We start from the raw sequence: 71,411 nt of genomic DNA, 5'->3' as shown, positions 1-71,411 counted from the left end.
ACCTACAAGCAGAAATGGATTCGCTTCACGGCTTGGTGTTCTACCAAACAGCTGGCCCCCCTTTCGGTGCCTATACCTACAATACTAGAGTATTTACTGGACCTCAAGAGAGGAGGACTCTCGCTATCCTCGTTGAAGGTCCACCTTGCCACCATTTCGGCGTTCCGACACGAGGAGGAAGGGCACACGGTGTTCGCCCATCCTATGGTTACCAGGTTCCTCAAAGGGTTGGTAAACCTATACCCCCCTCGGAAACCGATCCCACCTTCGTGGAACTTGGACCTGGTGCTTATCGCGCTAATGGGACCACCGTTCGAGCCCTTGGCCACGGTCCCCCTCCGCCTCCTTACGATAAAGACGACCTTTCTTCTTGCAATTACGTCAGCTCGCAGGGTGAGCGAGCTTGCGGCAGTCATGGCAACGCCACCCTGCACTGTTTTTTCCAAGGAGGCGGTAACCATACGGCTGCATCCAGCCTTTGTTCCCAAAGTTTCTTCTGAGTTTCACATTAACGAACCTATTGTTCTACCCTCGTTTTATCCAAAGCCTCATAACTCCAACGAAGAGGCGCGCCTACACCTCCTGGATGTGAGGAGGACGCTAGCCTTCTACGTAGACAGGACCAAGTCCTTCCGGAAAATGGATAGACTCCTAGTCTCCCTCGCTCCCAAATCGAAAGGAGAAGGTCTCTCTTCGCAGAGAATCTCAAAGCACATCGTATCCTGCATAAAAATGTGCTACGAGCTCAAAAAGACTCCTTTATTGAGCACTCCCAGGGCTCATTCCACTAGGGCGGTGGCGGCATCAACAGCCTTTTTCAAGGGCGTTGCGTTAAAAGACATTTGCAGAGCGGCGACCTGGTCATCCTACGACACCTTCGCCAAACATTACGCCCTTCACAGGGTATTCCAAGAGGATACCCGTCTCTCGACAGCGGTCCTCTCGGGGACAAGCTGCACATAATCCGATTACCCACCTTCTATCTTGGGTTACTGCTGGGTAGTCACCTATTGTGGAGCACCCACGGGGACACTCGAAGAAGAAAGACAGGTTACTCACCGTAGTAACAGTGGTTCTTCGAGATGTGTCCCCGTGGGTGCTCCACTACCCGCCCATCCTCCCCGCTTCGGATCTCTGTTAGTGTTTTGCAGGGGCATCCGAGGCGGTTGGTCAAGGAACTGGCGGGGACCGGATCGCGCACATGGCCAGGAGCGCGCAAGGGAGCGGCGCGCGCTGGCGCATGCGCGGTCCGGCAGAAACTGCTTGGAAGATCCGATCTGCGGCGCTGGGCAAGCCCGACACCTATTGTGGAGCACCCACGGGGACACATCTCGAAGAACCACCGTTACTACGGTGAGTAACCTGTCTTCTTTTCGGCTATGTCTACACTAGCCCAAAACTTCAAAATGGCCATGCAAATGGCCATTTCGAAGTTTACTAATGAAGTGCTGAAATACATATTCAGTGCCTCATTAACATGCAGGTGGCTGCGGCACTTCGAAATTGACACGATTTGCTGCTGCGCAGCTCGTCCAGACGGGGCTCCTTTTCGAAAGGACCCCGCCTACTTCAAAGTCCCCTTATTCCTATGAGCAGATGGGAATAATGGGACTTCGAAATTGACACGATTCGCCGCTGCGCAGCTCATCCAGACGGGGCTCCTTTTCAAAAGGACCCCGGCTACTTTGAAGTCCCATTATTCCCATCTGCTCATAGGAATAAGGGGACTTCGAAGTAGGCGGGGTCCTTTCGAAAAGGAGCCCCGTCTGGACGAGTCGTGCGGCTGCGAGCCGCATCAATTTCAAAGTGCCGCGGCCGCCTGCATGCTAATGAGGCACTGAATATGTATTTCAGCGCTTCATTAGTAAACTTCGAAATGGCCATTTGCATGGCCATTTTGAAGTTTTTGGCTAGGGTAGACATGGCCTTCATGTAGCTGTCTCGTCAATGCTTGAGAGGCTGATTAAAAAAATAAATTGGCCAGAAAAGCAAAAATGACATTGCCCGTCTGAGAACTGAAAATTGTCAGATGGTTCAACTAACTACCCTGCAAGCAGTTAAGGATTCTAAACAATGATCTGCAAATATGTTTGCAACACACCGACATTTCAGCTGTTTCTTCAGGATTACCATATTGTGTGTTAAGAAAACACTAAATTCAGCAAATTGGGAACGTGAATCATAGAATCATAGACTGCTAGGACTGGAAGGGACCTTGAGAGGTCATAGAGTCCAGCCCCCTGCCCTCATGGCAGGACCAAGTACTGTCTAGACCATCCCTGATAGACATTTATCTAACTTGTTCTTAAATATCTCCAGGGATGGAGATTACACAACCTCCCAAGGCAATTTATTCCAGTGTTTGACCACCCTGGCAGTTAGAAACTTTTTCCTAAGGTCCAACCTAAACCTCCTCTGGTGCCATATAAGCCCATTGCTTCTTGTTCTATCCTCAGAGGCCAAGAAGAGCAAGTTTTCTCCCTCCTCCTTGTGACACCCTTTAAGATACCTGAAAACGGCTATCATGTCCCCCCCTTAATCTTCTTTTTTCCAAACTAAACAAACCCAGTTCTTTCAGCCTTTCTTCATAGGTCATGTTCGCTAGTCCTTTGATCATTCTTGTTGTTCTTTTCTGCACTCTTTCCAATTTTTCCACATCTTCTTGAAATGCAGTGCCCAGAACTGGACGCAATACTCCAGCTGAGGCCTAACCAGCGCAGAGTAGAGCGGAAGAATGACTTCTTGTGTTTTGCTCACAACACATCCATTAATGCATCTCAGAATCACATTTGCTCTTTTTGCCACAACATCACACTGTTGACTCATAGTTAGCTTGTGGTCTACTATAACCCCTAAATCCCTTTCTGCCCTACTCCTTCCTAGGCAGTAGCTTCCCATTCTGTATGTGTGAAACTGGTTATTCCTTCCTAAGTGGAGCACTTTGCATTTGTCTTTATTAAACTTGATCCTGTTTACCTCAGACTGTTTCTCCAATTTGTCCAGATCATTTTGAATTTTGACCCTATCCTCCAAAGCAGTTGCAACCCCTCCTAGCTTGGTATCATCTGCAAACTTAGTAAGCATACTTTCTATGCTAATATCTAAATTGTTGATGGAGCTATTGAACAGAACCTGTCCCAAAACAGACCCCTGCGGAAGTCCACTTATTATACCTTTCCGGCAGGGGAAATTGAGAACCCTTAATAGCTACTCTCTGAGTACGATTATCCAGACAGTTTTGCACCCACCTTATAGTAGTCCCATCTAGGTTGTATTTGCCTCATTTATTGATAAGAATATCATGCGAGACCGTATCAAATGCCTTATTAAAATCTAGGTAAACCACATCCACTGCTTCTTCCCTATCTACAAGGCTCGTTAGTCTATCAAAGAAAGCTATCAGATGGGTTTGACATGATTTGTTCTTTACAAATCCATGTTGGCTCTTCCCAATCACCTTACCACCTTCCAAGTGTTTGCAGATGATTTCTTTAATTACTTGTTCCATTATCTTTCCTGGTACAGAAGTTAAACTGACCAGTCTGTAGTTTCATGCATTGTTTTTATTCCCCTTTTTGTAGAGGGGCACTATATTTTTGCCTTTTTCCAGTCTTTTGAAATCTCTCCTGTCTCCCATGATTTTCCAAAGATGATAGCTAAAGGCTCAGACACCTCCTCTATCAGCTCCTTGAGTATTCTAGGATGCATTTAATCAGGCCCTGGTGACTTGCAGACATCTAACTTTTCTAAGTGATTTTTAACTTGTTCTTTTTTCATTTTATCTTCTAAACCTACTCCTTTCCCACTAGCATTCACTGTGTTAGGCATTCCTTCTTCAGACTTCTCGGTGAAGACTGAAACAAAGAAGTCATTAAGCATTTCTGCCATTTCCAAGTTTCCCGTTACTGTTTCTCCTTCTTCACTGAGCAATGGGCCTACCATGGCCTCGGTCTTCCTCTTGCTTCTAATGTATTTATAAAAAGTCTTCCTGTTTCCCTTTATGCCCATAGCTAGTTTGAGCTCATTTTGTGCCTTCGCCTTTCTAATGTTGCCCTGCATTCCTGTGTTGTTTGCCTATATTCATTCTTTGTAATTTGTCCTAGTCTCCATTTTTTGTATGATTCCTTCTTTATTTTGAGATCATGCGAGATCTCCTGGTTAAACCAAGGTGATCTTTTGCCATATTTTCTATCTTTCCTATGCTGTGGAATAACTTGCTTTTGGGCCCTTAATAATGTCCCTTTGAAAAACTGCCAACTCTCCTCTGTTGTTTTTCCCCTCAGTCTTGCTTCCCATGGGACCTTACCTACCAGCTCTCTGAGTTTACCAAAATCCACCTTCCTGAAATCCATTGGCTCTATTTTGCTTTTCTCCCTTCTACCCTTCCTTAAAATTGTGAACTGTATGATTTCATGATCACTTTCACCAAAGCTGCTTTCCACTTTCAAATTCTCAGTAAGTTCCTCCCTATTTGTTAAAATCAAATCTAGGACAGCTTCCCCCCGGTAGCTTTTTCAACCTTCTGAAATAAAAAGTTGTCTCCGATGCAGACCAAGAATTTATAAAAGTATGGTATTGCTTTGTTTCTTATTAAACTAATTCAGTTGCCGGCCTCAATAAGTGATAGACTGGTCATTCACATAGGGCAAATATTGAGTTTCCTATATTATAGCTTTTGGTGTGAGCTCCTTCAATGCACCAGTTACAGTGCAGCTGACCTGGAGAAGGCAGCTCAGGAGGCTGGAATGAGATGCTCTGAGAGGTCCAGAGAGGCCCAGGTTGCTTCCAATTTTTGAGGCCCCTAGCCATAATAGAGTAAGACATGATTTGAATGAATTTTTAATGTAATAAATGCTTTTTGAGCATTTTTTCTGTGCAAATGCATTAATTATTAAGGGATGTGGATAAAAAGATGTTGTGAAACTTAAATAAGAGTCTAAAGTTGATGCCACCTTTGAGCATGAGGTCAAGGCCAAATGGCCCTTCTGGCATTGCCTCTGATTAGCCCTGGCTGGAATTACATCAGCTGATGCACAGTCCCTTCACACTTGTATCTTCCTTCTGGTGGGGTGCAGGTTGGAGGAGCAGGAGGTGGCTCTATTAAAGCACTGTCCTTCCTGAAGCTAGGATAGAAGATGCAGCAATCTTTATGTGGCTGTAACAGCTTCAGAACAGCCCTCCTATAGCTCTGAAGGCTATAGGGAAGGATTCCTCCATCCCTATATAATTCCCCTGTCCAAGTATCTGTATTTTAAATAGCACGTCCCCCGCTATTGCAGCAAAATAACAGGTCAATGCGTTGTCTGGCTGAAAATAAGATTTCTATTTTTCATGAGTCATAGGAACACAAATTAAGCCAAATCCTGTTATCTTTTGACAGTTCTACCTAACTAAACTTAAGAATAAAACTAGGTCAGATCTCTAGGCTCATGTTTGCTTTTCTCAGACGGATTGTAAGGGAAGGGACAGCTTGGAGATATTCTGCACAGTTGGTCCCCTGTGCTTGCAGTGGCACCTCAATCTGTCTTTTAGATTCTTTAACAGTCCTTGTTTTGTGCAGGGTCTTGTTCCCTGGATAAAGACAGTCAATAGAGGCAAGAGATGGCCACGTTCTTTTTACTAAAAACAAAACAAAACACCCCCTGCTCCCTACTCCATTTGTCTTTTAAGTCCTTCTCCAGGCATTATTCACCAGTAGCCTTTTCTATAATCCTCTGCTTCCCAGCTAGCCACACAGGCATTAATACCTTCTGCTTGAAGGCTGTCTTACATGGCAAGTGTAAGGAATGTGCCAGCAGAAGCTCAATACTGCTGAAGGATTTGGGGAATGTGTCCTTCAGAGATCATTTGCATGAAAATGCAAAGGTGTGCATATGTAATACCTTGTAAACAAAGCCTGATAGGAGCAGGTGAAGCAATGACCTTTTGTCTATTGTAAGCAACATATTGTAAAGTCACAATTTATGCTATCAACCAGTGTATCAATTGTGGTGTCTCACCTGTGCTTGAAGTTTTGTGTGGGTATGGGGCAGTCATCACTACTGTGCAAGATACGGATTGCGGAGGGGTTCCTCCCTCTAAGCCTTTGAGAAGAGAAAGGTGGAGAGGTATAGTGGTTGAACTAGCTGAGTGAAAGCCTTTTGGCTGTACAGCTTTAAGTCTGGTTTCACTAGTTTTTTCTGTCCCACAGTTCAAAGGCAGGTCTATAGCTATTCTGTGAGACTCCCCCTTGATGGATACTGAGATGCTGTGGCAAGGCCCAGAGCTGCCTACCACTATGAGCTGAAATTACTGGTAGATGAAGCTATGGAGAGGTGGAATCACAGACATCAGGGGACAGCTGGTAGGAGCAACCGGTGGATGGCTGGCAGGAGAAGCAGTGAGCAGCCAGCAGGCATGACTGGCAGATGGCCAATAGGAGGAGCAGCAGGCAGCTGGCAGGAGCAACCAGCATCCAGCTGGTGGTGCAGCTGGCAGGGGGCAAGCAGAACACTGGACGAGCACAAAGGTGGCATTGCCTCAGGTTCAATGAGGGACTGCATCAGGGTGATGTGTCAGGACCTGCACGGACTGGACAGAGTTGTAAGTGGAGCATTTGAAGAGGGGTATGGAGAAAGTCTGGGTGCGTGGATTGGCCATTTACAGTATTGGACTGGTTAGCCTGAGAGGCAAAGGACACTGCTCAAGCCATTTCAGCTGGGATAGTTACTCGAGGTTTGGTTATGAACGCTGGGTGTGGTATGTTCCCAAGTGCATACCAAATGACTTTTCTGCCTCTTTTTTTAAAAGTTTAGTTTCTACACTCAAACGCTGTGCTTGCAAGTGGAAAACATTGCCTCCCCAAGGCGCCCAGGGTGTGTGAATTTCCCAGGCTACTGGGTTGGGGCTTGAGCTGGTTCTAGGTGAGATGGATGAAAAGGAGTCCCTAGATGTTGAACCTGGCCCTGCTTGTTGCAGACTTCTTCTGGCAGAACAGTTACACAAGTATAGCCCCAGTTTACAGAAAAAAGGCTACCACCTATCCACATGGATTATCCATACTGGGATGTATGTGGGCAAATGTTGCTCATAGCTCTGTTTGGCCATGAATTCTTATTGAAACATTGCACAGTTAATGATCCCCTCCTACTGAACTAGGCACTGCAGAGGAGACAAAAAGAAGAACTGATAGGTTAAAAAAAAAGCTGTAAAGCACTACACTGCATTTCACAAACTAAGTCTATAGTCTTCTCAGTAATATTTCAGTCAGGTGCCTTTTGAGCCTAGGAGGTTGTGGCAGCTCCATCATTAGAGATTTTTAAGAGCAGGTTAGGCAAACAAACATCTGCCAAGGATGAACCAGATGGTGCTTAGACTTGCCAGGAGTGCAGGGGGACAGAGGGTGTGCTAGACTTAATGACCTTTTGAGGTTGCTTCCAGTTGTAATAGTCTAGTATTCTATGAAGCCAAGGCCTCTTATTTTGGTGTTAAAGATAGATTTAGGTGCCTAAATCAAGGTACACAACTTTAAATATTTTGTGCATATAAATGACGCCTAGATTTGTAAGGCTGGAAGGGACCATGGTGATGCACATAAGTGCTCTTCAGAAGCTCTCAGGAGCCTTAAGAATGGGATACAATAGTGGAAACATTTGCATACCTATCTTGCCTTTGACTTTTTCTCCCCTGCAAAAACAAACAGGCAAACACAGATTCTAGGAATAGAGAGAACTTCCACGACCATGTAGTCCACTCAGTGGGAGGAGTATCCTCATCTCTATTTTCTTAGTTGCCTGCTAATATTTCCCTCCCCACCCCTCACCCCCCAGCTTTCAGGTTTAAAAAATGGGTACCTATCAAATGTGGGGCTTCATCGTGCCTTTTGTTGCCCTCTCAAACCTTCCACTGATTTTCTTGGGGTGCAAAAAAAAAAAAAAGCAGGAAAAGGAGAAGATGCATAAAATGCCCTCAAAATGTATTTCTTTTTCTCAGTGTGTTTTACTTCCAGTAGTGCACTAGACTGAGGAGCTCATTCACAGTTGACACCAAAGAAAATGGTATGAAACTTTGTTACAGAACTTTCTAAAAGGTTTCCTATCAGTTAGAACTGCCTTATTCATGATATAATTATGGTCTTGGTCTCTAATCCAATATATGAAAACACAATCAGGATTAGGTTTCGTTTATTACAGATGTTCACTTCATTTGCATTTTGTGCAGCACAGCACTCAGAAACAGAAGTAAAAACTGATTTTAGACACATAACTCCAACTATGGGAAATGTGTAGCTGGAGTTGACTTGTCTAAAATTGATTTTTGCCACCGTCCACAGTGGCAGGTTGCTGAGATAAACTCTCCCATTGATATCCTTTAATGCGTGTGACTGCCAAGCGTACAGGGGTTAGGAGTGGCACCATGACAGTTTGATTTAGGATGTCTCCGCTAGGCATACTAAATTAAACCCCAGAAAATCAACCACCAGCGTGTTAATCTTCCCATAGGTGTATATGTACCATAAGCCATTCCTTTTTACCTGCTTGTGGCCAGATGACTTATGATCAAAGGGATTAGCCAATATGTGCCACTTGCCTGGAGGAGGTCCCAAAATGTCTGGCAATGAGCAACTCAGCTAATCCAGGCCTCCAATGAGCACTAGGCTTCAAAATACCACCATAGCTTTTCACACATAAAACCCAAGTGGGTGGCATCATGTTGTCTCGGCAAAAGTTCTTAGGCTACGTTGATCCAGGCACGTTTATGGCAGAAGTACTTGGTGAAGTATCAACTCATGTTTCATAGGACTTGTAAAAAAATGTCTCAGGAGAATATCAGAAATGCAGATTTAAAAAGAGACACAAAACATTTAATGGTCTGAAAACAGCACTGTATTGTCGGGGCACGGGTAAAATATTTCACTTTAGCTTTTGCTCTGTTTTAATAGACAGACAAAATGAGACCAACAAAGGTCATTAAAAAACAGCATGCTGCAGGGTCAAAGCATAATGATTTAAAAGTTAAAACAATCTTGCTATTATAAATTAGTGAAATAGAGGCTTTGATAACATTTTATACCTCAAATGTCTGTAAGTCATGGTCCTAAAATATTTCTTAAATTACAATACTAAGACAATAGAGCAGGATCCAGAGTGACCTGGATAAATTGGAAGATTGAGCCAAAAGAAATCTGATGCAGTTCAACAAGGAGACATGTGAGCTGCGTCTACACGTGCACGCTACTTCGAAGTAGCGGCACCAACTTTGAAATAGCGCCCGTCGTGTCTACACGCGTCGGGCGCTATTTCGAAGTTAACTTCGACGTTAGGCGGCGAGACGTCGAAGTCACTAACCTCATGAGGAGATAGGAATAGCGCCCTACTTCGACATTCAACGTCGAAGTAGGGACCGTGTAGACGATCCGCGTCCCGCAACGTCGAAATTGCTGGGTCCTCCATGGCGGCCATCAGCTGGGGGGTTGAGAGATGCTCTCTCTCCAGCCCCTGCGGGGCTCTATGGTCACCGTGGGCAGCAGCCCTTAGCCCAGGGCTTCTGGCTGCTTCTGCGGCAGCTGGGGATCTATGCTGCAGGCACAGGGTCTGCAACCAGTTGTCAGCTCTGTGTATCTTGTGTTGTTTAGTGCAACTGTGTCTGGGAGGGGGCCCTTTAAGGGAGCGGCTGGCTGTTGAGTCCGCCCTGTGACCCTGTCTGCAGCTGTGCCTGGCATCCCTATTTCGATGTGTGCTACTTTGACGTGTAGACGTTCCCTCGCTGCGCCTATTTCGATGTTGGGCTGAGCAACGTCGAAGTTGAACATCGACGTTGCTGGCCCTGGAGGACGTGTAGACGTTATTCATCGAAATAGACTATTTCGATGTCGCAACATCGAAATAAGCTATTTCGATGTTGGCTGCACGTGTAGACGTAGCCGTGGAGTCCTGCACCTGGGATGGAAGAATCCCAAGCATTCTTGTAGGCTGGGGACCACCTGGCTAAGCAGCAATACAGTGGAAAGGGACCTAGGGATTATAGTGCATGAAAGGCTGGATATGAGTAAACAGTGTGCCCGTGTAGCCAAGAAGGCCAATAGCTTTACTGGGGTGCATTGGGGAGAGCATTTTGAGCAGCTCTAGAGAGATTGTTGTTTCCCTCTATTCAGCACTGGTGAGGCCACATCTGGAGTATTGCATCCAGTTTTGTGTGCCACCCCCGCCCCAGTATAGAAAGGATGTGGACGTGCTGGAACAGGTTTAGTGGAGGGCAATGAAAATGATTAAGGGGCTGGAGCACAAGACCTATGAGGAGAGGCTGAGGGATTTTGGCTAATTTACTTTGCAGAAGAGAAAACTGAGGGGTGATTTAATCGCAGCCTTCAGCTTCCTGAAGGTGTGCGCTAAAAGTGATGGAGACAAACCGTTCTCAATGGTGACAAACAGCAGAACAAGGGTTAATGGTCTGAAGTTACAGAAGGAGAGGAGTAGCTTAGATATTAGGAAAAACTACTTCACCAGGAGGGTGATGAAGCACTGGAATGTGTTGCCTACGAAGGTGGTGGAGTCTCCATCGCTGGAGGTTTTTAAGTCCCAGCTTGACATAGTCATGGCTGGGATGACTTAGTTGGGGTTTGATCCTGTTTGGGGTAGGGGGGCTGGACTCAATGACCTCTTGAGGTCCCTTCCAGCTGTGTGATTCTATGATCATACTACTCAGAAGATATTTAAGCAAATAGATGGCATATCCAAAAGAGTGGCAATATTCTGTGTTGCATTTGTTATATAACAAGGCAGAGGGGCATGGGAGCCCCCTGTATTTAGTGAAGGACTTAGATGTAAACTGTTATCACTTTTTGAGCAGAAATGGCTGTTATGTGAATAGAATTATAGATCTTTGACATAATTAGTTTGTGTGTATGTACATCAGGGTGGGACAGATCTGACCTGCCAAGCCTGTGGGATCTGGCCTTTGGCCAACCCCATCAGGACCCTCAGGCAGGATCCTTGCTGACCCAGCCCTAGACCGCTCAAAATGTCAGGCTGCTCATGTGCCTTTCTGTGCCACAGATCGGGGGGTGTGGGGGAGGACTTTGCATGCTGCCTCTGCCCCCAGCATGATCTTTGTAGCTCTAAAAATGCTACACACCTTCGTTTACCTCTCCCCAAGGTCATTATCCTCTCCCGCACCCATATCCCCTCCTAGACCTTGCCCCCCCCAATCCCTTGCCCCAGGTCACAACCTAAACTCCCTCTCAGATCCCACACCTTTTCCTGAATCCCATGTCTCAGGCCCTGAGCTCCCTTCTGCAGCTAACCTCCATCCCAGACCCCACACCTGCGCTATAGAAAAGTTTAGCCCTTGAACACTTACTAAAATTTTTGAGTGACAACCCCCTCCACATCAAAATTATTGCCCACACGGTGTATACTCTGCTGATAGCTATCACAATGATGCCATATTAAATCCTATTTAAAACTTAATACTAACATTAATAAGATTACTACCTGAGTGGCCTGACTTTATCATAATTTCTTAATAGTTTTACAGCCAAAAAATATAGACGCACCTCAGAATTTCTTTCCTTGTAAAGAACGTGCAGTCCTGTGAAATAGGGAAAAATACAAAATGTGATAGTGAATTTTTTGTTGTAATTTTTAAACACTGCCCAAATTCCTTTCTGCATAAATGCACTAACTTTGCTGGATTCACATTGTGGATGACCCAACCTTTGTAAACTTTCTGATCAATTATAGAATAACATTTGACTATTTCTTCTCTCTTAACAAAAGATAAAGAGATATTAAACAACCAGAGACTTTTAAAGACTTCAGATATTACTGTTTAATGCCATAAAACTAAATACAAGAGACTGCTTTAAAATAACTGCCCTTATCCTGCACTGTCTAAAATTTGTCTTTTGTTTGTTCTTACCTGATAGGCATCCAGCTGATCTGGAGAGAAAATTGTTTGCTTACTGCCCATTTCTGTCTCTAAATTCTGATTCTTATCCCATAACGCTTTCCTGTTAAGTTACCTTTGCAGGAAGACTGAATATTGAGATATGAAAAGCTGCAACAATGAGATTCAGACGAGAGGAGGATCAGGTAACCCCTTTCCCTGCTTCATGGATTTCAGAATCATAATAGATGTATTTCATCAAATCTTTAGTCAGAATACATAAGACTCTCATACAGTATCATCCATCTGCTTCTGTTGTGCTCTGCAGCGACTCAAATTACAGCATTTAACAAACAACCAAGACAATTTCCATCCCTTGTCTCTGACATAATAGGGACTGTGTGGATTTGTTTTATGTTTCCTTCAGTTAAATAAACATATGCAAAGACTGGAGGAACTCTTCCTTCAACATTTAGAAATTCACCTTAAAAAGACTCACCGTGAGTGTGGCCCTTAATCTGTTTCTTAATATTCAGTGGAATCATTCTGCATCATGTACTAATACAATACTGTATTTTTGACTGTGTGCAGCAATACTATATGTAAGCTCTCCCTTGTTTTTGTAAACTTCCTTCCCATGCCAATGTTGGCACACAATGCAGAAATCATTCCTGACAACTGCTGCTGCTTCCAGAGGTGTCCTGTCCATTGGATGGTTCAAGGCAGTCTCACCATGGCCTATGGTTTAGGGTACCCCATGCTTCACGGGGATGTGAGGCCCAAGCGATGTGGCAGCTGACGGCAACAGCACTGACCCTGCTCCACTCCACTTCACTTCACTGGCTCCTAGCATAGCTCAGGAAATGAGGGATCTGTAGCTTTGGAAGATGGGGTCATGGCAGGGGTTGGAAGAGGTGGAGAAGAGGTGAGGTTTTGGGAGTAGGGGGTGGGAACAGAGCAGTGGCAGGAAGAGGTGAATGGAGCAGGGCCTGGGGCAGATGCAGGGAGTGGGATTGTCCTGGGGCTGCTTCCATTTGCTCTATGGTATTGAGATTGACTATTCTGCCCTCCCTGCTTAGTGCCTCTTATGCATCCTCATTTCTCACACCCATTGGCTTCCATTTGACACTGTCAAGTATGAGTCTGGGTCAGTATCTGCAGTACATGAGCCAAAAAACACAGAATCATAGGACTGGCAGTGCCCAAGAGAGGTCATCTAGTTCTGTCCACAGCACTCACACAGTGGGACTAAGTATCAGCTAGATCAGCTCTGACAGTCAGCATTCCCTGTAAGGTGAGCACTTGGTTGACCTCCCAGGAGAGAGATTTAGGTGCTGCCCAGCTGATTAGCAGAGTGCCCAGAACTACCCACAGCTGGCAACATGTGTTTATATTAGAGAGACACATGCACACAGGCCTTGGTGAACATAACAAAATTTATTCCACCCATGGGTGGAAAAAAAAATCAGAGGGAACACTGCTGACAGGTGTTTATTTAACCTGCTCTTAAAAAATCCCCAGTGATGAAGACTTCACAACCTCCCTAGGCAATTTATTACAGTGCTTAAGTAACCTGACAGTTAGGAAGATTTTCCTAATGTCTATCCTAATCGCCTTTGCTGCCACTACACTGTGTTTCTTCCTGGGAGAGATGGCTGTAAAACTCCCAACCATGGGGATATACAGTTACTACCTCCTACACCTTAGGAGGAAATTTCTTATGGATTCCAGGGCAGCATAACAGTTCTCTATCACCGTGGTGGGCAGTTTGGAAGGAGGGGTAGAGCACTGCTTGCTGACAGAAGTAACCAGTTACCAGTGACCTCTGTGTGACACAGGCATATCCTCCTCCCTGATGATGCTACAGCTATCCTCTGTAGTCACATGGTTTCCTCAGCCTTGGAGGAATCCAGTACTCCCAAGAAATTCCTCAGGGGTAGATGCTCTTCAACCTAGCCACTTCCTCTTGTAGCTCTTCCACCTGCTTGCTAAGAGATTCCACTAGCAAGCATCTATTACGCTGATTGGGGCCCCCAGCCTGGTTTTCTGAGAGCTAGAAGTTCAGCTTACTGTCTCAGCAAATCCATAACAGGATGTGGGTAGAAGCACCCAGAGTTAGGTTGTCTGTCCAAATGTAGGCACAGGTGGAGGAGACAGAAGCAGTGATCCCAGGCACTGTGGCCCCACCTAACTGTAGATATTATATGAATCACTCTCTAACCCCCTTGTTTCCAGTCCCCTGATTGTTTAGCATCTGGTTTTTAAGTCGTGAGCCAGTCCACAAAAATCATGAGATTTTGAAAAAAAAATACTGTTCAGATTTTATTTTGACTTTCGTTTCTAATCCATTTTCAAACTCTTTCCCTACAACCATTCAGATTGGAAACTTATATTAAAATTAAAGCAGAGATTTTCATGTTATCTCTTGAGTCCGGCAGCTGGGATTCTAAGAAAAACACCAAATACTGTGTGTGTGAGACTTGCAATAAAACTGTGAGGGGTGACAACTGTCAGGACCAAATGGAAGGACGGCACTTTAGATGTTTGCTGCCTGGCTCTAACCGATAAGCAAAGCGAGGACAATGAAAGCCAGGGCCGCCAGCAAGATACAATGTCGGAACTGAATGATTTCAATGCTAGGACAGCCCAGCATTGGTAAAGAGACAAGTGATTTAAAACCGGGATAAACAGATCCCTTCCAGCGCCCCAGCCTGGAGCGGTCGTAGGACTCATTGCTCAGCTGGACTCAGCAACCTCAGACCCCGTGGGCTCCGGGGCTGAGACGGAGAGTCACTCGACCTGTTAGACACAGAAGAAAGCGCTGCCTGTTCCCCGCCCAACACGCAGACGAGCATCCCAGGGAGAGGTCCCGTCCCTACCACCAAGCGGTGGCGCTCGCGGACAGCCAAACAGTAGCCCCTACACCCGGTTCATTGCACGGTGGCCAGTCCCGGCGCTGCGCAGCCTACCAGTAGTCCTAAACCCGGCTCGACCACCAGCTCCCCCTTGCTGGGGACGCCGGAACCCCAGACCGCCCCCGCACACACACACATTGTAGCTGCTCAACGGAGGACCGCTCCAGGCCACTGTAGCGGGTCAAGGGTATGGTTCATTGCAGTAGGGAGGGAAGCGGGAGAGCGACCCCTGGGCTCGGTTCTTACGCACGGCACCTCCCTTCGCTGTAGCCGCGCTCTGCACTAGGGGCCCCGCCCATGCGTCCACTTTCCCCGGGCTGACCCGGAAGCACTTGTGGTGCTTGGCTCAGTCTTGGCAGGCGCGCGATGGCGGAGTACGACAGCGTCCAGCGCGGGCCGCTGCGGTTGAAGGGGAGTGGGGTGGCCTCAGCGCAGGGGAAGCGGTGAGTTGGTCGAGAGGCTGGTGGTGGTGGTGGTGGTGGTGGTGAGGAGTTCCCGCAGCTGTTCGAGGACGCTCCTCACTCCGTCTCTCGCTCTGTTTTGCTGCAGGAAGAAGAAGAAGGCGGAAGACAAAAGCAAGATCCTGGAGCAGATCGTGAGCGGCAAGAAGCAGGAGGAGGAGAAGAAGCGGGCGCTGGATAAGCGGACCCCTGCGCAGCTGGCCTATGAGAAGATGCAGGAGAAAAGAGTATGGGGTGTCTGCGAGGCGGGGTCCACGCTGGGCGAGCCAAAACTCGGGGGGCACCGCTAGGCCTACTTGCAATTTCCTTTTACTTTAAACTTGTCGCAGTGCTATTTTTGCAGCATGCCCAAAGCAGAGGCCCTTCTTATGTTGTGAAGTGCGGGCTGGATGTGTTTACAGGTGCAAAAAATAATGTGTCACAGTAGTGTTTGTGTGTTCCATTTTCAGCAAATGGAAAGAATACTGAAGAAAGCCTCGAAAACTCATAAGCAGAGAGTTGAGGTAAGGATCTGTTTTATATAGGCTTATTCCGTTCCAAGAACAAGCATCTGCTCTGGATTACCTTCCCGTTGTGGCGTGTAACTTCCATGAGCTACTGTTCTAGAATTCATTTGCAGACAAATGCTTTTCCTGATTTTATCTAGATGATAAAACATTAGGAAGTATCAGAGGGGTAGCCGTGTTAGTCTGGATCTGTAGAGCAACGAAGGGTCCTGTGGCACCTTATAGACTAACAGAAAAGTTTAGAGCATGAGCTTTCGTGAGTTAAGAAGTAGCAGATCCTCTTTTTAGCAGTCTTTTAGTGCACGTACAAAATTTTTGTAGGTGTAATATAAACCAATACTGTAGAATTATCTGAATATTGATTGTAATGACTGTAGAATCATGTTTCATTGTCAATAACATGCTACTACCATTTACAAGGAGTAGTGGGCAGGTGAGGGTGCTGAAAGGCTTGAAATTTAGTGTACAGCAAGTCAAAAAAGCAAACAGGATGTTAGTCATTTTAAAAAAAAGATGGAGAATATCTTAGTGCCCTTATATAAAACCATGGTACACCCACATTTTGAATACTGCATACAGATATGGTCATCTCATGTCAAAAACGATATATTAGCATTAGAAGAGGCTCATAAAAGAGCAACTAAAATGATTAGGGGTTTGCAATGGATCTGATATAAAGAGAGATCAGAGACTAGGACTCTTCAATTTAGAAAAGAGGAGACAAGGGGGGATATGATAGAAGTCTATAAAGTTATGAGTGATGTGGAGAAAGTGAACAAGGAAAAATTATTTACTTGTTCCCATGATATACTAGGGGACACCAAATGAAATTAATGGGCAGCAAGTTTAAAATAAATAAAAGGAAGTTGTTCACACAGCACACAGTCAACTCATGGAACTTCTTGCCAGAGGAGGCTGTGAAGGCTAGGACTATTAATAGGGTTTAGAAAATAACTAGATAAATTCATGGAGGTTAGGTCCATTGATGACTGTTAGCTAGGATGGGTAAGGAATGGTGTCCCTAGCCTCTGTTTGTCAGAGGCTGGTGATGGATGACAGGAGAGAGATTGTAACCTGTTCGGTACACTCCCTCTGGGGCACCTGGCATTGACCACTCTCGGCACACTGGTTACTGAACTGGATGGACTTAGGTCTGATCCAGTATGACCGTTCTGTTCTTGAAATTGAAGGAAGGGTTATGGATCTAGAATGTACTTCGCTGTGAATCAAGCTATGGACTGCAATGACTTCTGATAATTGTAAAGGTATATTAGGCATGATCAGACTAGTTGGGCAGTAGCACTTAATAGATATAGGGGCATGAGTTAGTGCTTTAAGTAGGTCGTTGATCCCTAAGTCTTTCTGATCTGGCCTTTCCTATTGATTTGTACTCAGTGGTTAGCCATGGATGTAGGCTAGATGGCTGAAACTCAACTAGATAAGATCAAGATGATCAACATATTGGAATGAACAACTGATATTTACCTCTGCCCACTTAATGATATTAGTTGGCATTTATTACAAGAGGTGGACATTGTAAAATTAATATCAGACTCCAAATTGCAGTTAAATGACCATCCAGCAGCAATAGTGAGAAGGGGTTTTCATCTTTTATCCAAAGACTACCAGCTGCTTCTTTCCGATGCAGACTTCACTTAGTTATGAGAAGGTTTGATAACTCCAGAATGATGAAAATGGGGCTGCAGTTCTGTTGTCTCAGAAACTTAAATAGTACAAAATACAGCAATCTGGTTTGGGAGCTCAGTAAGATGGTAAAACTTGAAGATGAGAAAGGGATTTAGGTTCTTCAAATCTAGAGAAGACTGAAGAATTTCATAAGGACTTAATAAACTTGGTGAATGGGAATCACAAGGAGGTATTGTATTGAATGCTGACAAAAGCAAGGTGTCATTCATGTTGTACCCATTGTTGGCTATAACGTTAAATTAACTGTTAAGTAAATGAAACAAAAAAGCAGTCAAGTAGCACTTTAAAGACTAACAAAATAACTTATTAGGTGAGCTTTCGTGGGACAAACCTACTTCTTCAGACCATAGCCATACCAGAACAGACTCAATATTTAAGGCATAGAGAACAAAAAACAGTAATCAAAGTTGACAAATCAGAAAAAAATGATCAAGGTGAGCAAATCAGAGAGCAGAAGGGAGCGGGGGTGGGAAGTCAAGAATTAGATTAATCTCTTCTAGCTTCCATCCTGCACACATAACTAGATCCGTTGTTTACAGTCAAGCCCTTAGGTACAATCACATTTGCTCTGATCCAACTGACAGAGACCAAAAACTACAAGATCTCTACCAAATATTCATAAACTTGAATTACCCACCAGGAGAAATGAAAAAACAAATTGACAGGGCCAGATGAATACCCAGAGACCAGCTCCTCCAAGATAGGTCCAAAAAAGCCAAGAACAGAACACCACTGGTAATCACCTACAGCCCCCAACTCAAACCACTGCAACGAACTATTGAAGACCTACAACCTATCCTTAATCAGGATGCCACACTCGAGAAGGTCCTAGGTGACATGTCTTTTCTCTCCCACAGACAACCTCCCAACCTTATGAGGATTCTTACCAATAGCCATAGTCTGTACCGCAGGAATACCAGTCCTGGGACTTTTCCTTGCAATAAAGCCTGCTGCCAGCTTTGTCCACATATTTATTCTGGCAATACCATCACTGGACCTAACCAGGTTATTCACAGAATCATGGGCACATTCTCATGTTCCTCAGCTAACATTATATATGGCATCATGTGCCAACAATGCCCAGATGCTTTGTATATTGGACAGACTTCAAACTCTCTCAGACAAAGAGTTAATGGGCACAAAACAGACATCAAAACATTCCTGATCCACAAACCAGTTAGTCTACATTTTAATGGAGTGGGCCATTCTGTTAATGACTTAAGAGTTTGCCTCTTATTGAAGAAGAATTTTCAGTCTGCTTTGGAAGGAGAAACTGCTGAACTCCATTTAATATTCAAATTCAACACATTAACACACGGTTTGAACCGGGATGCTAATTTTCTGGGACATTGTAGGGGCTCTTTGGCATACTTGGCTTAATCTAATTCTTGACCTCCCCCGCCCCTCTGCTCTCTGATTTGCTCACCTTGATCATTTTTTTTCTGACTTGTCAACTTTGATTACTGTTTTTGGTTCTCTATGCCTTAAATATTGAGTCTGTTCTGGTATGGCTATGGTCTGAAGAAGGGGGTCTGTGCCACGAAAGCTCACCTAATAAGTTATTTTGTTAGTCTTTAAAGTGCTACTTGACTGCTTTTTTATTTTGATAGTATATAGACTGGCACAGCTCCCTCTATGTCACTGTTAAGTAAGTCGGGGAAGGAATCAGTGTCAGGTATCTAACGTGAAAGATTGGGAATACAGAAGCGGGTGGTATTCACCCAAAATACTATGTTCAGTTTTTGTCACCCTGTTACCCGATCTCAAAATACTAGCAGATGTAAATGAGGCTCGAGACACAAGTAATGAAGAGCAATATGGAAGATGAGGATTGTCCTTGTTTTGGAGAGAAGACAAAAATATTATTGAGGTATATAAAACGGTATAAACAGGTAAATATGGTATTTCTGTGTAATCTCTTTAAATACAGAAACAAGGGAATAGTGAATGAAATTGAAAAGCAACAAAGATAAAAGAAAATTGATTGAAGTTTAGTTTTTATCAGGATCCCAAAAACAGAATTTATGTGGATTATGCTACCAGTACTTCTGAAATACAGTCAAAGGCTAAGCACTTGGTGGAGACTTAGGTAGAAACTTCCTTTCTGGGAATTCTATTCTGTGCACTGTGGGGTTTCTTGCCCCTTTCTCTGAAGCATCCGTTAGTTCCCTCTGAAGCACCTGGCATTGCCTACTGCTGGCAGACAGAATATTGGGCTAATGGTCTGACTAGTATGACCATTCTTATGTACTTATCTGGTACTGGCAGACAAAATACTGTACTAGTTGTGCTACTGTTTTGATCTGGAATTGCTGCGTATGAACATGGTGGAGGAAATAGCAAGGTGTCATGTATGGCAGTATTATAAAACTTTTAAAATATTTTTTTCTCCTAGGATTTCAACAGACACCTGGATGCTCTGACTGAACATTATGACATTCCTAAAGTTAGCTGGACTAAATGAATGTTGGAATTTTCCACAGTTTTGGATTCTGAGGAGGCTGTTTATTCAAAGGAAATGATTGTGCAAATCTCTGCTCCCCAAGTTGGATATTTTATTAATGCTACGTATATATTTTCATCCTGGCACTTTTACTCATTCATAGTTTGTTTAAAAATATGTACATGGCACACCCAATTTAATCTACTAGTAAGTGCCCTGCACTTCCACTCAGGTGCAAGAATCAATCTTTGCAGGACCAGGGCCAAAAGTAGTTTACGTTTATTGAAGAAATTTATCTAATGTATTGTTCTAATGTTACTGATAGCTATCCCTTCTCTTTTTCTTTGGAAAGGGGAGCTGTTTGACAATGTTCTACATAATAAATTTAATTTTTGAATTCAAGGAATGATGTAATTTATTTCTGTAATTACTTGTTTCCTTGTTTTATCTTGAAACCCTTTTAAACTGCTTATAAGTCTTCAAAAGAATTATGGACCTAGAACTACAAATGAGGGGGGAAAAATGCGATTAGACTACATAAACAAGGGAATGATGGCACTTTGTGCATTGGTAGTTATCAGCCTCACTGCAGGGAACACGTTTATACCAGCATTCTATCATCTGGAACTCCAATAACTGGCATTTTAACCATGAGTAAATTTTAGTTAGTTTTTTTATAAGTAAAGGATAGTGAAAGTAAATACAGCAAGTACAGAGAGGTAGCCTTACTAGTCTTCAAGCTCTCCTAGACAAAGAATTAATGGGCATAAAAACACTCCTGATTCACAAATCTGTCAGCCAGCACTTTAATGGAGTGGGCCATTCTGTTAATGACCTGAAAGTCTGTGTTTTACTGAAGAGGAATTTTCACAACAGTTTGGAAAGAGAGGCTGCTGAACTCTTATATTCCAATTAGACACATTAACACGTGGTTTGAACCAGGATGGGAATTTTCTAGCTCATTATAGGGGCTCTTTTGCATACTTGGCTATATCTAATTCTTGACTCCCATTCCCCTCTGCTCTCTGATTTGCTCACCTTGATAATTTTTCTGATTTGTCAACCTTGATTACTATTTTTGGTTCTCTGTGCCTTAAATATTGAGTCTGTTCTGGTATGGCTATGATCTGAAGAAGTGGGTCTGTCCCAGGAAAGCTCATCACCTAATAAATTATTTTGTTAGTCTTTAAAGTGCTACTGGACTGCTTTTTTGTTTTGACAGCAAATACAGTATAAGTTTAGTGTACAATACTACTGTTAAAAAATAAAGTACATACATGTTTGGTTGCTAATAACTCATCTTGTTTTTCTTTGGTGCTGTGCATTGCTAGGTATACCTCTCTATTATCCAGAATATTTGAATATTCAGTAACCTCCAGGTCCTGGAGCTGCTGTATATGAAAGAGTTTACTGTAGTTAAAATTTTTTATCCCCCTCATTCTGTTTTGGAAGAACATTAAATGCCATTCTTGGGTAAAATCTTAACATAGTTAATCATGAAAACAAAATATTGCCTACAATATTAATATTAAACTTGGGAGTTAATATATAGAATAATGGAAATGTTGGACTAGAAGTCCTCAAGTCCAGCCCCCTGTGCTGTGGCAGGAGCAAGTTACCCTAAGCTATCCATGACAGGTATTTGGCCAAGCTGCATTTAAAAACCTCCAGTTATGCATATTCCACAACTTCCCTTAGAACCCTGCTCCAGAGCTTAACTATCCTGACGGTAAGAAAGATTTTTCTAATAGCTAATCGAAATCTCCCGTTATTTCAGATGAAGCCCATTGGTTTTTAATCCTACATTTAGAAGGAGCAGCACAACTGATCCTCATCTGTCTAACAGCCCTTAACATATCTGAAGCATGTTATCAGGTCCCTTCACAGTTTTCTTTTCTCTAGGTAAAATATGATCGGTATTTTCCTACCACCCCTCTGCTCTCTGATTTGCCTGCCTTGATAACAATTTTTCTGATTTGTCAACCTTGATAACTATTTTTGGTTCTCTGTGCCTTAAATATTGAGTCTATTCTGGTATGACTATGCTCTGAAGAAGTCAGTGTGTCCCATGAAAGCTCATCACCTAATAAATTACATTGTTAGTTTTCAAAGTGCTACTGAACTACTTTTTTGTTTTGATAGAATACAGACTAACACAGCTCTCTCTCTCTTACTAGTCTTGGATCAGTATTCCTATACCTTTTACCACGTTTGTTGTTATCTGCTGGAATTCCCCCTCATTCATCCTCGTATTTTCTAAAGTAGTGTACCATAGTTGGACACACTGCAGCTGAGGCCTCACTATTGCTGCATAGAGCACAAGGCCACTGACAGTAAGGTAAAGGGGTCAGCTGCCCCAGGGCCCAGCAATTTGAAAGGGCCTAGGCCCCCTGCCAGCACCATGGGTACCTGGGCCGTGGCCAGAGACCTGGGCGTTTTAAAATACCACTGGAGACCCTGAGAATGTGCAGCCGGCCGCTCCAGTGGTACAGAACAGCTGGTAACAGGGAGGGCTAGAAAGAGGAAAAGGGGTAATGGACACAAAGAGATTTTGCTGTAGATGGGAGCAGGGCACAAAAGCACTCAATGCTACCTGAGAAATTTTGCTGGGAGCTTGGGCAATGCAGCACAATTTCTCAGCTCCTGGTGGGCAGCGCAGGGGTCAGCAAACTTTCTGAGGCAGACTGCTGAACTTTGACCTTTTGACTTCTATGTACAGTCCAAGTGCCAGCAATACTTTTAAGGTCACTGATAGTCCTACTTACAACAGCTTCATTAATAAATAAGATGCAGAACTTTACTGTTTGTGGTGGTTGGTAGCATAAGCTGGTCTTTTATTAATCCACGGTCGACATGGCTTTGAGCAAACTCCCAGCTGCATGTAGGAGGAGTGGTGGTGTTGAGTGCCAGCCTGTGTTGAGGGTTGCTGACCCCTGGGGCTGAGCTTGCTTCTGGCACCACATCCCAACTCCCTCTCAAACCCTTCACCTGTGCCTATATCCTTCCCACCTGTCAGAATCCTCTCCTGCACCCATATTCCTTCCTGGACCCTGCACTGCAGTGCCACATCCCATTTCAGAAGCCCCTCATTCAACCAAATTTCCTGAGACCTCCATACCCTGTTCAGCACCTCAGTCACCTACCCGAATTCCCTTCACCACCCAAACTCCAGTTCCGACCCCACACCACTGCCATACAAAAGTGCAGCTCTTGACCACTTGCCAAACACTTGGACTGTGGCCACACTTGGCCAAAATTTCAAAAGGGCCATGCTAATGGCCAAATTGGAGAATACTAATGAGGTGCTGAAATGAATATTCAGCACCTTATTAGCATGCTGCCAGCCATGGCACTGCAAAAGTGCCATGTTTTGATTGCACACAGCTCATCTACACGGGGCTCTTTTCAAAATGATACCTCAGAGTTGGAAATCCCCTTATTCCTATCAGCTGATAGGAATAAGGGGATTTTGAAGTCTGCGCCATCCTTTCGAAAAGGGCCCTGTATAGACAAGCCACATGTGATTGAAACGCAGCACTTTGGTCTAGTAGTACTTGTAGCAGGCATCCTTCAGTCTACGTAGACTATGGATCGCGCCCTTCATAGTTCCATTTGGGATCATCATTTGCAGTGTCGACTGTGACTGTGAAGGCCCACATGAGAGTGACAGTCCTTGCTGCATCTGTCGCATGTGTAGCTGGTGTCTGGCAGGTCCTTACTGTGCTTTCTGTGGGCTCGCTTCTCCTCTGCTAGCTGTCTGATCTTCATCCTGCCCTTCTGAAGGCCCTTGTGTAGTTCCTGCCTCCATCTGCTGCGACTGTCTGCCAGCTCCTCCTAGCTGTCCGGCTCGATGTCTGCCTCCCCGAGGTCCCTCTTGCAAACATCTCTGTAGCGCAACTGGGGGCGTCCGGGAGGTCTTTTGCCAGAGGCTAGCTCGCCATACAGGATGTCTTTTGGGATCCTTCCGTCATTCATCCTGTGGACGTGGCCAAGCCAGCAGAGCTGCCACTGCCTGAGGAGGGTGTGCATGGTTGGGATTCCAGCTTGCTCAAGGACGGCAGTGTTGGACACTCTGTCCTCCCATGATATTCCAAGGATGCACCTGAGGCAGCGCAAGTGGAAGACGTTTAGCCTCTTCCTGGCGGGCATACAGGGTCCAAGACTCACTGCTGTAAAGGAGGGTGCTGAGGATGCAGGCTCTGTAGACTTGCATTTTGGTGTGGGTGTACAACTTGATGTTATTCCACACTCTCTTGCTGAGTCTGGACAGAGTTGTGGCTGCTTTTCCAATCCTCTGATTTAGCTTAGTCTCCAATGACAGGCTGTCAGTGATCATGCACCCGAGGGAAACGAACTCGTGGACGACCTCTAACGAATAGTTGTCAATGCTGATTGATGGTGGTTCAGCAACATCATGACCAAGTACATATGTCTTCTTTAGGCTGATGGAAAGCCCGAAGTCCTTTCATGCTTTGGAGAACTGATCCAGCAGTTTCTGAAGCTGGTCTTCTGTGTTTGACACTACAGGAGTGTCATCTGCGAACAGCAGATCTCTGATGAGGACTTCCTGCACCTTAAACTTAGCTTTCAGTTTTGCAACATTAAACAGTTTCCCATCAGACCTTGTGTGCAAAAAGATGCTCTCTGTTGAAGATCCAAAGGAGTGCTTCAGGAGGAGTGCATAGAAGATCCCGAACAATGTCGGAGGAAGGATGCATCCTTGTTTGACGCCGCTCCTGATGCTGAAAACATCCGATACTGTGCCGTCATATTGGATGGTTCCTCTCATGTCTTCGTGGAAAGACTGGATCATCTTGAGTAACCGTGGCGGACAGCCTATCTTGTGGAGCAGTTTGAACAGTCCATCCCTGCTGACCAAGTCGAAGGCCTTGGTCAGGTCAATGAAGGCAATATAGAGTGGCTTCCTCTGCTCCCTGCATTTCTCCTGCAGCTGCCCCAGAGAGACCATGTCAACGGTAGATCGCTCTGCGCAGAATCCACACTGTGATTCGGGATACACCCTCTCAGCAATCTTCTGGAGTCTGCCAAGGATGACGTGAGCGAACAGTTCACCAGTGATGCTTAGGAGGGAGATTCCACAGTAATTGTTGCAGTCCCTTCTATCTCCTTTGTTCTTATACAAGGTTATGATGTTAGCGTCGCGCATATCCTGTGGAACCTCTCCCTCTCTCCAGCACAGGCACAGTAGCTCATGTAGGGGTTCCAGGAGAGTGTCTGTGGCACACTTGATTACCTCTGGTGGTATACCATCCTGGCCCGGGGCCTTTCCTGCTCCAATGCTGTCGATGGCTTTCTTCAGTTTATCCACAGTTGGTTCCTGGTCCAGTTTGTCCATTACTGGTAGGAGCTCGACGGCATTGAGGGCTGTATCAACCCCAATGTTCTCGCGTGAGCACAGCTCGGAGTAGTGCTCAACCCAGCGCTCCATCTGTTTGGCTTTGTCAGCGATGACTTCACCAGATTTGGATTTTAGAGGTGCCATCTTGTTTTGGGTGGGTCCTAATGCCCTTGTATATTCCCCTGAGATTACCAAAGTCACCGCTGGTCCTGCAGTAATCACATTACAAATCATTAAAACAAAAAGCAGCCAAGTAGCACTTTAAAGACTAGCAAAATAATTTATGAGGTGAGCTTTTGTGAGACAGACCCATTTCTTCAGACCATACCAGAACAGGCTCAATATTTATGGCGCAGAGAACCAAAACCAGTAATCAAGGAGGACACGTCAGAAAAAAATGATCAAGGTGAGCAAATCAGAGGGTAGAAGGGGCGGGGGGGGGGCGAGGTCAAGAATTAGATTAATCCAAGTATGCAAACGAGCCCTTAGTGACTCAGGAAATTCCCATCCCAGTTCAAACCGTGTTAACGTGCCAAATTTGAATATAAAAGACAGCTCAGCTCTCCCCCTTGGAATAGTGGTGAGAAAATTTTTCTTCAGTAAGATGCAAACTTTTAAGTCATTGTGTATAGACTGTTCTTAAAATAGGGGTTACAAAATATGTCTTGATATTATTTATCAAGGAGCGTCTCGTATTCTCACGGATTGAGGCTCTTTGATTATTGAGTTTTTTTTACTGAATTAAAAAAATGGCTGTTCTTCCTATTGTGCGTGTCTACTCCTGGCTCAGACCAAAGGAGAAAGATTAGCAGCGTGAAAAAGAAAAAGCAGGGAAGGAGACACACAAAGGACGGGGAGCGGCGGCGACTCCAGCACTTTCTCCCACAGAGAACAGTAACGGACAGGTAGCCGTGTTAGTCTATACTGCTGCTTTGCATTTTTTTTCCTCTCTTTCTCTTCTCCCACAGAGAAGGAAGCGCTGGTTCAAGCCTGTGGGGAGCAGACAGCACCTCTCTGTCTCTCGGGTTCCCCACTGTCCTACTCAGGCTAGTGCGTGGCTACGCTATTTCCAACGTCGCTGCCTTTCTCCTCCGTTTTGTGATATGAACCATAGAGAGGAAAGCAGGGGACAGAAAGGCTCCGGGAATCCCTCAGGCACTTCCGGCGCGGGAAGACCTCAAAAGTGCTTCTTCATTTCTCAGACTTCTGCAACTTTTCTGGTGCACTTCCGCTTCACCAGAGTCTTCCGCCGGCTCAGCCGCTGCGAGTTGGACCCATAATTCGTAGCACTCAGACGGCGAGGAGCGGAAGCTGGAGTGGTAGCCGGAAGTGGGCGCGGGGCAGATTTGGGGGAGCTCTGAGGCTGGAAGGCTCCTAGCAGGCGGAGCGCCATGTCTGCAAGCGCCGTGTACGTGCTGGACCTGAAGGGCAAGGTGCGGAGTCGTGGGTAGCGGCGGGCTCCTGTGCTGTCTGGCCCGTGCCTGGGGATGGGCTCATGTTCCACAGGCCGCAGAAGCGCTGGCGGCAGAGGGTTCTAGCTGGCTCCGGTGCGGACGAGTGAAGCCTGGACTGGAGATAGGGATCCGTAGTTAAGCCCTGCTATTTTGTCTCTGGGCTGTCCTAGGGTCATACACTCCATATCCCGAGCCCCCCATTTCCTCAGTCTATCTCGGGGCCTCAGATGTTTCCTAAAGCTTTCCAAAAATGCTGACTTTTTTCCCCTCAGGGGAGGGATAACTCAGTGATTTGAGCATTGGTCTGCTAAACCGGGGATTGTGAGTTCAGTCCTTAAGGAGGCCATTTAGGGGTGGGGCAGATAGATGTCAGGGACGGTGCTTGGTCCTGCTAAGAGGGCAGGGGACTGGACTAGATGACCTCCTGAGGTCCCTTCCAGTTCTAGGACATGTGTACCTCTAATTATTTTAGGAGGGTGGTGAAGCATTGGAATGGTTTACCCAGGGAAGTAGTGGAGTCTCCATCCCTGGAGGTGTTTAAGTCTCAGCTTGACAAAGCCCTGACTGGGCTGATCTGATGGGTTTGGCCCTGCCTTCTGCAGGGGGCTGGACCGGTTTTTAGGTCCTTTCCAGCTCTATTGTTCTATGATTCTATTTTGGCAAGACTGTGTAAGTGCTTGGAGGGCTGAGGAACTGCAGGGTTGCAGGAAATGGTAGGTTTGCTAGCGAGCTCTCTTCCTCCTCCAGTTTTCCCCTTCTGGACCCTTTTATCCTTCTCCTTAATTAATAAAATTCATGCAAGTTAAGTGGCACTGAGCAGTTGCAGAATCTGATTTTGGGGTAAGTGAAATGGAGCTATCCACTGCTTGTGGTAACTAAAGCTACTGAGACATGAACAAATGTTAGTGGCAGGTACTACCTTTTGAGGGTTTTTTACCCTATTCCATTTTGGGGCAACTACATTCTGCATATATAAGTAACTTCTGGGATTTTGTTCTATAAGCTATTTTTTTTTCTTTGGCTAACATAGGTATGCGCTTATTAGCGGCTGCTGGATTGCATTCTTAAAGCTGAGGTTTGAGTTCTGAATGAGAAATTCTCCAGTAGTTTGTAGCTCAGTTAGTTAAGCATATTGCAGTTCCACTGCATAGGAGTACTTCCCAAGAATAATATAACATAAGAACATAAGAATGGCCATACTGGGTCAGACCAAAGGTCCATCCAGCCCAGCATCTCATCTGCCGACGGTGGCCAATGCCAGGTGCCCCAGAGAAGGAGAACAGAAGACAATGATCAAGTGATTTATCTCCTGCCATCCATCTCCTGCCCTTGTTCTGATGGCTAGGGCACCATACTTTATCCCTGGCTAATAGCCATTTATGGACCTAACCTGCAAAAATTTATCAAGCTCTTTTTTAAACCCTAATAGAGTCCTGGCCTTCACAGCCTCCTCGGGCAAGGAGTTCCACAGGTTGACTGTGCGCTGTGTGAAGAAAAATTTCCTTTTATTAGTTTTGAACCTACTACCCATCAATTTCATTTGGTGTCCCCTAGTTCTTGTATTATGGGAAAAGGTAAATAATTTTTCTATATTCACTTTCTCCACACCATTCATGATTTTATATACCTCTATCATATCGCCCCTCAATCGCCTCTTTTCCAAACTGAAAAGTCCCAGTCTCTCTAGCCTCTCCCCATATGGGACCCGTTCCAAGCCCCTAATCATCTTAGTCGCCCTTTTCTGAACCTTTTCTAATGCCAATATATCTTTTTTGAGGTGAGGAGACCACATCTGCACGCAGTACTCAAGATGTGGGCGTACTATAGTTTTATATAAGGGAAGTATGATATCTTTTGTCTTATTATCGATCCCTTTTTTAATAATTCCTAACATCCTATTTGCCTTACTAACTGCCGCTGCACACTGCGTGGATGTCTTCAAAGAACTATCCACTATAACTCCAAGATCCCTTTCCTGATCTGTCGTAGCTAAATTTGACCCCATCATGTAGTACGTGTAATTTGGGTTATTTTTTCCAACATGCATTACCTTACACTTACCCACATTAAATTTCATTTGCCATTTTGCTGCCCAATCACTCAGTTTGCTGAGATCTTTTTGTAGTTCTTCACAATCCCTTTTGGTTTTGACTGTCCTGAACAACTTGGTGTCATCTGCAAACTTTGCCACCTCACCGCTTACCTCATTTTCTAGATCATTGATGAACAAGTTGAACAGGATTGGTCCCAGGACTGACCCCTGGGGAACACCACTAGTTACCCTCCTCCATTGTGAAAATTTACCATTTATTCCCACCCTTTGTTTTCTGTCTTTTAACCAATTCCCGATCCATGAAAGGATCTTTCCTCCTATCCCATGACCACCTAATTTACATAAAAGCCTTTGGTGTGGGACCGTGTCAAAGGCTTTCTGGAAATCTAGGTATATTATGTCCACTGGGTGCCCCTTGTCCACATGTTTATTAACCCCTTCAAAGAATTCTAATAGATTAGTTAGACACGACTTCCCTCTGCAGAAACCATGCTGACTTTTGCCCAACAATTCGTGCTCTTCTATGTGCCTTGCAATTTTATTCTTTACAAGTGTTTCTACTAATTTGCCTGGTACTGATGTTAAACTTATCGGTCTATAATTGCCAGGGTCTCCTCTAGAGCCTTTTTTAAATATTGGTGTTATATTGGCCGTCTTCCAGTCATTTGGTACCAAAGTGGATTTAAAGGATAGGTTACAAACCACTGTTAATAACTCCGCAATTTCACATTTGAGTTCTTTCAGAACCCTTGGGTGAATGCCGTCCGGTCCTGGAGACTTGTTACTATTCAGCTTATCAATTAACTCCAAAACCTCCTCTAATGTCACTTCAATCTGAGTGAGTTCCTCAGATTTGTCACCTAAAAAGGCTGGCTCAGATTTAGGAACCTCTGTAACATCCTCAGCCGTGAAGACTGAAGCAAAGAAATCATTTACTCGCTCCGCAATGCCACTGTCTTCCTTGATCGCTCCTTTTATATCTTTATCGTCCAAGGGCCCCACTGCTTTTTTAGCGGGCTTCCTGCTTCTAATGTATTTAAAAAACATTTTACTATCATTTTTTGAATTTTTGGCTAGCTGTTCCTCAAAATCTTTTTTGGCTTTTCTTACTACATTATGACACTTAATTTGGGAGTGTTTATGTTCCTTTCTATTTTCCTCACTAGGATTTGACTTCCACTTTTTAAAAGCTGCCCTTTTCTCTCTTACTGCCTTTTTAACATGGCTGTTTAGCCATGGTGGTTCTTTGTTAGGTCTCTTACTGTGTTTTTTTTATTTGGGGTGTACATTGAAGTTGGGCCTCTAGTATGGTGTCTTTAAACAGTTTCCATGCAGCTTCCAGGGATTTTAGTTTAATTACTCTACCTTTTAGTTTCTGTTTAACTAGCTTCCTCATTTTAGTGTAATTCCCCTTTTTGAAATTAAATGCCAGAGTGTTTGACCGCTGCGGTGTTCTTCCCAACACAGGAATATTAAAAGTTATTATATTGTGGTCACTATTTCCAAGCGGTCCAGTAACAGTTACCTCTTGGACCAGATCCTGCGTTCCAGTCAAGACTAGATCGAGAATTGACTCTCCCCTTGTGGGTTCCTGTACTAGCTGCTCCAAGAAGCAGTCATTTAAGGCATCAAGAAATTTAATCTCTGAATCCCGTCCTGAGGTGACATGCACCCAATCAATATGGGGATAATTGAAATCTCCTATTATTACTGTGTTTTTTATTTTGATAGCCTCTCTAATCTCCCTTAACATTTCAGCATCACTATCACTGTCCTGGTTAGGTGGTCGGTAATATATTCCTAATGCCATATTCATATTAGAGGAATGAATTGTTATCCATAATGATTCTATGGAACATTTTGATTCCTTTAGGATTTTTACTTCATTTGATTCTATATTATCCTTCACATATAGTACCACTCCGCCACCCGCACGACCTGTTCTGTCTTTCCGATATAATTTATATCCCGGTATGATAGTGTCCCACTGATTGTCCTCATTCCACCATGTTTCTGAGATGCCTATTATGTCAACTTCCTCCTTTGATATGAGGTACTCCAGTTCACCCATCTTATTAGACAGACTCCTAGCATTAGTGTAAAAGCACGTTAAAAAACTACCACTATTTATATGTCTGCCTTTCACAGACGCGTTGGATTTTTTTATATGCGATTGTTTCACATCTGATCTTGCCCATATATTATTTCCCACGTTCCCTATCTGACTAACTTCTAGGGAATCCCTATCTATGGAGCCTCGTGTAAGAGAAGTCTCCGTCCGATCCAGGTGCTCCCCCACACCAATCGGCTTTCCCCCACCTCTTAGTTTAAAAACTGCTCTACGACCTTTTTAATGTTTAATGCCAGCAGTCTGGATCCACCTTGATTTAGGTGGAGCCCATCATTCCTGTATAGGCTCCCCCTACCCCAAAAGTGTCCCCAGTTCCTAATAAATCTAAACCCCTCTTCCCTACACCATTGTCTCATCCACGCATTGAGACTCTGAAGTTCTGCCTGTCTGTCTGGCCCTGCGCGTGGAACTGGAATATGTGTTGTTATTTTCAGATGGTAACTTCAGTATTTATTTATAAAACCTATTCAGATTTCTGTTGAAATGCCTTTTGCAGGTCCTCATCTGCCGGAATTACCGTGGAGATGTGGACATGTCTGAGGTGGAGCATTTCATGCCAATTCTTATGGAAAAGGAAGAAGAGGGAACTCTTTCTCCCATTCTAGCACATGGAGGCGTTCGTTTTATGTGGATTAAACACAACAATTTATATCGTATCCTTTAAAGTGATGAATGCATTGGTGAATTTTCAGCATTTTGACTTGAGTGGAAGTGATAACAAGCTCAAGTTTGGTGACCAAGAAGGCTTTTATTGATCTAGATTTACAACAATTCAAAACAAATTTATATAAATAAAAAGAGGTACTCTGTTCATGTCATACCTTGTTGTTTATGATAATGTGTACAAAAATGGTGAAATACCACTTTATAAGCATTTCCTGAATCTTTAGTGTTGGTCTTCAGGTTCCAATAGTTAACCAGTCAGAAATGATAACAAACTCGAATTCTCAATATCAGACATCTCTGGGAAAAGAAATGTCACTGCTGCTTTCTTAATGTTGGGGCCAGCTGTAATAACTTAGCAAAGGGGTTTTGAAAATGTATTTAAAGATAAATATTTTTAAAAGGGTAATTTTAAACACCGATTCCTGAACATACTTTTTCAGTTGTTGCTACTTCTAAGAAGAATGCTTGTGTGTCTCTGGTGTTTTCGTTTCTTTACAAGGTGGTTCAGGTTAGTATTAAAGTGGTAAAAATAATCTTTGTTCAGATAACTTATAGACAAAGCTTTACTTAGGCAGATCTTTTAATGATATGAGGCTGTGCAGAAATGGCATATCTGCGTTATACGTGGTTACGTTAAGATCTTTCAGTATTAGTTTCTGATACAGTATGGACCTCTCTCATCCATCATGCTGAGGACGTGACCAGTGCTGGATGAGCGAATTTGCCGCACAACAGGAGAGCAATATTTTCTAGCACATTACTAACACTTCAGCTGCTTACTGGGCCCTTAAAAGACACTTAGGGGTAAATTACAGCTAACTAACAACACAGAACACTGAAAGCCAGGAGTGGGGACTGGAAACAAACTTGGCCACACCCATGCTGCGTGGTCATTCGGCTAACAAAAATCATGCTGGATTACAGTTTGCCGGACAAGAGAGCTCAGGGTTAGAGAGGTTCAACCTGTATTTATTTATGTTGTGCTGTCGAGAACAAGGATATGACAAAAATTTAGTGTAGCAGACACAGAAAATGATTAGTGTGATAGTCAGAGTAGAGACCTCCTCACTCAAATATTGTGTTTTATGAGCACTTTTGAAGAATAACATTTTTAGGACTTATTTCAGTAATATGGTGACTTTGGAACCTATGCAGCAGATCAGTGCGGCCCAGAGTGGTGAAAAGAATGGAACAGGTTCTGTGTTTTGTTTTTTTTGTTTGAATGACAAGTTCATTTTGCTATACTATTTAGTGACATGTAAACACAATATTAATATTTATATTTCTGTTAAACTTTTTATAATTATACTAGAAGACTTATTCGTCTTTGCAGTGGAGGGTGACATGGGGCGTAGGCCTCCTGTCAGCACACCCCTGGATGGAGGAGGAAGATCATACGGGCCAGCCCCAGTGATGCTTCTCAGGCCCATCATGAGGGGAAGGAGATGGAGGCTGTGCAGGCCAGTCAGGTGCAGCTGTGCTAGATTGCCTGGCAGGTGCTGGAGGGGAGGAAGGGAAGAGTGGCAGCTGAGGCTCATGCAAGGGAGAGAGAGGCATCAGGGCAATGGTGTTTGGGGGGTGGGGTGGGAGAGTGCTGCAGCATTAAGGCTTGTGGGGCTCCCTCCCACCCCCGATCTGGCATTGCTGCTGACAGCCAGGGGCTAGGGGTTGGAGCAGGATGGCCACTTAATGAGGTAGGTGGCCAGCAAAATGATGAGTCCTGTCCCCAGCAGGCCACTTCTTCCTGGTGTGGCTGTCACCAGTGGTCATTCTGCAGCATTGCTGCCCTGCAGTCAGCCACCTTCCATTCCATGTTATGGAAAACAATCAAATTCTCATTTTCCTGGCACAATCAAGCCCTGACCTTGCTTTAAGTTGGGTACCTTAAGTTGAATAAGAGGAAGCTGTATACCAAATTTGGTGGTCGTAGGTCTTACCATTTAGGAGGAGTTCTTGAACCAACAGAATCACAGACTACACAATATATACGGTAAAAATGAGAGAGCAGTTTTTCGGAAGTAGCGTGCCGTGACACTTATTTTCATTTGATTTCGTAACTAAGTAGTTAAGTGAGGTGAAGCTTGGGGTGTATATGAGACAAATCAGACTCCTAGACAGTTCCAAGCCAATGCTCTGAAGCATATATTTGGGACGAAAACTTCCGTTTTCTTTGGTGACTTCCTTGCTATGTGACTTCTGGAAGAGACTGCTCTTGTAGGGTAAGGCAGAGCTGGAATGGGGTTCATGGACATCTTGTGATACAGAACAACCTTTGGGGTTAGCAGACTCCCCCCCCCCCCCATCGTGTCAGGGGTGCTTCGTAGCAGAAATCTTCATAGGCATATTGGTGGTGGTTTTTAATTTTCAGGGGCCACAACCCTAATTTGTCATATCAAATAGTGGCTGTGTTCATGCATTTTTTGTTAACCTGTATATAAAGCCCCAGCTATTGGGTTGTTTTTTGTTTGTTTGTTTGTTTTGTTTTTTTTAAAGTGTGGGAAGAGGGGGTTGCAGTGGCAGTTGTTAAATGGACATAGGAGAAAAGCACTACTTCTTGGTGAGCAGGCTTTAAAAATGGGTGTTTAGAACCTGGTCCTCTCTGATCCAGGGCAAAGTTGTGCGTGGTTGTGATTTTGTTTGTTTTGTTTGGCAAAAATTACAAAAGGAACTACGTGAGAGAAGAGATGCGGAGACCCAGGAAGGTTAGATTTCTAATGCACAGGTTTTGAGGCTCAGACAAGCATTTTATTTCAATAACCACGTTAGCTATAAAATGGTTAAAATAGTACTGGGGAAGGAGAGGGTATGTGTGTGTCATACTTGTAGGTTGAGTATATTGCATATGCCAGGGGCTCCTTGTAATCCTCCATTTCTCCTCCAAAATCTCTGGGTGCCACTTTCCCATCTCTTTTTTTTTCAGTGGCTCTCTGCAATTCCAGTCAGTCTCTTCCCTGGAAGGGTCTCTGCCCCCTTTCCTTTCCTCTCGTACCATGGTTCCTTGTTACTTCCATAGAGTCAGCTCAGTGTACACCCCAGTTCCCCACTATAGCATGGACTCTGTGTACCCCATACCAGAGTCTTTCATTCCCCTCCCATGCCTGAGCTTTGTGTACCGCTGTTCCCAGACCAGGATCCTTGCTCCCCACACACCCCCTCTGCCATAGGTTTTGGAGCCCCCATCCTCCAATCCTCGTTAGAAGATTGCAAAACGCTCATTTCCAGTCCCTCACCACGGGGCAGTAGCCGCCGTTGCCAAGGAGCTCTGACAGGGGATAGCTGGTGTCCTGTATTTGCCATAGGGCAATGTGCTCAACCTATACATTACCATCTCTCTCTCCTCCCCCATCCAACACCCCCAAATGCAAGGGAATTTGTATGCCTGGCTGGTTCCCTCAATCTCAGGCCCCCATTCCCCTCATGTCTCCCACTTTCCTTTTTCATGCCTCCTTTTTTGAGAGAGAAGTCATTCAGTGTATCAAATTGCAAGGAGTATACAGTTTTATAGCTGTCTTGGCCCTAGGATATTAGAGAAACCACGTTGGTGAAGTAATATCTTTTATTGGATGAATTTCTTTCATCAAGAGGAACAAGCTTTGGAGCTTATGCAGAGCTGTTGCTCTTACCAGCAGAATTTGGTCTAATAAAAATAATGCTTTGCTCACCTTGTCTCTTTACTGGTAAGTAAGGAGTATCATTGTATGTGAAAGTATTAATGGTGCCATCAATGAGGAGTTTGACATATAGACAGTTACAAATGTACTAAAGATCTGTCAGGGGCTCCATTTGTCCCCCATTTTCCCTTTTTGGTTTTCTGATTTGCCCCATAATCAATAGGAGTCTGACCGTTGGTACCAAAAAACACTCTGATGTTTTGAAATTGCTTGGATGGGTGGTAAAAAGTTACTGTTACACTCAATTCAGTCAATTATGGTTATAAAATAAACTTTTTCCCCACTGTACAAATTAGAACAAATGAAACATTTGAAAGTTAAGAAAATCGGATTTTAAGATTCAACAAATTAATTCCCAACTATAATCCACCAAAATTTTAAAGTTTTATTTTATTTTCAGAAATGGAGGATTGAAAATCATGTGAACTAAAATTATTTTAATTTGGGAGGTCACTGTTTTCTGACCTTAATATTTCAGGTGTTTTCCGAATATTTCAAAGAGTTGGAAGAAGAGAGCATTCGAGATAACTTTGTTATAATTTATGAATTGCTTGATGAACTCATGGATTTTGGCTATCCTCAAACCACTGACAGTAAAATTTTACAAGAGTAAGTATCAGTGTACTGGCACATAGATACCAGGTGAAGGGTGTCTTGGGAATACTTAGGAGCATAAAGATATTAGCTTGAATGTCTTTAATAAAGCCTTCCGATCCCAAACTTATTACAAAGTGGGGTGAATTTGTACCTGTTCCTTTCTTTCATTAGTCTAAAAAAAATCAATAGGATGCTGTGACCCAGTGATTGTCGTAACCAAGACGGTGTGCTGGGTAGGGTGGTTTTGCTCACTGCACTTGTGTACCTAGAATTTGCAGGATGCACCAACTGTCACAGCAATGCCTTGAATGTAGAAGGAGCACGTAGCTCTCGCCGTCAGTGTTCTCTGCAATTGGCATTCAGGGCATTTCACATACCCTTGCTTTATGTGCATCTCACTTTAGTAATACTAGCAAGAAAAAAAGCTATGTGAATGGAAACCAGCAGAATCGTGGGCAACAGTAAACAAAATGTCTCACAGTCCACACACACAACCCAAGTGGACCTCAGATTGCCTACCACTGCTGCGACTGGTGTCCCCATGGAGTCAACTGAGATCACTCCATTTGAGTGAACTGCAGAGAATGGGAAAGCCAATCCCCCAAAGCTAGTGGTTACTCCAATACTTACATTTATCAAGCCAGTACAAAACAGCCTCTATGATATCTTAATGGCTACCCAGAAAAAACAACACAGTCCTCTTAAACAGCCAAGCCTTGAGCTTCCACCTAGACACTCAGGTCAAATAAAAGTTCTAAAGGATCAAACATTATCTCCCAGGTCATTGAATATTTCAGACCTTATCCCAGATGCATGCTTATAGCCAGTTCTTCTTAACTAAACTAAACTTTATGAAAATATAAGAGTGATATACATACAGATGAGTACAGCTCTAAGACAGAATTCAGAGCAGAGATGGTGAGCTTTGCAGTTGCAAAGAGTGTTAGCAGAATTTAGTCCATAGGTTATAGTCACATGTTAAACACCATATTCCTTGTGTACCAGTTTAGGTCTGGGATATCAGTCCTAATGATTTCGGCTTCCCCTGCATGAAATCTTATAGGAGATCTTAAATAAAAAGGATCAGTACCCAAGGGGTTTTATACAGACTTCAAGCAGCTTCTTGACCATTCAGTCCTGGGTTAACAGTGGGCTTTTCATATAACCTGTTTCCCAAGCATCGACTAACGTAAGATAACTTATCCACTAAACGGTTCATCATAAGCTTTAAAGAGACATACAGGCAATGAAGTTATTTTACCCAAGATTAATTTAAATGTTAATGTTCCCTTTGATCTCCTAATAAACATCTGTAGTAATAGAGAAGATCTGTCTGTTCACTAGCTAGCAATTAACAGGATAAAAGCAAATATTTTAGTGTTGCTTTTAATTTCTAACAATACAGGTATACATTTCAAAGTCCTAGCATAACTAATATTAAATGGATTTAATTACTGTTTATATAGTTTTCTAATAGGTCTTCCACATGGTGACTCTGGGTCAGATAGCCTGAAGGATCCTTAATTCTTTCTCGCCATGTGTCACACTTGGGATAACATTAGTTGTAGTTATGTAACAGTAGTATCAACCATGGTTTTTGTAGTTACAAACACGTATATCAAAAAGCTGTCAGTTTTTTCCTATCTGTTTTAATGGACTGATACTGCTTCTTATCAGATACCCAAACACATGATCCAATGTGACCTGGCAAAGAAAGATTAGTTAATATTTTCTAGGATTTAACTTGAATTGTCAGGCTTCCTTTGTTTGCTGACAAAATAATCTGTGACCCCAAGCAAATTATTAAAGGTAAAAAGTGTAACTTTTTATAAAAACTCATGGTTTTCAAGGTACATCACTCAAGAAGGCCACAAACTGGAAACTGGAGCTCCACGCCCACCTGCCACTGTTACCAATGCTGTTTCCTGGAGGTCGGAAGGGATAAAGTATAGGAAAAATGAAGTGTTTCTGGATGTTATAGAATCTGTTAACCTCTTGGTGGGTTTATTTTATTCTTCTTACTTTTTAATGAGAATCATAGTAATCTGTAAATATGCAAACACAATGAAAGCAGAAGTCAGTGTGTGAATAGTTTTAGTTAATCTCTCAAATTAGAGTATTGCATTTGAAACAATTTACATGTCACAAAGTTGAGTAAGGGTGTAAATTATCAGAGAGGTAGTGGAGTTAGTCTGTTTCTTCAAAAACAAAAAGTCCTGTGGCACCTCATAGACTAACAGATATTTTGAAGCATAATCTTTTGTGGGCAAAGACCCGCTTCGTCAGAATCATCTGATGAAGCGGGTCTTTGCCCAAGAAAGATTATGCTCTGAAATATGTTAGTCTATAAGGTGCCACAGGACTTCCTGTTGATAGTAAATTAAGCTCTTATAGATGCAGGTACATGAGTATAACGTATAATATGCTTAACAGATACTTCAGTCATCAGAGAGCTGCTTTTCTATGCTAAACTTGAAAAACAGAAGGACACTTTGTATTCCTATCTAATCCTCAGTCTCTGAATAAAACAGACTCCATGTTACACCTATGGAATAACTCCCAAGCATATATCCAGTATTGTTTATAGCCCTGTTTGTCCCCAGATATTAGAGAGAAGAGTTGGGTTGAGGGTAGTATCTTTTTATTGGACCAACTTTGATTGGTGAAAAAGACAAGCAGCTGGGCCAACAGCCACTGTGGTCCCCCAAGTTAAGGGGGGAGCAGGGAGGGGCTCCCGCTCCAACTCAGAAGTTGGGAGCCTCAGGCAGTCAGCTCTCAGCACCACCCAAACTCACATGCCTCTTTCTCTCCCTCCCCCACTTAAGCCCTCAGAGCCATATGCAGTGGCATTCCGGTGGCAGTTCAAAAGGACCCAGAGCTCCCATCCACTGCTGCTGCTACTGTGTCAGCATCAGTGTCCAGGAGCTCTGGGCCATTTTGAATTCCAAGGCTCTAGTGCAATTGCCCCCTTCACCCTCCCCACCCCCATTGGAGGGCCTGGTTCCCAGACCTGAAAAAGCTCTGAGTGTCACAGCTTGTCTTTTTGAAAATGTTGTACAAGTTTCCTGAGTGTGATGACTGGATCAGCTATAGAGTGATTGCTTTATGAAAAGTGTACACCCACAAGTGATAGTGATCTTGCTTTTTATCATTTCACTGTACAAGTTCCTATGACTCTATGGATTGGTTTTATCCAAATAGTTGTTAATGGAGCACTTTGTTTACTGGATGAGGTGTTCCATGTGTTGTGCTAGGCATTGGTAGGATCCGTGCATATGAAAGGTGTACTGAAGGCCTTGTTGATATATTTTGACTGCTACAATGATCTACAGGTTTTGCACCTGTTCTGGCAGGGTCTTGTGCCACTTTGAATAGGTGTTTTCCTGATCTGTGTGGGGCTTATCTCTGACAATGATCTTGTGGAGGTTTGGGAGTTGTTTGAAGGTCAGTAGAGGGGTAGTTTTTAGGAATAATCTATTTCAGGATAAGTTCCCCAGCCACTGAGTTATATTGTTTCATGATACCCCATGTGGCTTCCAGTGTAGGGTGGTTAAGTGACAACTAGGAGTGAGTCCAAGGGGATTTTCTATTTGTATTGAAGTAGGTTCTCTCAGGGTGTTTGGGTGGCACCTTCCATGATGAAGGTTAATTCTCTGAGGGGCTGTGTTTACACTACAGCGCTCTGCCAACAGAAGTCACTGTTGGAAGAGATTTACCAACAAAATTTCTGTTGACAGAGTGTGGCCACGCACAAAAGCCAATCAGACGAGCACTCCACTCTTGACAGAGCAGCCAGACTGCTCTGCTGCTCTGTCTACAAAACAGGCACCCAGAAGCACAGCAGATAGGGCTGCCCCTTGTTCTGGACACCCTGTCTGCCAAGAAAAGGACACAGAACGTCCACGCAGCTTTTTTGTTGTCAGAATGTGGCTGAGAGTCACTTTGTATGTATCTATTCCCCCAGTTTTGTTGACAAAACTCACTAGGGTAACTGTAGCCAGGGAGTGTCCTTGTTTGGTGAGTGCAGTTTTGTATGTTTTAAGGTGTCCATTTAAAATGTTCCTTAGATAAGCTGTGGTATCTGAGACCCTGTCTGAAGATAACAGATTTCTTGATGTGTTTTGAGGTTACTGCATCTACCATACTTACCTTAGATCCAGAAAAGCATTTAAAGAAAAACTTCTCACTTAGCATCTTTCTTGTAAGGTTGATGAACTTAAATGCTGTCATTTCTGTGACAAAGTCAGTCTTATTCCTGGGCCTCTGGCCTCTGTTCAGTCCACTGGACTCACTTAAGGGCTCAGTTGCCCTCGCTGGGGTGAAGGGTGGTCTGGGGGGAACCTGGCCCCCACCCACTCATGCTGGGTTCCGGCCCAGGGTTGCTATGCAACTGCTGGTGGGAAGGGCTGACTCCCTTAGCCCTTGGTGCAGCAGCTCTTCTCCCTGGGCCACTTCCCCAGACAATTCCCCCTGGTACCTTCTCCAGACTGCAGCTGTAACAAGTACCCCTCCCAATCTGCTGCAGCTCTTCACTCTCCCTCTGCTCTTTTTCCAGTCCGCTTTCTCTCACTACTTCTGGTCTCCTTGCCTCTCTCCCCGCCCTTCCCACTGTGAAGGGCTTTTAAAGGCCTCTTATTAGGTCCACCTTGGAGTCAGGTGGCCCCAATTAGCCTGAGCCAGCTAGCTGCCTGTGATTGCCCTGCTGGTGCTGCACAGGCCCTTCTGTTTGTTTGGCTTTCCTCTGAGGGGACCCTCTGCCCTGGCCCGTCCACATTTCAAAACGTATGCTAACAGTCTTACTTTTTTTTTTTTTTTTTTTTTTTCTCGCATATAAAACTTTCTGTGCCACTCTCAACTCAATATGCATTGTACGCTACCACACAAGACCTTTCAGTGCAGATATATAAATTTTAATGAAGAATGTGTTTTCTAGGATTATGGTTAAGTTTTCAATATGATATTTATTTTGGGTTCCCAATACTATGAAAAGTGGGAAGTTTAAAATTTTTTCAATAGCTGAGGAGGAGAAAAATGACTCCATCTTTCCTTGCTTTTTAGGTTAGTGCCAATGGAAATGTACTGCGCAGTGAGATAGTTGGATCCATTAAAATGAGGGTCTTTCTCTCAGGAATGCCAGAGCTTCGCCTTGGTTTAAATGATAAAGTACTCTTTGATAATACAGGCCGTGAGTATGTACACAGCATTTCTAAAAACATACAGGGATATTTCCTGTTTTCTTTGGGTCAACACAATATCTCAGTTCCTATAACCGGATTTTTTTTAGGATGGTGAGTTTTCTAATTTCCTAGTTGGGGAGGTTATATCACTCTTACAGTAAGGAGTATTTTTAGTGTTAGCAAGTCATTTAATGTTTTATCAGATGGGAAATATGCTTTAGCACAGGGTAGGAAGCCTTGATGTGTTCAATTGCTGTAGACCATGAAGACCTGGTCTTCATTCAATAAGAAATCCTTCCATTTCTAGCCTTACTGGTGACATGTATGTCAATGATGATTTCCACTATGTAAGTTCAGATCTCGGTGAACCTTGTTCTAAGGAATCGTCATGTGTTTTAGCTCTGAAGTTTCCTTTGTTACATGCAAATTTGGTGCCCCTTTTATAGTTATTTACAATTGTAATTTAAAGAACAATTTTATAGGAGCTATTTGCACCACAAGAATTACTCCTGCACCGTAAGTTTGCTGAATTAATACTTTAGTATTTCTCATGTATTACCTTTTTATTACAGGGTATTAAATGTGGGCATTGGCAGGTTGAGATATGCAAAGGTGTATATTCGCAGCCTACGAACAAGAGAAGATCATGGAAGGGGAGTTGGGGGGAGAAAATAAAACATAGTACAATCTGTGTACGCGTCTGGATAGGTACACTGATTGCACACACATGGTAGCACCATCGTCTTTTGTGCACTTGAGAAATGTAGGGGGGAAATGCAATGTTTTTCTTTCCCTTAAGAACAAAACTCTCCCAATTCCAGACTTCTGGTGAGCAAAGACCACAGAACACCTCATATAAGGTGGTCCTCCCTAATGGGCTATTCCTGCTCTCCTTTTCGTTATGATTTCTATATCCTTAACTAGCACATTTACCCTTGATTGCTCAGGTCATTAACTCAAATAAGGTATGTGATTTTTTTTTTAAATAAAAGGAACATTGATGCTTTATTTAAATGATTGTATTTATGAACAATGTTATTTTTACACAGTTATTTTTTATTGTGGGTTTTTTCTAAAAAAGGAATTGTTAAAATTTTTCCGTTTTTGTTTTTTAGTAAAATTTTTAAAATGATAATTCCATTGTGTGTGTGGTGGGGAGGTTTTGCTGGTTTTTTTTTGGTTTTTGGTTTGTTTTTTTTCCTCTTTTTCCCCTTATAAACTCATCTTTGCTATGCTTTAACCAAAAAAAGGTATAGTTACTGTGGTTTGCAATAACATTTTCTTCTAGTTTCAAACCTTAAGCATTGATTTTTAGCTATGCCAAAACTGGGCAGTACAGTAAACCCTCAATTTAATGGACTAATGTTGGGGAAAGTGTGTCTGTTAATGCCAAAAGTCTGTTAAATCTGAATCTGCAAGAGTGGAGGCTCCTTGTGAGACAGAGGAACGCAGTGGGCTTGGGAGAGAGAGGTTGGCGGCAGGCTCTTTGTGCTGTTTACAGAGTAGAGTCTCTGGGCTCACCTGCCCGAGCCACTCATCACCCACCCAAGGATGGGCACTCCCAGGGAAACTAAGTTTCCCTGGAGCTGGCTTGCCTCTGTCCAAGGCTCTGGCTTATAGGAGGCCCACCAGCTCTCCAGTCCGGACACCAACCCTACTGGCAGGAGGCTGAGCACTCTTCCTCACCTTGCAGGCGGCCCATGAGGAATGGCAGCCAAGTTTGTTGTTCACCTGGTGTTGGTGCAGTCATGTGGGGAAATACAGGGGGCTCTGCCCAGAGCAAGCCGTTGGGCCCCCCACAGTGCTGCCACTCCAGTTGGCAGTGGCTGAGATTATGGGCAGCACAGAGGAGACAGCCATGTTCACTCAGTTAGAAACAAGTGAGTGAGATTGATGCGCACAGCATCCCAGTTTCACACGCAGCATGTTAGTGCATGCCGTCTGCCTGTGCACACACCCCACCTCTGGTGGGAAGAGCCTGTGGTGGCCCCAGCCACTGTGGTGGCTCCTCCAGCCATAGCAGCTCCAACAGTGGTGGCTCCAGTGAGTTGTTGGTGTATTTACAGGAGGACCAACATGCTGAGGGACAGCATCCATTATCTCCAAGGTCTGTTAAATCGATGGTTTACTGTACTCCAAATTTCTCCCCCTACCCCCCAAGATTTCTTTGAGAAGCAGGTTTGTATTGCAGGTGTGTCCTGTTTGTCTGACTCATCTTGGTTCAATCCAGGAGTGAATGTAACTTAAAATTCTTCTTCGAGTGTCCCCGTGGGTGCTCCACATGAGGTGCTCCACATTAGGTGTCGGGCTCGCCCGGTGCCGCAGATCAGATCTTCCAAGCAGTTTCTGCCAGACCACGCATGCGCCGGTGCGCGCCACTCCCTTGCGCGCTCCTGGCCACATGCACGATCCGGTCCCCGCCAGTTCCTCTTAACCGCCGTCGGCTGCAGACGGAATCCAACTAGGCTACGGCCAAGTTAGCGTATTCAATGGTTTTTAGCTGTTTTCTTTAAAGTTTTCAAGTTCTTAGTCTATTGTTAAGTTAGCCAGCTGTTGTTTTCAAAAAAAAAAAAACAAGAAACAACAAGCGGGACGGAATTCAGTCCAGTCCTAGTAACAAGCGGAGCACCGGAGGCCAGGAGCCTAGGACCATTAGCCCTCCTGCCGCGGCAGGCTATCCGAGAGAGGGAAAACAGCACAGAGAAGGTGCTAAGTACCCCATTAACAACTAAAAGACTCACCAACAATGTCCTCTTCAGGATTCAAGAAATGTGAGTCTTGCCGAGAGGCAATGCCAGCGTCTGATGGCCACAGTCATTGTATAAGGTGCCTTGGGGAGTCCCATGTCACGCAGAAATGCTCCTTCTGTGCAAAATTAACAGCCAGAGCAAGGAAGGACAGAGAGATGCGGCTTAAAATGCTGCTATTCGACAAGGCCCTCCAGCCAGACATGCTGGAGCAGCCGCAGCAGGAGGAACCCTGTGGGGCCCAAAAAAAGAAAGCTGCCTCCCTCACCCCATCAGCGCAAAAACGGAGGAAAGTCTCCCCAACCCGATCCCTGCCGGCAGCAACAGCGAGCGGGACAGGAGGAGCGCACAGCCCCCAGCCGCAGCAACAGCTGATCGGCGGCGGCACGGAGAGCCACGTGGAGGCGGCTCAGCCTCCGATGATCAAACAGCCGCCCTGCACTGCAGGCAGGGTGGCGGCTAAACAAGCGCCGGTACCGGCGGCACCGACCCCCGGGGAACCGGCGGTGCAGAGCGCGCAGGCCTGCAGGCACCGGAGGACACTGCCTGCGTGGCACCGCCCGTGAGCGTGCCGAGCGCGGCACGGACGGGGCCGAGATCCCCTGCACGTCAGGGGGCGGAGCCACCCCCTCAAGGGAGGGGGAAGGCTGCACAGAAAACAAGGCACCGCAGCCCCTCTCCAGACAGGGCTGCAGAGTTGCTTTCTCTCAGCCCTCTGCTCATGCTGTAGACTCCAACTGGAAGGCAGGGGTCCCCCCAGCCTACCTGGAGCCCCCGTCTCCATTTTTACAACCAGCCTCGCCCTGGCTGGGACCACCTTCACCCTTCTTGGGCTTTGAGCCACTGGAGTACTATCACAAACCGCTCTCTCCAGTGTCCCAGGTCTGACAACGATCTCGCTCCCCCAGACGCAGGGGGTATGCACCAAGGGAGTGGTCCAGGTCACCTTCCCAAGAACAGTGCCCATGTTGCCATGGTCGTCCCTATCACGCGGGGCATAGACACCACCGGCAGTCTACCAGGGAAAGATCCCCACAGACGGTCCCGTATCCCCGAGGGCGATCGCGAACGGGGACAGAGACTCAAGTATCTCGGGGGAACTGGTTATGGAACCCCGAGATTTTCCCTTGCAAGCTTCCAGCGAGCGGATGTACCATCACCAACAGGAACCGGAAGGGTCCAGAGAGGCGTATCCTAGTGGTTCCTCGCTCTCCTCCCCGGATGAGGCTACAGCCCCGGGGGACGTCCATCCTCCGGACGATCTCAAACAGTTTCAAGAGCTGTTTAAAAGGGTGGCCTTCACACAAGGCATCCAGACAGCAGAAGTGCAAGAGAAACACCATAAGCTCCTCAAAAATCTGAGACCTCCGGCCTCCTCCAAAATAGCAATACCGCTTGACGAAGCAATCTTGGAGTCCGCCACTATGATATGGCAGACCCCTGCGACTATTCCGCCTGTCCACAAGAGAGCGAACAAGAAATACTTCGTGCCGGCGAAGGGCATGGAGTTCCTGTTCAGCCACCCACAACCAAATTCCTTGGTGGTAGAGTCGTCGCAACGAAGATCAAAGACATCTCAATTCAAGACAGGGAGAACAGACAAAGATGCCAAGAAGCTAGAGCTGTTCGGCAGAAAGGTCTACTTCTCCTCCACACTACTGTTGCGAATGGCAAATTACACAGCACATCTAGCGAACCACAATTTCGACAACTACACTAGGTTAACCTCCCTCATGGACTCACTTCCAGAGGACAAGAAACCGGTGCTCAAGGCCATCGTGCAAGAAGGCTACGTGGCCTTGAGGACGGGAGTTCAGATTGCCCTGGATGTTGCAGATACAGCAGCATGCTCCACAGCTATGGCAGTGGTGATACGAAGGGAGTCCTGGCTCCAGACTTCGGGTATACCGAGGGATCTGCAGGCAAAGATCATCGATCTTCCCTTCGACTCGCAGAAGCTGTTTGCTGAATCAACTGACTCGGTCCTTCATTCCAGTAAAGATTCAAGAGCCACACTTAGGACCCTGGGGATTTACACCCCTCCATACAGAAAGAAAAAGTACTACCCTCAACAAAGACGGTACCAGTACCAGCAGCAGTGTCCCCAGTACCACAGGGGTTACAAGCAAGGGCGACATCAACAGCACCAGCAGTACAGAACTCCCAGGCGACATTCCCAACACAGTCGTGTGTCCTCGGGGCAGGGCCAAAGGCCACAAGTTTGACACACAGATCCAGGGCTGCACCATCACTACCATCGCACAAGGTCATCCGAAGTGGTTATTCCACCATCGCCTCCGACCATTCTACGACCAGTGGCAAAGGATCACCACAGATAAATGGGTGCTGGAGATCATAGCCACGGGGTACGCCATCCCCTTCCAGTCGCTCCCACCGCCACGACCTCCACCCAGACCCCACCTCCAGGAGGCCTCCCACGTAGCGAGGCTCAAGCAGGAGGTAGACCATCTCATGCTCATAGGGGCAGTGGAAAGAGTGCCGGAGCAACTTCAAGGGAAAGGGTTCTACTCGAGGTACTTCCTCACGGAGAAAAAGACAGGAGGCTGGAGGCCCATCTTAGATCTTCGAGGCCTCAACCGGTACCTGCGCAAGCAATGCTTTCGGATGATCACAATCGCGTCCATCCTTACGGCACTAGACGATGGAGATTGGTTTGCAGCCCTCGACTTACGAGACGCGTATTTTCACATAACTATCCATCCGGCTCACCGACTATTCCTCCGGTTCATGGTAGGCAAAGAACATTTTCAATACAAGGTCCTACCGTTTGGCCTCTCCTCGGCCCCCAGAGTCTTCACCAAGACCTTGGCAGTGGTGTCAGCCTACCTGCACAGACGGGGTATTTATATTCCCGTATCTGGATGACTGCCTACTCAAAGGAGCCTCGAAGGAGGAGGTACTACGCATGGTACGCGTCACAGCAGGCACGTTCTCTTCGCTCGGCCTCGTTATCAATCTGGCAAAATCAAAGATAGACACCACACAGGACATAGAGTTCATAGGGGCACGCATAAATTTTATTACAGCGAGAGTGTATCTACCATAGACATGCTTTTGGGCCATCGGCTCCCTCGTGCAAGTCGTCACCTTCTGCCCTACGGTGCCAGTTCTGACGTGCTTACAGCTGCTGGGCCACATGGCAGCAGCGACGTTCATAGTACAGAATGCCAGGTTACGCATGCGCAGCATGCAGCACTGGCTGGCGAGCGTATACAAACCAGCAGCACACACCGTTCACAGGGTGGTGTCGCCCACAACAGAGGTGCGCAAATCCCTGCAATGGTGGGTAAACCCCAAGAACTTGCTAACAGGGGTATCCTTCCACCAATAACAAATATCGGTTTTTCTTACTACAGATGCCTCCCTCATAGGGTGGGGAGCACACATGGGTGAAGAGGTGACGTAAGGGCTGTGGTCCTCCACGGAGCAGTCACTGCACATAAATATACTGGAGCTCAGAGCAGTGTTCAACGCCTGCAGACACTTTCAAGACCATATACAAGGCAAAGTAGTCGGGATCAGTACAGACAATACCTCCACCATGTTTTATCTAAATCGGCAAGGAGGAGCTCGGTCCCGTGCCTTATGTGCGGCAGCAGTCCGGTTGTGGAACTGGTGCATCGCCAACAATATAACCTTGAAAGCCTCGTACTTACCAGGCCCTCACAATGTGAAAGCAGACCAGCTGAGCAGGCATTTCGCACTCACGCACGAGTGGCAGATCCGTCCCGATCTGCTACGACCGATTTTTCACGCATGGGGTTTTCCCCAGATAGACCTGTTGGCTACTCAACACAACAAGAAGTGCCCACGATTCTGCTCCAGGGCAGGACTGGGACGGGGGTCCCTGGGGGACGCATTCGCGATCTCCTGGAGGGGCCCACTGCTTTACGCTTTTCCTCCCACAGTGCTGATCCACAAAGTCTTGCAGAAAGCCAGGAGGGAAGTAGCCCGAATGATCCAGATAGTCCCAACGTGGGATCGACAGCAATGGTTCCCCCTACTCCTGCGCATGTCGTACCGTCCACCGATGCCCCTTCCGGTGGTGCCGGATCTGTTCACGCAAGCCCAGGGGTCCATAGTGCATCCGCACGCCCGAGGCCTGCGACTACAAGCGTGGTTAATCCATGGCTCAGCTCCCTAGAGAGCACATGTACGGAGGAAGTGCAACAAGTCCTAGAAAGTAGCAGGAGGACTTCCACCAGGAAGACCTACAAGCAGAAATGCACTCACTTCACTGCATGGTGTTCTACCAAAGAGCTAGCCCCCTTTTCGGTGCCTATACCTGTAATATTAGAGTATTTACTGGACCTCAAGAGGAGGACTCTCACTATCTTCGTTAAAGGTCCACCTTGCCGCCATTTTGGCGTTCAGACACGAAGAGGAAGGGCACACAGTGTTCGCCCATCCCATGGTTACCAGGTTCCTCAAAGGGTTGGTAAACCTATACCCCCCTCGGAAACCGCTTCCACCTTCGTGGAACTTGGACCTGGTGCTTAATGTGCTAACGGGACCACCATTGGAGCCTTTGGCCACGGTTTCCCTCCGCCTCCTTACGATAAAGACTACCTTTCTTCTCGCAATCACGTCAGCTCGCAGGGTGAGCGAGCTTGCAGCAGTTATGGCAACTCCACCCTGCACTGTTTTTTTTCCAAGGAGGCGGTAACCATACGGCTGCATCCAGCCTTTGTTCCTAAAGTTTCTTCTGAGTGTCACATTAACGAACCTATTGTTTTACCCTCGTTTTATCCAAAGCCTCATAACTCTAACAAAGAGGCGCGCCTACACCTCCTGGACGTGAGGAGGGCGCTAGCCTTCTATATAGACAGGACCAAGTCCTTCCGGAAAACAGATAGACTCCTAGTCTCTCTCGCTCCCAAATCGAAAGGAGAAGGTCTCTCTTCGCAGAGAATCTCGAAGCACATCGTATCCTGCATAAAAATGTGCTACAAACTCAAAAAGACTCCTTTACTGGCCACACCCAGGGCTCATTCCACTAGGGCGGTGGCGGCATCAACAGCCTTTTTCAAGGGCGTTGCGCTAAAAGATATTTGCAGAGCGGCGACCTGGTCATTCTATGACACCTTCGCCAAACATTATGCCCTTCACAGGGTATTCCAAGAGGATACCCGTCTCTCAACAGCGATCCTCCTCGGGGACAAGCTGCACATAATCCGATTACCCACTTCCTATCTTGGGTTACTGCTGGGTAGTCACCTAATGTGGAGCACCCACGGGGACGCTCGAAGAAGAAAGAAAGGTTACTCACCGTAGTAACAGTGGTTCTTCGAGATGTGTCCCCGTGGGTGCTCCACTACCCGCCCATCCTCCCCGCTTCGGATCTCTGTTTAGTGTTTTGCAGGAGCATCCTAGGCGGTTGGTCAAGAAACTGGCGGGGACCGGATCGCACACATGGCCAGGAGTGCGCAAGGGAGAGGCGCACACCGGCGCATGCGCGGTCCGGCAGAAACTGCTTGGAAGATCCGATCTGCGGCGCCGGGCGAGCCCGACACCTAATGTGGAGCACCCACGGGGACGCATCTCGAAGAACCACTGTTACTACAGTGAGTAACCTTTCTTTTCTTACAGATTATATTGCAACCCCTTTCTGGGGTGCCACTCAAGGCAGGAGGTTGTGGGTGGTTGTGATAAAACAGTACCAATAAGAAATTTAAGAGTCGGGGGCGGCCGCAAGGGAAAGGGGTAGCGAGTGTTGGTGTGTGGGGGTGGGGCTCAGGGCAGGGAGTGGGGATGTGTGGATGCAGGAATCAGGGCAGGGGTTCAAGGTAGGGGGTTGGAGGTTTGGGAATTGCTGAGGGTGTGGCAGGTGCAAGAAACAAGGTAGGGGGTTGAGGAGGTGTTCAGGCAGGGGGGCTCTGTGTATAGGGGATGTGGCCAGGAAGGGCAGGGGGACTCAAAGTGTTCCCCTGATTCATACCAGGATTGTTTGCTTCTCTTCTTCCTGTCCCTGTTAGGAGTGAGAAGGAAATGCACAGGTCATCTGTCCCCTGTACTCCCCACCCAGAGGGAGGGAAATGCAACAAACTGTGTACTTTCCCCTTGCTCACTGAAACAGAAACAGCTAGCAACATCCCAGTATGAATGGGGGTGAGGAAGCTTGAGCTGCTCCAGTCTTCCCTAAAAGGTGCCTGGGAGTGAGAAGCTTGGGGGCTGTGGGAATCCCAGGCAAGGGCACATTTCCCATATGCCCTGCCCCCCTCCCCCCCCCGACAACCCCTTTCACAAGCCTGGTGACTCTCTCTTCTGTTCTAGTTTTATGAGAAGCAGTCCCTTTTCAGGTACATCCCATTTTCCTGGCACAACAAAACCCTTACATTGCTTTAAATTATGATAGGAAGAAGCTGTATAACCAATTCGTTGGTCCTATCTCTCACCATTTAGGAGGAGTTTGTGACTAAACAAACACATACATAGGCAAACTCTCTAAAATACATTGTAGAAGTTAATTACTAAAATTAATTAGAAGTAGAACAGAATATGGGTGTATGAGCAGCTGACTGCTCATTTTGCTTTATAATTGCTTTGATTGCCTCAAAGATGGGCTTTTGATGTGCTACAAATTGGGGTTTATGTTTTCCTGATAGGTGGCAAAAGCAAATCAGTAGAGCTAGAAGATGTAAAATTTCACCAGTGTGTTCGTCTGTCTCGGTTTGAAAATGATAGGACAATTTCTTTCATCCCACCTGATGGAGAGTTTGAACTCATGTCCTATCGTCTTAACACCCATGTAAGTTTGGCTACATAGTTTGACGTAAGCAAATTCATGTATGAAAATATCTTAAATTCTGAGAAACTGTAAAAAGTCGTTCCATTTTCACTAAACAATGTTACTTTTAAAAAATGTGAATTACTTTTAGATATTAAGTTAGCTGTTAATAATAATGAAGTTTCACGCTTACTTGAAAAAGACTAATATATAGACTACTTCAAGGCACTAAGCAACAGAGGAGCAATTATTTCCTGAGTCTAGACTGAGTTGCCTACTTAGAGAAGGATTAGAAAGCAAAGTACACAAGACTGATGTGTAGTCACATTGCTTAACACACTTTTGGAAGATGATTGGATACTGTGGTGAAGAGCAAAAGGGGAAGGCAAAGATAATGAGATCTTTTGTTTATGACTGTCACCTAAAGAAGCTGGCAACGTAGACTGAAAGGACATGAGAAGACGAAGAGAAAATTTTATTGTTTTTAAAGCCTATAGTTATATTTGTGTGTTGACCCATTTGGAGCAAAACCATTATACAGGGCTTATTTGCCATCTCATGCTGGGCAGATCTTTGACGGGGAGACTAGAAAGGCTGCTTTCTCAGTAAGTATCCAAGAACAGTATTTGTCCTGTCTGTGAACATCAAGGACCCATGATTTGAATAATTCTGGCAAGAAACAGCAAACCTTAAACGCTTTTGGGATTTTTGGCTTTTTATCATTGCAGTGCTGAATTTAAATGGCTATTTTAAGTTCTGAGCTACTGTCTTTCATGTTTTAGATTTAGCATTGGTTAGTCTCAAATGCCCCAAATTATTAAATATGGTGTGTTAGGGTGAGATTGTGATCCTGCTATTAGTGTTAATTAATCTCAGAGAAGAGGTTTAAATTAAAACATACTTGTGTAATTGAAGTAATGTACTTATTCTGTATAAATACATGTCAGACAATACATGCAGAGTATTTTAAAGATTTCTGAACTCTCAGGTCTCATTATTGTACCATATTATGTATTTGCATATTTGTTTTCTTCCCCAGTATCCTTGAAATTTGATCTAACTCTTTGTCTTTAAAGAGCACTCTGGACTTCCTTTTTTTTTTTTTTGTGCTCTGTGTAGCAGCATAACATTTTCTGACAACATCAAAATAAGACTTGTTTGTTCTCCAACAGGTAAAACCACTAATCTGGATTGAGTCTGTGATTGAGAAACATTCCCACAGCCGCATAGAGTATATGATCAAGGTCAAGTATCAGAGGGGTAGCCGTGTTAGTCTGGATCTGTAAAAGCAACGGAGGGTCTTGTGGCACCTTATAAACTAACAGATATTTTGGAGCATAAGCTTTTGTGAGCAAAGACTCACTTCATCATGCATCTGATGAACTGAGTCTTTGCTCACAAAAGCTTATGGTCCAAAATATGTTAGTCTATAAGGTGCCACAGGACCCTCCGTTGCTGATCAAGGTCAGAGATTCAAAAATGGCTATGCTTCATTTCATTCTCCTTCCATGAGGTGAACTATGTAAAGAACAAAATGTTTTTTTTTTAAACTGACTTAGTTTAAAGCATACATTTGATTTCTGGAAAACTGCTGCTTCCATAAATATTGATCTATTTTTACTCAGTTCACAACATATTTGGCTAGTGCAGTGGACGTATTCTTTCCTGCAAGGCAGTAGAACTTCCTAACAGGGTATGAGGCAGTTTTTTTAAGTTGAAGTCTAACATTAATGGTTTATAAAAGTTCTTAGAAGATGCACAGCTTTACGGAAATGCTAAACGTATTAATATAATTGTAATAGATTACTTTAATCTTTTGCATGCTTCCCTTTGAAAGTTAATCTGGTTCTGGTCTCTGTATTACACTTCTTTGCATGAACCTTTCATAAGGGTCCTGACAGAAAAGGATGTTTTCCAATTCACAGCTCTCTGAACCTGATCAAATAAGATTTTGTTAAAACCTGCACATTGTGGTGGTCGTGGAGAAGTGGGAAGAATTAAAAGGAAATCCTGCATTGCTTACTTTTTCTAGGCAAAGAGTCAGTTCAAGCGGAGATCAACTGCCAACAATGTGGAGATTCACATCCCAGTACCAAATGATGCAGATTCACCAAAATTTAAAACCACAGTGGGAAGTGTCAAATGGGTTCCAGAGAACAGTGAAATTGTCTGGTCCATTAAATCATTTCCGGTAAGCTGTAGTGGTATAGTGACATTGCCAATCAATGCCATCGTTAAGCTACTCTGTTTTATTTAAAATAAGTCTTTCATTTATGAAATCTAGAATTTGACTACAATTTGCTCTTGGCTCAATTCTACTGTTGGATCACTGGTACCATCTGCTTACTTTCTCCCCTCATTGTAGGGTTGGCACTTGAGTCACCAAGTACTTAAGGTTGTGATTTTAAACAGAAGCAGCAAACAGGAAATCTTACTGTTTTTTCTGTATCTCATTTAGATATTACTAAGTTAATGCTCAGTTTTAGCCTTTGGAAGAGAAATGTGTGACTCTATTTTCATAGTTTTGAGTTGGGATGAGACTTTGGCCAGTCACAAGCACTTTGATTTTAGAGGCTTTTTTTGTGGTAGAATGACTTTTATGTTACCTTCCTCTTTGGATAGGGTGGAAAGGAGTATCTGATGCGGGCTCATTTTGGGCTTCCAAGTGTTGAAGCTGAAGATAAGGAAGGCAAACCTCCCATCAGTGTCAAGTTTGAAATTCCATATTTCACCACTTCAGGAATACAGGTTAAAAAGATAATTTTTTAATTTTTGTTAAATGAAATTTTTGTTCATTTAATTGCTGATAATGCTCATTTGTAACTAAACCAAAAGGTGATGGTGTGATATTATGGTTTTATAATGGTACAGAATGCAGCTTACAACCTTATAATCAAGACACAAAGAAGTACAGGCCTGTTGGGACAATATACACGATCTTTTCAGTCCAAGTTTTGGGGGGGAATATGATAGTTGTGACTAGCTTCAAGGAGCTAACTTTCCCCTGACTAAAGATGTGTACTCCTTTTTCTACCTCTAAGTCAAAATAGATTTAAAATTGATACAAGTTTGAAGGATGTAGCAACTAAAAGAGATTAAGTAATTTTTGAATCACATAGCTCAGTTTGGGGTTTTTTTTGAATGTACCAAAAGTAAGCAAGATCATCTTCTGAAAATGGACTACTAATTTGAAATTTAAATTAGGGGATTAGTATTTGACCTATTGGTGCATTAAATATATTTGAATGCCTAGAAGCTGTACTTGAGGATTTAGTGTTCCTAATCATTTAAGATTTTGTTAAGAACTTTTGTCATGTTTGGAATTTTATTTCAAGATCAGTTTAATGATCCATCCAGCCCAATACCTTGTTTCAGACAGTGGCTAGTCCCACATGCTTCAGGGAATATGAAAGAAAATACTCTACAATGGATAATGATGGAATAGCCTATCCTCAAGGGAAGTTTCTTCCCTACCATTTCTGTGGAAGCTTTGAGAACTGAACCATGAGACTTTCTACTATTAATTTAAAATATATCTGTCCAATATAATTGGTGTTTGTTTTTAAAACAAAAAAGCAGTCAAGTAGCACTTTAAAGACTAACAAAATAATCTATTAGGTGAGCTTTCGTGGGACAGACTCACTTCTTCAGACCATAGCCATACTAGAACAGACTCAGTTTAATCTTACCTAGCTTTTGTATGTATTGCATAAAAGAGCTTTTACCATTTAAATTTAATTTTTTTCATCTTATGAAAAGTTTAAAAAAAAAAAAGCACTTGCCTTACCCTCTTCATGCTTCTACTTATTTTGTGTCTCATCAAATTAATTTTGTCTCAAGTCTGAATACCTCTTATTTCTGCTGTCTTTTTTTGAAATGAGGTGACCTGAACTGTCCACATTATTCCAGGTGAGTTAGCAATTATTTACATGATGGCATTACATTCCTTATTTTGTAACATGTCACAACATTCTACATGCTCTCTTTTGGCTCCTGCTTTTCATTGAACTGTCCATAATGGTATTTGAGGCTTTTTGCCCACAAAGCATCATCTGCTAAATGTCACTAGGCTGAAGCAGAAAACCCATTTAATGTGTTTTATTTCAGGTCCGCTATTTAAAAATTATTGAGAAGAGTGGCTATCAGGCTTTGCCCTGGGTTCGCTATATTACCCAGAATGGAGGTAAATTTCCAAGCTATACTGAAGTTCCCCATGCAGTTTTTCCATTAATGCACTTTTTTCTTTGTTGGACATTCCTAAATAATTTTAGCTGCATGATTCCATTAGACTTCTCTTATTTTTTAATAATGTGTAGTATTGGTACAAATTATAATAATGTATTCCTCTCTCCACTCACCATGCTGCTGCTGTTGCTGCTGCTATGGAAGTGCTACAGTCATAGCTTATTTCTGGGGTCAGGCACCATTCCGAGGTGGAGTGCCAGAATTTGACCTTTTGACCCCATGTGCAGTCCAAGTACCAGTGATACTTTTTTAAAGTCACTAATAGTCCTACTTACAACAGCTTCAATAATAAATTAAGATGCAGAGGTTTATCATTTAGGTGGTGGTCGGTAGCATTACCTAATCTTTTGTTAGTCCACAGGCGGCATGGCTTTGAGCAAGCTCCTGACTGCATGGGGAGGAAGGGCAGGGCTGAGCTCCTCCCTCGCGTACTGTGCTTCTCACCCATGCCTGGGGATTGCTGAACCCTGGTTTAGAGTTATGTTTGGGTTTAGTATTTTGTGCCTAAAGCAGAGATGCAACATCTGCGGTATATACATTAAGAAAATACACAGCTCCAAGAGAAGACTGGGAAAGTGATGTTTAGACATGGAAACTGTTGAGCATTTGGGAAGATCCAATTGGGTGAACAGAAATTCCTATGTTTTATTCCGATAAATACTTTAAGTGATTATTGATCACAAGCATGTAAACAGCTAGTATTCTTTTAACATAGCTGTTTATTCAGATATCACTTTTACCAAGTAATTTTGCTTTAATTTGCTATTGTACTAGCATAAATATTTCTGCTCTGATATCACTACTTATTTAATAAAAGATGAACTCATTTGACTGATTTTTGTTTTCTGAATTTCTTGTTCTATTTACAGATTATCAGCTCCGAACACAGTAATGCTTTTTCCAATCAGAACAAATGACAAATCTTCAGGTCTAGAATACGTTTGTAGAAAATTTGGTAGTGAATGCTGTGACCATTGTCTGTCTGTAGAGGTGTTGTTGTATCAGCGAAGCTCAACTGAGGAGGAGGAAAGTCTCTGTTGTTTACGTTCGACACTAAGTGTTTGGACCATTATTGCAAGTTGTATGGCTGTCTAACTCATAGAGCACGTTATTTCTTCTGCTAAATGCTGATCATATTAGGAGTAGAAATTATTTTGAGAAGCCAGAATTGCCTTGCCAGTCTTACGTCAGTTTTCAGAGACCATATTTTAAGTGTGTGTATACATCAATCATTAAAACCATTGGAAGCACTATTTTAAAAACTAGAGAGGTCTTTTTGCAACTTAAGTGGCTGCTAAGCATTCGTAGTTGTAAATAACATTGCCATTGTTTTACACTGAAGACGCCTAACATTTTAGAGATTTATTTCTTAGCTAAGACAGCTTGCAAAGGAATTATTAAAGGCAATGTTGACTAAAGGTTAGGTGCTGGATTCAAATAAAAAATTGGCTTTATTAGCAACTTTCAGCCCATTTATTATTTGTCAAAACTTTAGATGTTGGGGGTTATATATAGAATAAATTGGATTAAAAATACAGGTGCTTTAACTACTGTATTAGCTTGAGCAGGTAGAGATGTCAATAATGAATATTTATGGTCTCTGTGCAGTATCATGGTCAATGCTTGTTCAAATTATGGAGCCAGTGTAAAGCTGAAGAGTCCGAACAAATTAAGAAAGTAGTTACCAAATTAACATATAACAACATTTGATTGACTTTGATATTTCTAACTGCAAAATAAACTTAAGTCTCAACTTGTAAATATGAAACTTCATATTAAATATTTAAAAGCCAATATGGTTAAAACAAAATTTAGCAGATGTTGATTAGTCGGAATAACTAATAGTACTTCAGGCACTTCCTGATAATTGAAAGCTGTCATTAAAGGGTCATGTAGATAGAAGACAATGGGAAATTACATATGTCATCCAGTTTAGATTTAAGTAAATTCTTCAGGTATCAAGAATTTATATTTTCTTCAGCATCTTTTTTTTTTTTTCCCAGTCTCTTCAACTCATGAGTAGTACCCCATTATTTCATTATAAGCTTTCTAACAGAAAAGCTCACAGTTCAGAATGTTACACTTTCAAGCTTTAGAATTTTTTTCCCTTTTTTTCCTGTTTTCTTTTGAGAGTGATGCAGACAACTTCACTGCTATATATAGTTGCTTCAATTTCAGAAAATGCTTCAAAAAGGACTTAATTTTTATTTTAATATGAAGTTATTGCTCCTACCAGGCTTTAGCATAACAACCTTGAAGATTAAATATCACTGTTGACCGGCCATCCCACTAAGACGGGGGGTGCGAGCTTTCTGACCCCCCCATTCTGCCATGCGAAAGTGCCTCAGCCCTTCCTCAGAGCAGAGAGGGGGGAATAGGTCACTGTGTCCATTTGTTCCTTGTAGATTTGTGGACTATGTGTATATATGCATTATATTTAAAAAAAAAAATCCCCTGATGATTTTAGATTTGATATTAGTCTTTTCTGAAACAGATCTTACCAATTCTGCTGAAGATAGTTCCTAGCATCAAAATTAAAGCATCTAGAAGAAGGTGTTATGATAAGCTTGAGAATTCAAATGTTAAGTGTAGAGGCAGGTAGTTTTCTGGAGTCAGATTTGATTTTGTTACCCAACAAAATATTAAAACCATCTCATACAAGATTGATGTTTCTACTTTCATTTTTGGTTGAAATTTTAATCTTGATACCACACTAACCATTTTTCAAGTTTTAATATGAAGTGTTTAGCTAACCTGTTACATAATCTATCAATGGTAGTCTTCAGTATGTGTTTATGCAGTACTGCTAATTATTTGTTTGTTAAATGTGGCAGTTGTTATAGTTGCAGTTTTCCGCTTGTACCTTTATAAACCACAACAGTATTTTGCTGGCTCTTCGCAGCTGCTGAAGTTTGATTATGTTGAAGAGTGGTCAAAGGCAGCAAAATCTTTCTTACAGCATTAAACTCCACTGTCGTTCTTCAGTAGCTGTAAGGTAGTCGGTATCTGCCTATGGATCAAAAGTACCTCCAGTTAAGAATGTTGATTTTGAACTTGTGGAGCATGTTTTATAAATGCTGAAAGTATTAATATGCCTGATTTTAATTTCTGTCATACTGCGTGAGAGAATTGTCAACGTTAAATGTTTGCAGTAGGCAAGTCAGTTAACTACATAAGCATATTTGTCGACCTGCACAATTACAAAAGAAAGAACTTCATAGTTTTGTCGTTACCAGATACTTCAAAAAATCCAATTTAGTCCAATATTTCCTCAAATGTTCTGTATCTACATGCTATACAGATGCACGGTAGAAACAAGAGCTGTGACAGCCCACCGTTAGTCTTTTTGTTTAGAGAGTATTCCTTCCTCTTCCTTTGCCTAGATATTAAATTTGTTCTTTTTACAATTTGCAGTGCTGTCTTTATTCTGCATTGGTAGCCGATCTCCTGAATGGCTTCTCTAACTTTACTGAGTATACAGTGGCAGACTGCCACCCTAGAGTAGCTTTCCTTATGTACAGTGTTTTGTTTTGTTTGTTTTTTTTAATTTTAACTGTTTACCTCTAAAATTATCAGGAAAAATATTTTCACCTGGATTTCTAAGGCTTCATCTACACTAGAGGATTAATTCAGAATTAAGGTCTTTTTTTCAAAATCAAGCATCAGTCTTCACTACAGACTCAGTAGGTCAATTTTAAGGGGACGTAGGTTGACTTGTGTAAACCTCCCTTTCATAAGGAATAACACCAACATCGAATTTGCAGTGGTGACCTCAGCTAGTTTAGACACAGTGTTATTGAAATAGATTTTTATTGGCCTCCAGAAGTATCCCACAATTCCCCCCATGTGTTCATTCTGGTTGTCATTTTCACCTCTGCTGTTCTCCAAGTGAGCAGGAAGTAGGTAACAGGAATCAGCCCTAGAATTTTGAATCTCTTTACTTTCTGGTCAGTGCAGTTAACAGAGCTGAGCAGCACACCTGGCCATGCGTTCATATGGCGCAATCGGGAAGTCCAGGACTACTTCGCTGCATCAGGATAGATTCACACGCACACGCCCCCCCAGCACACGCACACACGCACACACACCCATAGCGTTGAACCAGCAAAAGAAATGCAGACATTTATGCCAAGATTCTACTGGGCATGCTGCAGAAAGGGTACGCAAGGGACACTCAGCAGTGACACATTAAAAATCAAGGTGCTCAGGCAGACATAACAAAAGAAGCCAATGGACAGTCTAGGTCATCTCACCAAACATGCTGCTTTTATAAGCAGCTGCATGTAATTCTGGGGAAAGACCCAACCACTTCACCCAAAGACTGTCTGGACTCCTCCATAAGCACTGCTCTGCAGTTCTCTGGCAGCCGCAAGGAGGAAGAAATGGCAGGTGAGATGTGGAGGAGGAAGAGGTGGACAAAAGTGGTCTGTCTGTAGGCCACTTGAGAAGCTGACCATGGAAACAGCCAGGATCTTTTTTTAAACTTGTCCCCTCATCCCAGGCGGAATTGGACCCAAACTGTGATACTGAAGAGGGAGCTTCTGGTGAGTGTGGTGTTTTTTTTTGTTTTTTTTTTTTTTAAATACTGCTACAAGTATGGGCCAAGTGCAGCAGGGTGGCTCTATACCCATTTTCCACCAAAACAGCTTGTTAATATTTTAGGGATGGAACGCTGAGCCCGTTTGGATATCTCAAAGGGGGGCAGACAAGTATTCTTTGATTTTTTTTCTCAGATTTTTGGGGAGTCCTGATTTATTCCTGCTTCCACGTAAGACACCTTGCCTTGTCAAACCACCATTAAGTAATCTGGAATCATAGCAACACAGCATTCTTGCAAATTTTCCAACATAGTGCCAACGGAGGATGAGCATATGTTTCTTATTCTGAGAAGGCTGATGTCTCTCTTTGCAGCCTAGAACAAGCATGTTAGTATCATAAGTCACTACATATGTTAGCACAAGCTGCTCTGCCATACAGGGGAGCAGGGGTTTGGGTCGTCTTTACAAAAGATTTTCCATTGTGTGTATCCCTTCAAAATTGTCACACTGATCCTGAGTGTGTTTAAAAATCCCAGTGAAATCAGGGCTACTGTTGAGAAATATTCTTGCTGCCATGTGTGCGCCTTTTTAAATCATGGCAAGGATTACAGGCTAACACATTCTTTCCCCCACCCCACCCCACGGCTGGTGGGCAATCCTCCCCACCTTGCCCAGGCTCACACCCAGGGCTTGAGTGCTTTTTAAATTACTTTTTCCCTGATACTCAGTGTTGAGCCATACTCTTGGGCTGGGTCTACACTGGAGTTTTTTTCTGTCGACATAACTCAGGGAACGTCTACACACTTAAAGCAGTCTGTCAACAAAGCATCTCTAGAACTCTCCATTTTCCTTGTCATTATTATCCCTCAAAAATTTGAGGCATAACAATCTCTGAACAGAGTACTGTCGATTAAAAGCACAGTGTGGACACTGCTGTTGATATAGAGATCTTCAGGTTGCCAGGCAGCCCTCTTTGCATAGCTGCCATTCTACTTTCTGGCACCAGAGGGCAGTGCAGCCTGGCAGTTCTGTCAGCAGAGCAAGTTGTGTGTAGATGCTATCCATTGACAGAGGTTTCATCAAGATTACCCTGTTGACAGTAACTTCTGTCGACAGATGCTTCTAGTGTAGACATAGCCTGGCTGAATATCTGTGCCTTTTAAATCATAGTGAGGATTACAGGCTCACATGCAATACCACCCCACCCCTGTTGTGAGCAGGTGATTCAGACCTTGCTCAGTGGCATACTACACTCAGGGCTGCAGTACTTTTACATTTTTTTCCCTGATAGCACTCAAAAGTTTTATCCTTCAGTCTGGCTCCTTTTAAATCATGGATAGGCTTTTGTATTCACACGCACTTCCCCACCCCTCCCCACAGTTTGAAGAGTCTGCAGAGCAGTTAATGGATGGCATGTAGTTCTGTCACCTCCCTTACCTGCCAGCATCTTATCATGCCTGCAAGGTAAACATCAGCTGTACAGGATGCCAAATCCTTGTGGTGGGAGTGATTCATTCTCAACCTTAAGAGTCCAAGGACATATGTTACAGTGAAACAGCCATCCATTCATTATATGTCTCCCTGCAGTGTTTCAACTAAATATAAAAGTGTTGCTAATAAAAATGTACCCAACAATTTGTATTTGAAAATCTAGGCATTGTCCTTGGGAGTAAGTGTGTCAGGAATTGTGGGCCACGCTTGGCTGAAATGAGACTTTACCAAATGCAGTGGAGAAAAAAAAACAAATCCCATTGCTGCTTAGATGGGACTCAAAGAATATGTGCAAGCTGCTCTTGAAAGACAGCATATGTAACAATGAAGCAAAAATTGAGGGACTTTGAGGACCATGAAAAAGTTCTTTCCTTATTCACTAAACAGAGCTGCTGCAGTTCGTAGTTGCAGACCATATAGCTAGATTTCCTACACCCCTTCCCTAACCATGCACCCTTTCAGGCTTTCCTCCCAATATTCAGTGGCCTCCCCTCATTGGGGACCCAGAATGAAAGGAGAGAAAGTCAAGAACATCCTTGCAGTCCACACCTGTGGAATCACCTCACAGTAGAGGGCTCACCTTCCCCCTCTTGTGACATTTAAGGTTCCCTTGTTTTGCCCAACGTTTACCCCACTGTCATGAAATTAGTGTTCACTGTATGAAAACAATTTAGGTCAGTAAAACAGTATCATTTAATGGTTAAAATGCTTTGATGGTTGGTGGGATGCAGTTGTAGGGGGTTTCTGTCATGGCGGGGTATGGAACTCTAGTTAGCAGCTGCAGATTCATGTAGCTGCTCATTCATAAGCTTGTATTTCAAAGCATCCCTGATTTGCATTGCACGTAAGTGTGCTCTCATGACTGCCCTTGTGCCTGGTTGCTCATAACTGGAGGCTAGGAGATCTGCCTCTGCCCTCCATACCCCTTTACCTCACAAAGGTTATGAAGCACACAACAAACCCCCACAACCCTGAGAATGTTGGCTTTACTGAGGTCTAAATGGCTCAGAAGGCACCTGAACCTGGCTTTTAAATGGCCAAAGGCACATTTTACTACCATTCTGCACTTGCTCAACCTGTAGCTGAGCTCCTTACTACAAAAAGGAGAAGTTCTGTGCCATCTTATAGACCTAACACTTTGGAGCATAAGCTTTTGTGGCCAAAGACCCACTTCATCAGATGCAATGTAGTGGAGATTCCAGTAGTTTACTTAGACAGGCTTATGAAAAGGAGGGAATCCCAATCAAGAGGCCCTTGTCAACTCTGGCCTTCTTGATTAGGCCTCCCTCCTTTTCATGAGTCACAAATTGACCAGTCAACCACATGCCTCATTTGGAACTGTTTCAGAAAGGATAAATACTAGGCAAGTGGCGACAAGACAAAAAAAAAATACTATAAGTATAAACCATTAGGGAAGGTTCGAACAAAATTGACAAAGAATCATTCTGGGCTTTTTCATTTAGTATGGAAAAGCAGCATTTGTCTTCTGCGTAGTAAATTTCAAAGCAGTATTAAGTAACTGAGTTTTTGTTGAGAATATTTTAAAGTGGCAGTGTCCATTGAGAAGGGGATAGGGTTAAGTTTCTCAACAGCCTTATTCCAACACCCTTAGGGTAAGTCTACACAGCAAAGCTATTTCAAAATAGCATGTGCTAGTTTGCAATAACTATGTGAGCAGCTACACAACCCAACTTTTATTTTGAAATGGTGGTTGCCTTACTTTGAAATAGGTAAACCTCTCCCACAAGAATAGCACTAGTTTTCAAATAGTTATTTTGAAATAAGGGCTGTGTAGACATGGAGTAGAGCCTATTTTGAAATAAGCTATTGCGCATTGGATGGCTCTATTCCAAAATAGGTTCTATTTTGTGTAGACTGTCTTTCAAAACAGCTGGATACTATTTTAAAATGTCTGGCAGACACTAATGAGGTGCTGCTATCAATATGTCTGCCAGAGTGCCTCATTACCATGCCCCTTCAGAAAAGAGGGGTTAGTGTGGCCACAGCCATGGTGTCTACCCATCTTGTCTTTCTCTGCTACCCCACTTACTCCCAAGTCAGAAGATTCCTCCATGGTTTGACCACCTGGCCAGGTCAGTGGTTGGTGGGGGAACCCTGGCCCATCAGCTAAACTAGGTTCCAGGCCAGGGATCCTATAACAAGCAGTCACACTCACTGGGCAGTCCTGTCTCTTGCTTCTGTTTCCCTGGGCTTCTTTCTGCTTACCTAGTTTCCTCCAGATTGGGTTTGTCAGTATCCAACTCTCCATTCAAGGAATGATCATCCTTTTCCAATAGAGCAATGAAGGGTCCTGTGGCACCTTATAGACTAACAGAAAAGTTTAGAGCATGAGCTTTCGTGAGTTAACTCACTTCTTCAGATGCTGGACTAACACAGCTACCCCTCTGATAAACCTTTTCCAATAGTAGCCCCTCTTTCTGTGGCCAGCTACCTGGTGATATACAGCCCCTACCTGTTTCTGCACAGGCAAGCCTGTCATTAATTAGCTGCCTTGAACCTAAAGCTTGCAGACTCAGCTGATTGGGCCTGCATAGCCTAATTCAGCTCCATGAGGACTAGTGTGGGAAGTCCACCCCATCACAGCTGCCTCCACTTCCTCAACAGGGAAAAAGTTGAAGCATTCCTTTCCAACCATTTATAATGGCTTTGTTGGCTGTTACCTTATTTGATTAGCGACTAGGTCTGTTTTTTTTAACCCCCTCGATGTTCCTGCTTATCCTACTGCTGGTATGATAAACTAATTCTACAGCCTGGCTGTGTCTACACTAGCCCCTTCCTTTCGGAAGGGGCATGATAATAAGCGAGTTGGGAAAATGCTAATGAGGTGCTGTCATGAATATGCAGCCACATATGATTCGAAAGTGCTGCTTTCGAATCACACCCCCCACCTATGCAGGTGGAGGGATGGACTTTCAGAAGAATACACACACACCCCAGACTTCAAAAGCCCCTTCTTCCTATTTGGTTTTTGGAAAGAAGGGTGTTCGGTCCAGGCGGTCCCTTTCAAAAGGCTCCTGTCTACATGGGCAGTGCGCAATTCAAAAGCAGCACTTTCAAATCACGTGTTGCTGCCAATATGCTAAAGAGGCACTGCATGTTCATGATAGGGCCTCATTAGCATACTCCCAACTCACACATTACCAGGCCCCTTGCTTTATCAGGTGTCAGTCCATTAATTCACTGTCCTACAATGAGATACAAATAGTGGTAGCTTGAATGTGACCATTTATACCTGTGAATGGCAAGTGTACAGAACTATACATGCAATGCTTGCATGTCATAATGGCATCTGTTCACAGGCCTGAAATATATATATATCATAAATGTTGCTGTGGCAAACATGAGGGCCTGGACTAACAATGGTGAATGCCATTTTGTAGCTGAAAAGCGTAGATCTATTCAAAGTTAAGGTAATTAAAGCCAGATGATTTTTCAGGCCAGCTTGATCATTCTTCGGAGCTGGAGCGTTATGTGCAATTTATGGGAGAGTAACATGTTAGTTTGTCAGCCAAGTTGTTCATCACTCACCCCAGTCTGTGTGGTCAGTTTTATCAAATGATTTAACTCTGCATATGTTCTGCTATATAATTCAGCTCTAGCCTGCGTTGTAGCACCTATAATTATTATCGGGTTTTCTTGAATGTGCCCTGCTTCTTGCCCACTTGCAAGAGTTAACCTTCAACAGAGATGTGAATGTGTTATTAGTAAGTTTCCTTCATTCCACTTATCAAGATTTAAGATTTGAAATACTTACTATAAATATTTTTAAAAGCTAATTCTGCACTTTTTGGAAGCCATAGTTCATAAGCCATATGGAGAAGATAATTGGCTTTCTAAGCTGTTTGAATAATCCCAAACCCATAAAAATCTTACTAACTATGGCCAATCTCATCAGTCTTCAACTAGGTTTCTAGATTCTTGGTTTAGAGTCCCTGATCCTGAAGCCTGGGGTGAGTTATGAAAGAATTAGTGTTGTCTTTAAATCAGATAAAAACTGTGCTAAGGCTCCTAATTAATAGCGGGGCATTGTGTTGCTGTTAAACTGGCAATGTTCAGACCTAGCTGTACACATACACTTTTTCCTCTCATCTTTGTTTGCAATTTCAAAAAAGAGTGTGGAACCATTTTAAGGTTTTAGAAATATGACGAGTAGATTTATGCTTAACTCATTAGTCACTATAAAACTACTCCAGGCACAGCAATATCAAATGCTTTAAGATAAAATGTGTCCCATTGTCAGAAAGCTAAGCAGTTGGATATGGGTGGAGACTCCTTCCCATTTACAAGAAAATCATGCTCACTGTGAGATTGTTGAGGTGGCCTGTCACAGCTGGTGCAGGAAGCATATATGTACAGAAGCAAGACAACATATGGACCAGCTATCTCAAAAGTGCAGTAACTTCAAATAGTTTTTGTACCTGTTTGATTCCTAATCATACTAGTGGAAAAAGTCTTGCTATCTCCCTCCGAAAGTCTACTACTCTTAAGGTTCCCAGCTTCACTCTCTCTCGCTTGTGCCTATACCCCTCATTTTCAGCATCCCAGTGACATAGTCTTTCTTTAAAAAGATGTATGTTTTCTGATTTGGAAGGCTGTTGCTGTTGCAATATTGTTTTGTAGGGGAAAAAAAGGATTCCATTCTTTGAAGCATTAGATTAATAAAAGAAAAAATTAAGTCGAAAGGTAAATGCTTCAAATAAATTCCTGGGTGACACAAGGGGTTTTTGGACGCATCAGAGCTTATGATGTCTTTGGTTTCATACAGGCACTGGGAAAGCACAAAAAAATACGGCAAAACACAAAAGTCATATTAAAAAAAAAAAGCCCTGCTGTTGACTAAAATCTTTAACAAAAGTAAATTTCTTATCTATAATAGCCTTTGAACATGATTTCTAAACCATGTATCTTGCTTTCCAGTTGGACATGACTATACCTTGAGTGTTCAGTGATTCACCTTACCCATTGTCGCTCTTGATTTTTTTCATGTACCTAACAAGAACATCATAGCCTTTTGGCTAAGAGGTTAAACATTATTTAATGTTGAATAGTAACAGAGAGGAAGCTGTGCTAGTCTATACACTATCAAAACAAAAAGCAGTCAAGTAGCACTTTAAAGACTAGCAAAATAGTTTATTATTAGGTGAGCTTTCGTGGGACAGACCCACTTCTTCAGGCCATAGCCAGACCAGAACAGACTCAATATTTAAGGCACAGAGAACCAAAAACAGTAAGCAAGGAGGACAAATCAGAAAAAGATAATCAAGGTGAACAAATCAGAGAGTGGAGGGGTGGGGGGGGGAGGTCAAGAATTAGATTAAGCCAAGTATGCAGACGAGCCCCTATAGTGACTCAGAAAGTTCCTGTCCCGGTTTAAACCATGTATTAATGTGCTGAATTTGAATATAAAAGCCAGCTCGGCTGCTTCCCTTTGAAGAACGGTGCGAAAATTCTTTTTCAGTAACACACATACCTTTAGGTCATTAATAGAATGCCCCATTCCATTAAAATGTTGACTAACTGGTTTGTGGATCTGGAGTGTTTTGATGTCTGTTTTGTGCCCATTCTTTGTGCCTTACATATTGAGTCTGTTCTGGTCTGGCTATGGTCTGAAGAAGTGAGTCTGTCCCACAAAAGCTCACTAATAAACTATTTTGCTAGTCTTTAAATTGTTACTTGACTGCTTTTTGTTTTGATTATTTAATGGCTGGACAAATACTAGAGGGCAGTAAGAGCAAAAGAATAAGTTTCCCAACATAAAATGATGCAGAACTACATTGCCCACTAGGGGACTGTGCACCCATGGTATTAGATGGCAGCAGTTACATACGTCTACAAACATGAATATCATGCAATCAAGGGGCTCTGTGATTGTGAGGGTATGTCCAAATGGAACTGATTGTAGGATCTGTATTTTAAGCTGGTGTCCTGAAATTTTCCATTTGTAATGGGAAGGGGTATGCCTGCACTGCTGTGGAAACTCCATAGCTGGTGTGTATCAGCTCACTTGAGTTTGCTGGTGAATTGCTATATAGATGTCTAGGGTTGGTTTGGAGGCTGAGTGCAAGAAGTCTGCATGTGCTGAGCATGGGGAATGGAGCGAACCCCTTAGCTTTTTACTAGGCTGTCCTGTAAAAGAAATGTTTTTGCCTTAGTAAAGCACGGCAGCATCTATTTTTGTAATAGACAGCATTAAATAATTGTCTAATTCTCACTGTTTGTTTTCTCACTTCAGTTAATTTGCCATTTCTGCTGCTCCATTGTCACTATTCCCTAGTTCAAGGCTGGGCAATCAAGTTTGATGGGCGGGCCACTCCAAGAATTTGTATATTAAAAAAAACAATGTTCAAGGCCCACACTCTTTCATGATATTAACTGGGGGGGTAAAGGGTCTTGGCTGGAAGTTGGGTGCAAACGGAGCTTAGGGTAAGGGATTTGGGTGCAGGAGGAAGTGTGGAGTTTGGGAGGACGTTTGGACAAAGGAGGCAGGTATGACCTAAGGCAGGGGTCTGGGATGCTTGAGGGGATAGAGATGTTTGGTTTGCAAACTAAGATGGCAGCGGGAGGGGGGGCGTGACCTGGGGTAGGGGATTGGGGTGCAAGAGGAGGGGCAGACGGTTACGGCTACGTGGAGTAGGGAGGCAGAGGGTTGGGGGTAGGGAAGGGCTGGGGTGCCAGCAGCAGATTCTGGTCAGGAGACTTACTTTGGTGGCTCCCAGCCAGCAGCCCTGCAGCAGGGTCTCTCTCTGCTGCAGCCCCAGCCCACATGAAATTGCTCCCTGGTCCACTTGGCTCTGTGCCCCAGTTGCAGGAGGGGAAGGGGAGGTGGGGCTGTATCTTGCCCACCACTGCCCTAGCTCTGTATGTGCTTTTAAAACCTGATCTTAATTTCTTAGTGCTGTGACCTAAACTAGTATGTGATGCCCTATAACATGCCACAATGAGCCTTTAGCCACAATGTCACTTCTATCTTCTGTTGGTTGTTTCTGATGTGCAATCACTCAGTGGGCTGATCTCAGTGGCAGTGGAAAGAGTTGCATGTTACAATTCCAGCCTTTTAGTCCCATTGTCCAAGCAGGAACAAAGATGCACTTAGTTAGAAACCATTCTGTCCTTGTTAGCATAACATTAGCTTAGATATTTGAGGCATCTAATTTTGACTTAATAAATGTGTTGGTATTTGTGCCAGCTCTACTCTTTCCTGGGCCATTTGACAGCTGGGTAGCAGCAAGTGTTACCTGTCTCCATTCAAAGCTGGAAAACTGGACAGTCATCTGATAATATGCTTCAGTCTGACATGGCCTCTGGGCCTTAGCAGTATGGGGCAATGTCCAATCCTGTGTTTTAAAAATGCCAGTTGTTTACTCTGGAGGCATTGTGCAGGAAGGTTAAAGCCATCTTCCTTTGCTTAAGCTGTACTGCACAGCACAGTTGAGCAGAATCCAGGGGCCTGAGACCAACAGGAATTTTGCTACTGCACTGAAAAATGATAAGGCTTTCTTGGGAGCCCAGCATTATGGGTGATTGTGTTACCCCCATTCCCCCTTCCTTTGCAAAAGAGAAACTTGTTGGAGATAAAGCAGCTACCTGTCACCCCAGTCTCTTAGCTAGCCACTCTACCACTCCCCAAAGTTCTGCTAGCTTTTACTTTGCCTTGGCAGCAACAGTTCATGTGTCATAGTCCCTGAGCTTCCTGGAGAGGTGTTCCTCTGCAGTATTCTGTCTCTGGACCCTCTCAAAAATTCCCAAATTGGCTGTCTCCAAAGAGACTTTATACACATACACACCTGCTAACGCAGTTGAGGCATCACAGTTTACTGTTACAGGCCGAACCGTTCTAGTCCAGCACTCTTTTGTCTGGCAAAATCCATAATCCAGCATGATTTTAATCTGGATGACCACTTATCATGGGCATGGCCAAGTTTCCTGTGGTCCCATAAAGTCTGTGTATGGCCACCAGTCCTGGATCTCAGTGTTCTGTGCTGTGATTTAGCGGTAAGGACCCTGGGACAACATAGTCACAAAAGGGCCCCTCAGTATATTAAAATATTAATGTAACATTATTTATGCTTTAAAATCTATTCATGCTGCTTATTACTCATGAAACATAACAAAATTACATTTAATTTTAAAATTAAGAATGATATGACACATTTTGTTTGGTTCCATTAAAGCAAATTCTTTAAACAAAATGGAGTTATGGAGTGTTGGGGCCCTCATGCCTGGAAGCCCTGGGACACCTGCCGCTTTTGCTCTTATGTTAAGCCACCACTACCTAAATGTCTTCAAAGAGCCCAGTAAATGGTGGAAGTGTTGGGAAGGCTGCTAGACAATATTGACCTCATGTGGTCCAGCAAATTCTCTCATCCAGTACCTGTCAGGTCACCAGGGTGCTGAACTAGAGAGATTTGACCTGTACGACACTAATGAGTAAACCAAGAAAAAGTTTATTAAGAAAGACTAGAGGTTTTAGGTAATACTAAACAAATAATAGAAACAGATACAATTAGAAATGTAAAACAAAAATGTGTGACAAAGCTCCTCCTCAGTGTTGGTGGGTCCCTTGCTTTTATGTGGCATATTGGCCTCATACTCACAGCAGCCCTGAGTTTAGGCATTTTCTCTTAGCACACCAGCTTGCTGTTTCTTGAGCTACTTTCATCACTGGCCAGCATGGGGAAAATGAGGGAAAAACCAAATTCCAAAATCTCTGTGGCCTCTCCAAGTGGTACAGGACAGGACAAACCCCTTTACCAAAAACCAGGCCTGTTCCCATGCTGTCATGTGGAGATGGATGTGTGGAGCCCAGGCCTGCCCTTTTCTCTGGGCTCCAGCCCAGGGGCCCTTTGCAAGCAGCTGTCTGCAAATGTCTCCAACTACAGTCTTGTGACAGCTATGATTCCCTGGGTCACTTCCCCATAACGATCCACAACCCCTTCCTTACTTGCAGTTTCTGATCCCTGGCACCTGCTTGCATGTCCTCTCCCAAAGCCTCCACAGCACCGTCTTATCTCAGCTGCTTGCATGCGCTGAGCTAACAGAAGAGGAGCCCTTTTTAACCAGTCTCAACTGGTTGTTAACTGGCCCAACGTGTTCTGATTAGCCTGACTCCCTTGTGTCTAGAAACCTCCTAATTGGCTCCAGGTGAGTTAATTGGCTTGGTTGCCATGACTGATTCTGGCACGTTCCTGGTAGTTCTGGAGTAGCCACTGTTAGTTTACCCTGGGAATAGGGATGTAGTTAATCTGGGGGCTGACGCTGTCACAAAAGATATTTGTCTATAAGCCAAGAGTCTCACTTTAGCACATTTAACTTTAGCACATTCATCTTACCTGAAGCAGCCTCTTACCTAAAATTTTTCCTGCAGAGCTTGCTGATACTGTCATACCAGATTTTCATGAATGCCCCAAACCCCACTACAGGTGTCCTCATTAAAAGGGTAAGCATCATGCCTTTCTCTCCTCTTCTTATACACCAGTCGTCCTTTGAAATGTGTCCTTCAAAATATACCCATCCCCCCCCCCCCCAAAAAAAAACAAACAAACATTAGTGAGAGCTGTGGAGAAAGAGCCTACAAGCAAAGGAGACATAGGGACATGCTGGCCACCGCTCTCCACAGTTCCCTTTGGCTGGGGATGGTTAACTGCAGCCACTGGGAGTTGGGGGCGGTGGGAGGGGAGCAGCGTGTGCTTGCAGGCGGTCAACATCAGCAAATTGTCTTCTTGCAGCTAGCCCCTATCTCATTACCCTGGATAATCTGCAGATCTGTGGATTTGGTTCAGCTCTATCTTATAGTAGGCATCCTTCAGTCTGCACAGACTATGGATCGCGCCCTTTAAAGTTTCAATTTAAGACTTCATTTACAGCGTCTATTGTGACTATAACAACCCACACGAGAGTGACAGTCCTTGCTGCATCTCTTGCAGATGTAGTGGGTGTCTGGCAAGTCCTTAGTGTGCTTTCTGTGCGCTCGCTTCTCCTCTGCTAGCTGTCTGATCTTCAACTCGCCCTTCTGAAGGCCCTTGTGTAACCCCTGCCTCCATCTGCCGCGGTCGTCTGCTAGTTCTTCCCAGTTGGCCAGCTCGATGTCTACCTCTCTGAGGTCTCTCTTGCAGACATCTTTGTAACGCAACTGGGGGCGTCCGGGGGGTCTTTTGCCAGAGGCTAGTTCACCATACATGATGTCTTTTGGAATCCTTCCATCGTTCATCCTGTGGACGTGGCCAAGCCAGCGGAGTCGACGCTGCCTGAGGAGGATGTGCATGGCTGGGATTCCAGCTTGCTCGAGGACGGCTGTGTTGGTAACTCTGTCCTTCCATGATATTCCAAGGATGCGCCTGAGGCAGCGCAAGTGGAAGACGTTCAGCCTCTTTTCCTGACGGGCATACAGGGTCCAAGTCTCGCTGCCATAAAGGAGGGTGCTGAGGATGCAGGCTCTGTAGACTTGCATTTTGGTTTGAGTGTACAGCTTGTTGTTATTCCACACTCTCTTGCTGAGTCTGGACAGAGTTGTGGCCGCTTTTCCGATCCTCCTATTTAGCTCAGTGTCCAATGACAGGGTGTCAGTGATGGTGGACCCGAGGTAAACGTACTCATGGACGACCTCTAACGTATAGTTG

The 71,411-nt window shown here is 44.0% G+C and overlaps 2 protein-coding genes across 4 annotated transcripts; both read left to right on the top strand.

The window, feature by feature from the left end:
• The first annotated feature begins 15,109 nt into the window (after positions 1–15,109).
• Positions 15,110–21,186, top strand: FAM32A (family with sequence similarity 32 member A). Its single transcript, XM_074978024.1, has 4 exons — positions 15,110–15,223; positions 15,330–15,468; positions 15,691–15,744; positions 19,850–21,186. Exons 1-4 carry the CDS (start codon positions 15,147–15,149, stop codon positions 19,916–19,918), a joined length of 339 nt encoding a protein of 112 aa, XP_074834125.1. The 5' UTR covers positions 15,110–15,146; the 3' UTR covers positions 19,919–21,186.
• A 5,300-nt stretch (positions 21,187–26,486) lies between these two features.
• AP1M1 (adaptor related protein complex 1 subunit mu 1) lies at positions 26,487–55,754 on the top strand. 3 transcript variants are annotated; one of them, XM_074978003.1, is made up of 12 exons: positions 26,491–26,664; positions 31,391–31,547; positions 32,001–32,068; positions 35,710–35,840; positions 37,679–37,826; positions 40,887–41,013; positions 50,379–50,521; positions 51,673–51,744; positions 52,533–52,691; positions 53,123–53,248; positions 54,608–54,683; positions 55,615–55,754. In XM_074978003.1, the coding sequence occupies exons 2-12, from the start codon at positions 31,427–31,429 to the stop codon at positions 55,635–55,637; spliced, it is 1,194 nt and encodes a 397-aa protein (XP_074834104.1). In that variant the 5' UTR covers positions 26,491–26,664; positions 31,391–31,426; the 3' UTR covers positions 55,638–55,754. The 3 variants fall into 3 exon arrangements, with proteins under 3 accessions (XP_074834103.1, XP_074834104.1, XP_074834102.1); XM_074978001.1 differs by having other exon boundaries at positions 26,491–26,689; XM_074978002.1 differs by lacking the exon at positions 51,673–51,744 and having other exon boundaries at positions 26,487–26,689.
• The last annotated feature ends 15,657 nt before the right edge of the window (positions 55,755–71,411 follow it).

Source organism: Carettochelys insculpta, chromosome 27 (genome assembly GCF_033958435.1).
Source record: "Carettochelys insculpta isolate YL-2023 chromosome 27, ASM3395843v1, whole genome shotgun sequence".
Classification (NCBI taxonomy): domain Eukaryota; kingdom Metazoa; phylum Chordata; order Testudines; family Carettochelyidae; genus Carettochelys; species Carettochelys insculpta.
Note: the sequence above shows the minus strand (reverse complement) of the source record. Positions and strands in the feature narration are given on the sequence as shown.

Bases quoted from the DNA above. Each gene is read 5' to 3' on its own strand.
- FAM32A (XM_074978024.1), top strand. From the start codon at position 15,147: ATGGCGGAGTACGACAGCGTCCAGCGCGGGCCGCTGCGGTTGAAGGGG. The intron at 15,224-15,329 runs GTGAGTTGGTCG...GTTTTGCTGCAG, and splicing joins GCCTCAGCGCAGGGGAAGCG to GAAGAAGAAGAAGGCGGAAG. The intron at 15,745-19,849 runs GTAAGGATCTGT...TTTTTCTCCTAG, and splicing joins CTCATAAGCAGAGAGTTGAG to GATTTCAACAGACACCTGGA.
- AP1M1 (XM_074978001.1), top strand. From the start codon at position 26,648: ATGTCTGCAAGCGCCGTGTACGTGCTGGACCTGAAGGGCAAG. The intron at 52,692-53,122 runs GTAAGCTGTAGT...CTCTTTGGATAG, and splicing joins GGTCCATTAAATCATTTCCG to GGTGGAAAGGAGTATCTGAT. The intron at 53,249-54,607 runs GTTAAAAAGATA...GTTTTATTTCAG, and splicing joins TCACCACTTCAGGAATACAG to GTCCGCTATTTAAAAATTAT.